The sequence below is a fragment of the Lygodium microphyllum genome, chromosome 9 (assembly GCF_053477565.2).
Source record: "Lygodium microphyllum isolate KBCC chromosome 9, Lygodium_microphyllum_v1.1.10, whole genome shotgun sequence".
In the NCBI taxonomy this organism is placed as follows: Eukaryota; Viridiplantae; Streptophyta; class Polypodiopsida; order Schizaeales; family Lygodiaceae; genus Lygodium; species Lygodium microphyllum.
The window spans coordinates 135,481,100-135,553,188 of record NC_141143.1 but is presented as its reverse complement, the minus strand read 5'-3'; the positions used below and the strand labels follow the sequence as shown (position 1 = coordinate 135,553,188).

At 41.3% G+C, this 72,089-nt stretch overlaps 1 protein-coding gene and 1 pseudogene across 1 annotated transcript; one reads left to right on the top strand and one right to left on the bottom strand.

The window, feature by feature from the left end:
• Window positions 1–37,845: 37,845 nt before the first annotated feature.
• LOC148031615 (uncharacterized) lies at window positions 37,846–41,903 on the top strand. The gene is made up of 2 exons (XM_087685198.1): window positions 37,846–40,783; window positions 41,344–41,903. The coding sequence occupies exons 1-2, from the start codon at window positions 39,101–39,103 to the stop codon at window positions 41,707–41,709; spliced, it is 2,049 nt and encodes a 682-aa protein (XP_087541324.1). The 5' UTR covers window positions 37,846–39,100; the 3' UTR covers window positions 41,710–41,903.
• Window positions 41,904–45,382: 3,479 nt separating this feature from the next.
• On the bottom strand, window positions 45,383–46,496 carry LOC148031614 (uncharacterized; annotated as a pseudogene).
• Between the last annotated feature and the right edge of the window lie 25,593 nt (window positions 46,497–72,089).

The window sequence follows — 72,089 nt, the reverse complement described above, 5'->3', positions numbered from 1 at the left end:
CTTCTGCCAGTTCGGCCAGTTCCTTTAGTCGCTGCTCCTCGGCTTCTTCCTCTGCCCTTCTTTTCCTATCCTCTTCTGCCTTCTTCGACTCCTCTCTTATCCTAGCAAGCTCCTCCTCCTCCTTTCTTCCTCAGCCCTTCGAGACTCTTTTTGAGCCCTTTTGATGTCAGCCCGTTCTTCCTTACTTAATTTCTCCTTCTGTCTCCTATCACTTTTTCTCTATTCTTCGGGTTTGCTCGCTCGTGGAGGCGGCACCTCCTACTCTCCCTTGTCACTTATTGTTCTTTCGCTTGATTCCCCTCCTTCGTGGTGAGGCGGGCTTTGATGCGCGGCTTCCTTATCCATGATGCCCTCATCCTTTAGTGCTTCGTCTTTGATGGCTGTCAGGATACCCCCGTATGTGATAGTAGCTGCCTTTGACACAGGTTTCTTTCTTGCGGAGCGTGCAGTTGAGGCAGGGGATTCTTCTTCTACTGGTGCTTCCATCGGAGTGAGGAGGGCAACTGAACTTTGAATGGTCTTCTGTACGAATCCATTCCAGTCTATTTCTTCAGGGACTCCTGCTGCTATGCTTTCCAACAGTGGGACCCCGATCCTGTTCATCAACGCATTGTACCGTTGGCCCAAGAAGAGGGTATGGATCATCTTTGCTTGTAATTTCACCGCTGGGTCCGGGATGTCAGCCAAGCTAATTCCATCCACGATATGCACCGCTTCTTTCTTGACCCCCAGCATGGTGTAAACATCTCGTCTCGGCCATCTCTCTTTCTTGGGCACAAGCCCCAGGGCCTTTTCTATGATTGTTTCATTGAGGGGCACTTCGATTCTTCTTTCCTACTCCCCTGTCCTTATTGTGACGGTGCCACAGTTCTTGCTTTTGTCGAAGTTCCTCAGGAAATCCACACACATGTTGTAATCCACAGCTTGCCCCACCTTTTCCACGTACTTGTGGAGGTGGCACCTATCCACCAAGTCTTTGATCGCGGGTTCCTCCAGGATGGCCTCGTCCAGATTCAGTGTGTGCTTGAAAGTGAACTGACTGAATCCTCGCGTCTCGATGCTGATGCCGAATTTGGTCATTTCCTCTTCAGAGAATGGGAGTTTGCCCCCTTTGTCCTGTCCTACCATGGTGGTGACATGTCAACACACCATGCCAACATTAATGCCTAACAATCGGCTTATTTCTAATCAGAACTCAGTTTGAGAGAAAAATATATGTGCCCAAAATGGGTACACTTGCTTAGAGGCTTGATCATTGCTATTTTTACTCTGCAGTATTCTTCCATAGAAACAAACTTAATTATAATAATCTGCTAGCTAAATAGCATAACTTTTCATTTTTGCTCTGCTCTTGCTCACATTGCTCCCCCCTCCGTCGGGGATCTTTCAAAGAATCCTTCCTAGGATTAGCACAGGAAGGATGAGATAAGCGCTGTTTCGCGTCTACCTAGCCAATAGCCAATCATAGAAGCTTGGATTGTATTCGAGTTGGGCATGACAATCAAGAGTAGATGGTTGGATGGAGACTTGGGAAATGTAGGTCAACACGTCGTGGAAGAGATCTCCAGTATTGAGGCGACTGGCAACATGTAACTCCTCTACGGTGAGGAATTGGTCAATGTAGGGGTGGGCAAGCACATGGTCGTCCAAATGCTGATTATGGGTGATGGCCAAGACCCTAAACGAGATAGGTGCCCCCACATAAGTGGGGTCATATTCGATAGTTTTAACTGCCCTGCATTGCTCAGCATTGGTCATTATTCGACAACCTTTTTTCTCCCATTGGATCCTTAGCGTAAACCACTGCTGCAAGAATGTGGAAGGTGAGCTGGCCATCTGCGTGAGCTCTTGCAACTCCTGCTCAGGAGCAGAACGAGGAGGCTTACGATACGAAGTGATAAGTCTTCTGAGGTCAGCTTGATCCTTCGAGATTTCATCATTTGCTATCAGTTCGGCAGCAATTTTGGGTACTTTAGTGGTCATAAATTCATATTCCTCCCAAGTGCATGGTAATGCATGAACATCCAAAGCAAGCGTTTCGTCAAGAAGGCCTAGGTCTAGCCTCTCGTAGCTTCTAGCAAATGTAGTGAAAGTTGCATCTAATATTTTAATGCAGGTTATTAAGTCATCCCCAGAAGTTGCAGCAAGGTCCTTAGCCAAGGAGAGGAAAGGTCGTATCGCGTATGAAGGTTTAAGACCCGCTGGCGGGGGTGGTGCAACTGGACTGGATAGTTGTGACTTCCTCATCGGTGTTACAGGTTGGGCCTTGCACTCTGAAGCACTTTGAGATGCTGCAAGAATGTCTGTAGGCATGGGGGTTGTGCTAGGTTCTAAGTGGGCAGTCCTAGTGGTTTTTAAGTTCTCTGGATTAGGTAGGTTTAAGGCCTATGGCATTTGCTTTGGTCGATATATGAGCTGAGGCTTGCTAGCCACAATTGGCCATGGCCTGCTAACTATGTTCTGGGCGCCACTTGTGCAAGCCTCTCTCATTAGGGTGAGATTGCTTGTAGATGAGCTTCTTAGCTGGCCATTTTTAGGCACCCAAATCCAGGGATTGCCCTCGTAGTATCCTTGTGCCTGCAAGAGTTCTTTGGGAATCCAGCGCGTCGTGGTTGTGTGTCTACGACGATAGCGCCTAGACTGCCTTTTAGGTCAGGACGGTTGATAATTTTGATGTTTAGGATCATACTTGGGTGGTCTACCCGGATGTGGTTTTTGCCATTTTGGCACCCATAGATACTTGGACTCTTTGGCCTTGTGAGCGCTCTTGGTGGGTTTGGGCCTGGGGTCGGGAGCCCGACCCGAGGCCGTAGCTTCCATCTATTCAGACTCAGTCTGAAGCATGGTCGTAAGGGTTTCTATCGGTGGCATCGTAAGGGTGGGGGAATTAAGACAGCTCTTGCTGAAGGTCGTCACTATGCGCACATCGCCGATAGCAAGATGTATGCGGTTTAGGTTGTAATCCACATTGCAGTTGGTTTGCTTCTTGAAAATGAGACCCAATAGTGACACATTACCAGCGCCTTTAGTGTCAAGTAACACATGGAAGAAGGTTGGTAAACTTTTAGACTCGATGGAAACGACCACCTTGCACTTCCCTAGGAGTGGGTAAGCGGTACCCCCAAACAGGGTGAGTTTAGCGTTAGTGGGCTGTAGTTTCGGTTGACCAATGCGTGTCCAATGGTCATGCGTCAAGATGTTGTAGTCGACACCTTCATCAATCAAGGCCTCGAAAGAATACGCCGCTCCTGCAGACATTCAGTGGGGGTTCTAGCATGGGTGGCTCATGTAATGGATGTGAAGGAGGATAGTACTTCTTAATGCGGCTGTCGTTAAAAAAGCCTATTCCTTCACCATCAAGTGTCTCCAACTCGACATTCCCGGTCCTACCAATCATGCGTACTCTGAAAGGCCCTAGCCCCCGAAACTTCATCTTTTGTTTATGTCCTTTTACCGAGTACAGCAGAACAAGGTCCCCTTGTTCGAAGTCTTGCTGCTTGACATGCTTGTCAAACCACATTTTTCGTCGAGCCTTTTCACAAATCAGAGAGTGAGTGGCGAGGAGTCGGGTTTCTGTTAAGCGCTCGAGTTCCACCAAGCGGTTGGTCCAAGCCTCTCTTCCCTCCCAACGCTCCTAGACTGCTAGCCTCAAACTAGGGATGAAGAATTCTAAGGGAAAAATGGCTTCAGTTCTGTACGTCAGCCTAAAGGGCGTCTGTCCTACAGCCGTTTTATAAGCTGTGCGATAGGCCCACAAGGCCACCATTAGCTTGTTGTCCCAGTCACTTCTCGAAGTAGACACGACTTTCGTAAGCACATTGACTACGATTTTATTTGTGGATTCGGCTTGGCCATTAGCCTGAGGGTAATAGGGAGAGGAATTCCGATGAATTATTAGGAAGGTAGAGAGCAAGTGGGCAATCACTTCATTAATGAAGTGTGTGCCTTGGTCACTTACAAGTTCGATTGGACAGCCAAACCGTGAAATGACCTGCTCCCACAAGAACTTTGCGGTGGTCCTAGCATCGTTCTTCCTCGTGGCTCGCACCTCTGCCCATTTCGTTAGATAGTCAATCACCACTATAATGTATCGAGCTTGGGAATATTGTGCTGCATGACTAATAGGTCCAATAAAATCGATGCCCCATTTTTCAAAGGGTTGTCGAGCTATGACAGGGGTCAACTCCATCTTGTCCTTTCGCACAGGCACTTTGGTCCTTTGGCACTCATCGCAGTGCTTTACAAATTTAGCTGCATCGCGGAATAGGGTGGGCCACCATAGTTGGGATCGTAGCACCTTCTGGGCTGTTGTGTCCCCACTAAAGTGTCCTCCAGTGATTCCGCCATGTGCTTCGTTTAATGCATTGTGCGTCTCATGCTCACATACGCACCTGCGCAATAAACCGTCTTGTCCCAACCTGTAGAGTTGGCCAGCTACTATCAATTGGTATGGCTAAATTTTCAAGATAAGTCTCTTCAGCCTGGCCTTCTCAATGGGTCGCTCTGGTAGTCCATATTCTAGCACTTGCACTATGTCATCGGCCCAATACGGCGTTAGATCCGCTCTAAATAATTCTCATTCACTAGACAAGTTAAAAAGATGGGCGTCCGGCAAATCGTCAGGCACGCCTTGCCCAACGGCTTCTCTTGTGGGTATGCGAGACATGTGGTCAGCCACGTAGTGCTGCTTTCCTTTGCATACAACCACAAAGAAGTCAAACTCCAATAAAAGGAGTAACCATCTAGCTATGCGCCCCATAGCACAAGGCTTGTTCACCAAATACAGCAAGGCTTGATGGTCAACAAAGAAGACAAAGGGAGTGGCCAACAGGTAATGCCTAAATTTCTTTACCGCAAATACCATGGCCAACCCCTCCCTTTTCATCGTGGAATAGTTCATCTCGGTCTCTGTGAGCTGCCTGCTGGCAAAACTCATCGGATAATCCAAGTTATGCTCACTAGGCTGGCATAGCACGGCTCCAATAGCGAACTTAGAGGCATCTATGTGCACGTGGAACGTTACGTTCTAGTCTGGGGCTCGCAAGATTGGTGCAGTCATAAGAGCCTTTTTCAATTCCTCATATGCGCGCTGGCATTCCTCCGTCCACTCAAACACTATCAATAGCTTGTACAAAGATCTAGCTATTAATGCATAATTTAGCACAAATCGTCGATAATATCCAGTGTGTCCCAAGAAGCACTGAACTCCCTTGTAGTTGTCGGGTGGCGGTAGGTCAACAATGACTCTGACTTTGGAAAAGTCAATAGTAATGCCGTTCCTTGACACCACGTGCCCTAAGATGCATCCGTGTTTTACCCAGAACTAGCACTTTAAGGGGTTTAGCGAGAGGTGGTACAGCCTACACCTTTCAAAGACAGCTCTCAATTTCTCCAAGTGTTCGGCCCAACTAGAGTGTAAACATAGGTCGTTTACAAACACTTCCAGTTTGCACCTAAGCATGTCCTTAAAGATAGTGCACATTAGGCGTTGTAAAGTTGCAAGTGCGTTCATTAGCTCAAAAGGCATGACAATGTAGGCGAACATGCCCCATTCTGTGGCAAAGGCAGTCTTGTGCCTATCGTCGGGGTGCACTTGCACTTGATTGTAACCTAAGAAACCATCCAGAAAACTGTAGGCTTCCTTCCCTGCTACCCTCTCCAACATGTGCTCGGTGTAAGGTAAAGGATAGTTATCCCTTTTCGTAGCGGCATTCACCTTTTTGTAGTTTACGCACACTCGGATTTTTCCATTTTTCTTCATGACAATCACGATAGGTAATACCCAGTCCGTGTGCTCGATCTCATATATGAAACCTGCCCTCATGAGTTTATCAATCTCCTCCTTCACTACATGGGCGTGCTTGGGATTCATAGGGTAAGGTCATTGTTTTGTTGGCACTGCATCTGGAACCATTGGGATGTTATGAGTCACGACCCTAGGGTCGACTCCCTTAAGTCCAATGTCCATGCAAATACGTCAATGTACTCTTGCAGGAGCGCAACGAGTTTGGTCTCTTCCTCCTCCCCCAAGTCCTCTATGACGAACACTGGTCTTGGTTTTTCACCTTTCCCAGCCAAGTTAACCTCCTTGACTTTGGCGGGTCCCTCGATCGGTTCACTAGTCTGACCTTGTCTTTTTGCACCTAACAGGACCACCACTCTGTCACCCTTTTTAAATTTTGTAAACCGTTTGGGTAGATCCTGTGGTTTCCTCTGCCCTTCCACTTCTAAGTCCCTTGCTTGCTTCCTTGCCTCCTCTTTTAGTCTCCTGCACCTCAGGTGGACTGGCAAGTCTCCCTTGGTGCGTTTGACCTTAGAGGGTTGCGGTATCTCGAGATCACTTTCAGTGCTAACTTCCGACCTTGAGTTGAACTCGTATCCCTCACTTGAGGAAGGTGTTTCCCCAAGGGGTCGTAGTTCCGAAGGTGAATCTGTCTTGAGCACTGGGATTACCCATGGTTGTGCTACTCCGGCTTTCTCGTAATCCACGGCTTCTATTTGTTCTAGCCAGGATCTGTCACACTCCATTAGCATGACTCCTTTTTCGTTCCGACTGATCCCTTCTTTCCTAGGCCTCAAGTCTGCCCTGATTTGTTCTATTGCTTTTCCCTCTGTGTCGTACTCTATTGTGTCTACCTCTTCTTCACCCTCTTCTCCCGTAGAGTGATAGTCCTCATACTCCTCATCATCCAAGTCCTGTCCTTCTGACTGCTCATCATCCCCTAAGCTTCCCTCTTCAATCTCCTTGTCGTCAGTAACTAAAGCCCAGTTATATAACAAGTTCAGGTCATGGACCTTGGTCTGTTTCCATTCTGGTTTAGCTAAAAGGTCATGTAGAGGTTTTAAGTTAGCAGCCAAATTACCATTCAATTTATCAGTCAGATACTCTACGATTCCCTGAAGCTCTAATTTGTTGTTGGGGATGCGGGATGAGGCCGATTTGCTTGGGTTGAGTGAGCTTCCTGCCATCATGCAAAGTGGCACAACTGGCTCCCCAGTTGGCATGGTAGCGGTTTTAGCAGCCTGCTGATGTGGTCCTTCCTCATCCGAGAATGGTAGGTCAATGGTTGCCAACACGTGCATCCAATCCCTGTCATCCTCAGGGCAAGGGATATATCTAGTGAGCGATCCATAGGGCTTGGTCGTTTGAGTATCGCCTTTTAGCATGGCTGAGATGGCAGCCAGGTCAACAGGCGTCGTTGTCCAAGTGTCCATTTCTACCCTCACTGCACTAGTTCTGTTCCCTAGGAAAATCAATCCATTTCCCTAGTCCTCTATGACTCATGCATTCCTCATCCAAGGTCAGCCTAATAGTATGTCGTAATCCACTCCCTTCATGACAATGAAGTTTACCGAGAATTGCACACCGGCAATATTTACCAGCCAATTCTTTAAGACCCCAAATGGTCTTACCCTCATTCCGTTTGCTAACGTGACATTGAATCTAGCAATCTCTACAGGAGGGTTTCCCCATGCCTTTAGGACCGCATAGTTTAGCACACTAACACCACGCCTGTGTCCACAATTCCTTTCCGAGTCATGTCTCCTAAGGCTAGGACAGGCAAAACTGCATGCATTTCAGTGCCTTCCCAAAAAGCATTGATGTGCAAGGACTTAGGATCTGAGTGTAGAGTTAGACTTGGGATCCATGTAACTGCATCATGGTCTTGCGGATCAGTACCCGCAAGCCCTGCGTGTCCCTCGATCGAGTCTTTTAACTCCTACCACAAGGAGTGATTTTGCCTAAGTAGATCCTCCAAGCTTAGAGTTACTAGAGTGGACAGAAAAGTTGTGAGGAGGCTATTGGACCCTTGTCTTCCTTTGAGGCTAGCAGTTCTAGGCCATGCATTCTGTCTGCCTTGGTAAGTTTCCCCTCAGCCTTGCTGCTGAGTCACTCCTAGTGGTGCAGGTATGCTCCCAACCTGTGGTTTTGAGGGTGAGACTGGTGTGCTAACACTGGAGAAGTCATCCATAGGGTCTTCCGATATGGGTTCAGCATCTTCGAGGTGCTTTTGGGCGTCCTTGACCCACTCCTTGACCTTGGCTATAGCCTCAAGTTGCCATTTGGGGTGGGGATATTCCCCTACCTTGGCACTCCCTAGCTCTATTGTCTTAGGAGCCAAGGTCTCTGCCTCTGCGTCTGTGACCTTCTTCCCCGTTACCAGTGTAGTCGTTTCCTCGTTTTTAAGGGTTATCATCGCCTCGACTCTCTTTTTTCGTCTCCTCCGGCTTTTCTTTCCTATTGAGGTTGCATCAAGATTACTTGGCCCTGGCAAGGAGATGCCTGCTTGTTTCATCTGAGCTCACGTCATAGCATGTAGCGGGATGGGCGTATCCTCACTACCAAAAGTTTCCACTCCAAAGAGCCCCAAAGGCACCGATGGCATGTTGGCAGTGCTCATTGATGGCTTCTGCCTAGGACAGTCAAGAAACAGATGTGTGATTCCACACTCTGTGCATCGGAGATCCGCTTTGTCTTTGTTAGCTTGTTCTCGCTCTGGGGCAGCACGATGAAATGTGGCCTAGGTGGCCGCAAGTCCAGCATGTGACTTGATCCTAACTAGGCCCTCCAAAGCCTCTGCCTCGTCCTCTTCCTAAAGCCATCACTGGCACTGGCCGATAGTCCATCAGGACTGGGTTGCCCTCCTCATCATAGGATATGCACGGATTAACATATGTCTCTTCCTCATTAGGCTCCTCCACAAAGTGAACAGGAGCATCACTATAGGTGGGTGAGTCCCAAAAGGCCCTAGTGGCCTGGGTATACCAGTTGGGTTCATTTCCAGCCTAGGCACGACAGGTCTTGAATCAGTGGTGCTGGAAGAGCTAACTGGGTTCCCCTGCCAAAGAAATTAGGTGGCCTATTACCTAAGTATGGAGGGTTGTACTACTGCGTATATGGGAATCTCCTCGGCATTCTGCAATGCACTGCATCATGTCCGAATCTACCGCAATTTGAGCACGGCCGAGATCTAGGATCTTGGCACTCCACTAGGAGGTGATTGCCGCCGTAGTACACACATTGTACATGCGATCTCACAGGCTTTCTAACAAGCTCTTGCAACCATGCAATCTCCATTCTCATCTCTGCCATCCCTTGGTCGTGGTCTACACTCTTTCCCTTGTCCTACGCACTAGCGGTTACTTTTTCCCCTAAGGTGGTTGATCTCTCAGGGTCCCTCTGGCTTGCACTATCTCAGTTGGTAGCCCTTATGCTTCGTTCCCTAAGTTGATCATCTACACGTATTGCCTCCTCGAAGACTCGAGCTAGCACGTCTCATTGTAAGGTGGAGTTACTGGCCAAAGCCTTGTAGAGCTCCTCACTCCGAATCTCGTTCATGAATACTGTAGACACTGCCCTCTTGGTAGGTCGCTCATTGGCAGGGATTCTCTTGTCGAGACTGCGCACCTGAGTAACGTAATCCCTAACGTCCTCCTTCTCCCTTTGACTGATATTCATCAACCTAACTATGAGGTTATCCGAATACCCTGCCTCTGAAAACCTCTTGATGAAGAGGCCCTTAAGGCGAGCGAAGTTTGTATGTTCTACGTCATTCAGACTACAGTACCAGGTCCTCCCCTTATCGCCTAAGCACAGGCCAAAGGCTTGAGCTCAGGCTACAGTACCAGGTCCTCCCCTTATCGCCTAAGCACAGGCCAAAGGCTTGAGCTCACTGCACAGGGTCAGTAAGACCGTTTCCCTCACATACTTGCTCGAACTACTCCATGAAGCTGTACGGGTCACTGCTAGGTTCGTATCAAGCTAGTTGTTTTGCTACTACAGGGATTCTAGCATGTCCTTTAGCCCCTTGTGTGACTCCCAATCCTAACAGTAGCACGGTGGCTAGGGCAGTAGCACTCTGTTCCACAGATGTATTGTCCATGAGTCGCTTTGCCACTAGTTCACTCAACGTCATGCCAGCCTCTGCTGCCCGTTCCCTCTCTACGTTTGGTCCGGACTTGGCTGCCCCAACTAGGTCTAGTACTCGTCTAGCCTCGTACATATCCACGTCTTGCTGCAGCCTCCTAGCCCTTTGCTCATGATTGTAGGCAATTATACCTTCCAACGCTCTCTTGATAGCTCTTCTTTCTTTTTCCAGTTTAGCCACCGCTTCCTCTATAGGTCTACCTTGGATCACAGTCATGGTGAGTAGATCGTAGTCGTGGACCAGTTCCTAGACCGAGGTTGGAAATTCTCCTAAGTCTAGTTGGTCTTCCCCTTGGTCACCTCTTGATCCCGACATTGTTTCTGCTTCCAGCTCCACAAGATTGTCAATGAATCCAATCAGCTCCGGCAACTTCCACTCCTCTATCTTGTTGCTTCCCGTGTCTTCGTGTTCTCTTCAGGTACTACTAGTAGGGCGCTCAAGCACCTATCTAAGTCTTAGGGTCTTCTCCTACTAGTGGGTTCCTTAATGTTATTAGATATCCAGATGTGTTCCTTATTATTTGAAAATAGCAACGATCCTTACTCACACGTTGTGCTTGGTGCGTTCGTGGTGCTTGATGCGAAAACAGGCTTTCCTCTTTTCTTGTTGTGCAGGTTTAGTGGAGCACAAGAGTGAAATGTTGATGCAGAAAGCGTTTAATGCAAACTCCACCTTGTTTCTACCCATGTTCCCAACCTAATTTGAGTTTTCAACTCGGTCCCCGGCTATCCTACGGTCTCCACACCCTAAGTTCGATTAGTCTCTGAGGTTCTAATGGTCAAACTGGGTCTTGGGGGTGTTCAGGGTTGCGTCCTGGGGTCAGGTCTCTGGCAAGGTCAGTAAAAGATCCTTATCTTTTTGTTTTGGTAAGATGGTCCGATTCTGGGAATCGGACAGGGCTGGTTTGACTTTAGGAGTCGAACGGTCCGATTTTGGCAATCGGACCGGTCTGGTCCGACTCTAACAGTCGGACGGGGTGGTCTAATTCTGGGACTCATCCGACCCTGGTGGTCCGATTCTGGGAATCGAACCAGGAGGGTGGTCCTACTTTTGAACTGGTCCGACTGGTTCGAGTCCGGCCCCAATGGTTCGACTACGATGGTCCGATTCTAATGGACAGTCCTAGTGCCACGTGGCACGTCCGATCGGGATGGTCCGATTCTTACAATCGGACCGGTCTGGTCCGACTCTCTCAGTTGGACGGGGGTCCGATTCTGGGAATCGAATAGTCCGAGCCCAGGACTCGGGTGGTCTGATTCTACGGATCGAACCACTGCGAGTTGGTCCAACTATGTCGGCGGCGGGCGCGATTCCGGCGTGTTTGAATCCCTCCTAATGCCTGCTACACTCAATCACCACAGACTTACCATAACTGATTAGAGCACTAATGGAACACACCGGACTCACCTAAAGCAGCACGAATCGAATGCGCCTAGAATCGAGGTCACATTTCCTCGTCCTATGAACCAGAAGCTCTCTCTCTGTCTCTCTCTCTCTCTCTCTCTCAAGGCCAACTAAAGAAATGAGGTCTGTCATGGCCTCCCAAGCCTCTTAAGGTCCTTTCCTAGCACTGCAAAACTTTACAGCCAGTTCCCTGTCCCTGTTTCACCCAAAAACTTGAATCTGGTCCCCTGTTTTCCTGTTTCCAGCAGCAGCCAGAACCTTTGTTTCCTCTTTTCTTACCCTAATCTAACCTTAATTTAGTGCAGCCAATATGAAAAACAGAAATGTAGAATAGTAGTCCTAATCTAATGCTTCCAACAAACCCAAATACTTACAAATCTAATGCTCGATCGAGTACCCCCCTCTTTCTTGCATACCGGTAGCTCCACGATCCTTGAGGCAAGCTCAAGCAACCTCAATCCCTCTCCCATGAGCTTCATCCTCCATAGCCACGCGCGAGACAAGAGAAGAGAAGAGAGGAGGAGAAGATGAAGAGAGAAGATGGAGAGCTTCTTCTCCAAGATCCCTCACTCTCACACAATCACTCCCTCACACTCTCTCAATCCCTCTCTCAAGCACAAGCAAGAAGGCAAGAAACAAGAGAAGAAGAAGAAGAAGCTTTTGCCACACACAAGAATGAGCCTCCCATTCACTTTTCAACTTTATATACATGCCCTAATTTCCATGGGTGGTCATCCCCCCGTTCTAATCTCTATCCTATCCCCAACTACTACATACAATTTGCATAGGAGTGAGCCTAGTGCTCTTTTAGAAGGTTTTGGAAGTGTTTTCGCACTTAATGGTGCGCTTTTTATTCTTTTACTCTCCTTGGGCGACTCCAAGACTTCTTGAGGATCGTGCCCGTGCATTTAATCTTTTTCCGGGTTTAGTTGCCATTTAAGGCGCCTTTTCCTTCTTTTCTCTTTTTCCATTTCCCGCTCCTCTGTGCTGCGGTAAACACCTCGACCACATGGGGTACTATCGATGGTTTGTGTTGAATTATGCACTCATTGCATGACCACTTTACAAGCTGTTGATTGTATTTGAGTGGATTGAGGAGCGCCAACACGCTTGCGAAGAATTGAGAAAGGCTCTAATGACCACACCTATTCTATGAGTCCTAAATTGGTCCATTACCTTCCATCTACATATTGATGCATCAAAGTGGGAGTAGTTTTGTGCCAACCTGGAGAGCATAACTTGGATTATCTAGCGAGCTTTGCAAGCAAACAACTCAATGATACAAAAATGGACTACTCCAGAGTAGAGAGGAAAGGGCTAGATATCGTGTTTACGCAAAGAAATTTTGATATTACCTTCTAGCTACACAGAAATGAACTACTCCAGAGTAGAGAGGGAAGGGCTAGATATCGTGTTTACGCAAAGAAATTTTGATATTACCTTCTAGCTACACCCTTTACTTTCTTTGTTGATCATCAAGCATTACCTTATCTTGTGAACAAACTCTGCACAACAGGACACATTGCTTGATGGTTACTTCTGCTATTAGAATTTGATTTCTTCATGGTAGTACTCAAGGGCAAATAACATTACATGGTAGACCATTTTGTCTTGCATAACCACATGAGAAGCAGCTGGGCAAGGCATTGTCGATGACCTATCCAATGCGCATCTGTTTAGAATGTCTAGCAAAAGAGATTTGTTTAGAGTAGACCTTACACCTTATTGGGCAGACGACATAGTCCACATTCTAGAACATGGATTATGTGAACGTGGCTAGGCTAAAATGTTTCATTCTAAAGATTCAACCCTATCAATTGATTGTCGACCAACTCTACTGATCTAATTTGGATGGACTATTAAGGAGACATGTCTATGAAAATGAGATGCATGATGTGCTTATAGAATATCATGGTGGAATTGCTGGAGGACACTTCAATGGGGACACTATGGCAGGTAAGGTGCTCCAATCTCAATTGTGGTGGCCTACACTATTCTACAATGCATCTAAGTTTGTGAAATACTATAATGAGTGCCAACAAGCCAAAGTCCCTATTTGTAAAGATAAGATGGAGTTGACCCCAATGATAACACACTAATCATTTGAAAAATAAGGGATTGATTTCATCAGTCCAATCAGCCCTATAGCACAATACTCACAAGAGATATACATAATTGTAGCCATAGACTATCTCACCAAGTGGGTTGAAGCTTGGGCAACTTGAAAAAATAATGCTAGGACCACTGCCAAATTTCTTTGGGAGCAAGTGATCTCACAGTTCAGATGTCCCATAGAATTAGTCAGTGATCAACAAGGCACACACTTCATCAATGAAGTGATTGCCACTTGTTATCCACATTCTTGATAATCCATCAAAAATCCTCATTGTATTACCCTCAAGCCAATGGTCAAGTTGCTGAAGCCACAAATAAAATCCTAGTGACTGTCCTAACCAAGGTGGTCTCTATCTCCCACAATGATTGGGACAATAAGCTAATGGCAGCATTATGGGCTTACATGATAGCCTATAAAACAACCATAGGATAGACACCATTCAAGCTGACCTATTGAGCAATCTTACAAGTAGAGTTCTTTGTTCTAAGCTTGAGAATAGCAATCCAATTGACATGGGATGGAAAGAAAGCATGGACAAATCACCTACTAGAACTAGAACACCTATCTGAAACCCGGCTCATTGCAACCCATGCCCTAATCTTTGAGAAGGCATGATGCAAGAGTTGGTTTGACAAGCATATCAAACAATTCAATTTTGGACAAGGTGACTTAGTGTTGTTATACTCTGTAAAGGGGCACAAACAAAAGATGAAGTTCAGGGGGTTGGGACCTTTCAAAAATGCATAATATTAGTAGAACATGCAACCTAGAGCTTGAAACCCTAGAAGGAGAGGGTATAAGCTTTTTTAATGGCAATTATATCAAGAAGTACTAACCTCCATCACACCCAGTATACAAGCCTCCAATGATAACGCCACCCATGAAAATAAGAGTGGCAACTATTACAAGAATCGAGGATGAGGATAAGGAAACAATAACACCAGCCTACTTGCGCATAACGGTAGTTGCCCAGGAGGCACACACCTTTGATGCACTAATCGAGGAGGGAGTGGACAATAACATTCTCACATATGATCATTGGGCCCTCATTCGTTAGTTCTAAGTGCAACCGATTAATGGGTTGTGCTTTCAAGAAACTAACTCACCGCAATGTTGACTATGACTCTCAGTGCATCCAACTTGTCATAGGCAATGTTAGGATAGTCACATGTTTCAGCAAGGGTATCATGGCTTCACAAAGCACACATCGCCACTAGTAGTTAAACCTAGTGTCAACCCTACATAGTGAATATGGATCAGTAGATGAAATTATGAGTATATCCTATACTATTTGACCTGCTGATATAGACTCCTTGTGTAGATCACTACACTACACTGAGCTAGAGGGGAGAGAAGGAGGAGTATTTACCATTTGAGATGCTATGATAGTGAGTAGGGGAGTAGAATTGAGGTAGAAAAGGAGTTGAAGATTGCACAAGAGTAGCACGAGTGATTGATGTTGAAAACATGGGTTGTTGATGTGGCTATCATTGTGCCATGGGTGCTGTTTGGCTAAGATTATGTAAGCGCCTTGCAAGCTTCAAATAGTGATGAGGCTGGCCTACTTCAAACTCAGAATGATGAGGAGGATTTCCAAGAGAATGAAGAGGAGAAGAAGGTGCTAAAATTTACCCATGTATTCCACGTTGAGATGCAGGTCATGACTTGTTTGATGACCTAGAGGGAGAATTTCTTTGGATTTGTCATTTAGTAAACCTTTGAATAGGAGGTTTGTCCCATGTGATAAGTGTATTGGGAGTGGTTTGAATATTGAATTTGGAAGAGGATGCAGGAGACATAGTATTTCAAGTGTGGTGGTCAATGAATGAGATAGGAGATGTGGTGGATTCGAGGGGTGCAACTGGATAGAGATTAAGAGACTAAGAATTTGTGGTGGTTAAGGATGTTAAGAAGATATCCAGTTCATGAAATATAGCACTCCTACCATAGATGAAGACTTTGTTGTCTAAATTATAAAATCTATAGGCTTTGTGGCCATAAGGCTTACCATATAGTGAAGACAAGTTGTGTGGCTCTGTGTGAGAATTTTGATTTGTGGTTGATATTGACTAGAAAGCTATGCATTGAAATATCTTGACATGTGATAAGTCAAGAGGGTGGCCAAATCATAATTCATAGGGAGTGTGGTTGTGAAGAGAAGTAGAATACAACCTGTTTTGGAGATAAGTTGTAGTGGTGGCAATGGATTCTTCCCAATCCTCTTTGTCAAGTTGTGCCATTGATAGCATAACTCTTGCTACATTTAACAGAGTGCAGTTCTTCCATTCAACAACTCCATTTTGTTGTGGATGATATGGTATGATAAGCTCATTATGAATTCCTAAGGCTTTGCAGTAATCCTAAAACTCATTAGAGGTGTACTCTCCTCCATTATCCGTCCGTAGAGTCTTCATTCGTAACTCGTGCTTATTCTTGATGCTCTTGGAACTTTGAAAACTCACATGAATTACTTGTGAGAAAATATACAACAATATATCTAGAATAATCATCAATTATTACCATGAAATATTTTTCCCCGATGAGTGATGCCTGATTGATAGGACGACAAATGTCAAGTAGTCAAGTACTCCATAGAAGGATATAGAGATAGTTACAAAGATATGACTAGAGGTCAAAGAGATAGAGGATGCAAAACTATCCCTAGTGATAGAAAAAGTGCAGATATTGCTACTGCTAAAAGAAAAAGAAAATATGAAAGTGGGTGTTGCCTCATTCCCTAGCCAATTGGAGAAGGCTGTGGATCCTATCAAAGAGTATGACTTGGTCAAATACCTAGATACCCTTAAAACAAACCTAACATTCCAATAGTTGCTAATGCTATCTCCCAATTTTTTTCAAAAGAAATTTAAAAGTATATTGACAAGAAGGCATGGCTTATGGATTACTCCTACAACTACCTCTAAGTCCAATAAGATCCATAGCCTGTAAGAGAAGTGGATATGGCTAATGCCTTCCTAGATCTTGGTACCCCAAAGATTGGCATGTGGATTAAAGGTTGCTTTATTGCAAATGCATTGATTGATGGAGGTCCATAAATGAACATAATGAAGGATATGACAATGAAGGATCTTGGTTTGCAAGGTATGCAACCTACACAGTGGCTTATAAGGTTGATAGACTAAAGAAAAATTAGGACTTTGGACATTATTCCATATGTGAAAACAACCATGAAAGGAAGAGACTATTGGCTAACCTATCTAGTCATAAAACTAAATTTCTATGGGACCTCATATCCTTTGCTATTGGGAATACCATGGCTTTTTGAAGTAAGAGCATGAACGGATTGGTTCAAAGGAACCCTAACCCTAGGTAGAGGGCCCAATAAAGTGGTGTTAAAGTTGTATGGCTCCTAAAAAGGTATTGGATCCACCTCCATTGAAGTTTTAACATGATGCTCCAACAAAGTTACGGATGGCACATTGGGAGATGAAGAAGTTGTCAAATAGATCTCTCCCAAGAAAACAGAGGCATGGTCCCTAATAGTGGGCACTATAAGTCAACTTTTGAAAGAAGCAAAGTCCCTATCGATGGGTGAATACCTATTGCCTAAACTAGGGGTGACTTTTGGATTCACCTCTAATAGTGAGATATAGGCATGGATGTACTATTCTCCCTATTACATGGCCATAGCAGCAGAGACAGAGATAGAGAGAGACACAGGAGCAGAGCCAGAGACAAAAGAAAAAGCAAATGAAACAATAGAGACTCTACTTTTTTTGTATAGAGCCCCTACCAAGAGAAGTTGAGAGAGAAAGGATGAGATGTCCAAGACAAGGGTTTTGTGGATAAGTTCTTGGAGGACATGTTGAGATGCATGAGCAATTTGAAAGTGCCATAGAAGAGTCTTGAGGTGAGCTTGAGAGTGAGGTGCATTAGCAAGAGGTTTAAGAATTGAGTAACCAAGAGTGTAAAGCCTGCCTAATTTTGGACAAGTGATTTTGAGAGAAGGTGAAAGCAGCTAGAGGATATAGTGGTCCTTAAATAAGTGAGTAGTGAGAGAGGCTTAAGAAGTGAGTTCACTGATGCTAAGAAGATTCTTCTTGAGATTTGGAATATAATAAATGTGTACCTTAATAATGTGGTTGGATAGAAACTCCACTTTAATTGTATCATAACCTTTAGCTTTTTGGATATTGTTGTCCCCCATGGCTACATTGAGTGGAGTAGACATCTCCTTGAAATTCACCAACCATTCTTTATGGAAGGTCATATGATGAGTCCCCCATGTCTCTTGAGTAGATGAAGTGGAAAGAGTGTCCTCACAAATTGTTCTTACTTGTTTCTATTGATGAGAGGCTGAAGCTTGAGTTTATCAGTGGATGTTTGAGTGATGATAAAGGCTCTTCAAGATAGAGGCAAGGAGAAGAGAATAAACATATCTTGTAGTTCTTTAGAGATGACTAATCCAAATATTATGGTTTCATCCAACAGGGAATACCACTACTCTAAGAACTTAATGGCAACAAATTGATCTTCATGCATAATGGAAATGGCTAACTTTCTAAACATGGTCATTTGATATACAATATCTATGTGTTCATAAGTATTGTCGAAGAAATTCCAAACACCTTTTGTAGTGGGTGTTGTTCTTACTAGTTGCACTTGTCAATCTCCACAATGGATCGGAATCTCCATCCTTGAACCTACATCTCTTTGCATTCAACCTTCTTGCCCAGTCCTTCTTTTTAGGGCATTCTTCTTTGCCATTGATAATGTTCCAAAGGTTAGCTTGAGATAGGTAGAGTTCCATCCTCAACTTCCAAACTTGATAGTTATTGCCATGGAGTTTGTCTATCTTAATGTGGTGGTTGTAAGAGGTGATGGCATTGATGAGAGCCATTAGAATAATGAGAGTAAACGAAGATAAGTGGTTTGTGATTTTGGAAATAGTGGAGAAGATATGATGGGCTAGACAACTAGAACCAGTGCTCTAATACCATGTACTAAAAATGATAGACTAGATGATAAGAAGACACCATGTACAATGTATGAAAGGGAGGTAGAGAAATTATGAAAAGTAGAGTGAACTATAGTTGTTGATTTCACTGCTTATAGCTGTATATATACACGGTGAAATTATGAAAAGTAGAGTGAACTATAGTTGTTGATTTCACTGCTTATAGTGTATATATACACGGTACATTAAATGAGGTAGGTGAGCTCCTATTCTAAATATTTGAGATATTTACAATGAGGATCATTACGGGATCCTTTTCTCCACATGTTGCAAATCCTTATCTCTGAATATCTTATCCCACAATACTTTATTCTAATAGATTCTTTAAAAATACTCAAAAGTTGTCTATTTTCTAACAATCTCTACCTCAAATTTATAGTTATCTTTAAGGTGTGCGGCCCTTCTAGGCTTATGTATGGGGTCTTTTAAAAAATCTCAAAAGTTGTTTATTTTCTAATGGTCTCTGTAAGTTCGCAGGGGGGGGGGGGGGGGGGGGGGGGGGGGGGGGGGGAGGGGTGTTGTGCGGGGTTTTGGGAGAGCCAAAGCAAGAAGGGAAAAAATGGAGGAATGTGTGTGTGTGTGTGTGTGTGTGTGTGTGTGTGTGTGTGTGTGTGTGTGTGTGTGTGTGTGTGTGTGTGTGTGTGTGTGTGTGTGTGTGTGTGTGTGTGTGTGTGTGTGTGTGTGTGTGTGTGTGTGTGTGTGTGTGTGTGTGTGTGTGTGTGTGTGTGTGTGTGTGTGTGTGTGTGTGTGTGTGTGTGTGTGTGTGTGTGTGTGTGTGTGTGTGTGTGTGTGTGTGTGTGTGTGTGTGTGTGTGTGTGTGTGTGTGTGTGTGTGTGTGTGTGCGTGTGCGCGCGCGTGCATGTGCACGCACGTGTGTGTGTGTGCGCGCGCGCGTGCACGCATGTGTGTGTGTGTGTGTGCATGTGTGTGTGCGTGTGTATGCGTGCATGCGTGCGTACGTGTGCGTGCGTGTAGAGAGCGTGAGAGAGAGGGGAGGGACAAATGGAGAGGGTCTATCTTCCTCCACAAACCTCCACCCCCTCTAACCTCGCTCAGCTCCACCTACCCCACCCACTCCCATCTTTACATGCTATTTTTAGCTATCTCCCTTTATCCCCTACTCACCCCCTCTACATGCTCCCTCAACCACCCATCCACTACTACTTACTCCTTTGTCCTTGCCTATCTTATTAATACCCTCACCTACCTTTTGTTATCCTTACCTACCCCCCTTTATCCTCATATCTCTCCTTCTATCATCCACCTATCCCATCTATTCCCTCACTCAACCATCCAATCATTACAACCTACCCCCATTTACCTTCTCCTATTTTATTAATATCCTCACCTTTCTTTTTTTATCCTAGCCTACCCCTACCTTAAAGTGGATCCTTCTATACCCCTATCTACCCTTCTCTACCAACCTTCACCTCCTTGTAACTTCACTTACTCATGACTATACCCACCCTTCTACATCTCATTATTCTTAGCATCAGCCCAAACCCCCCCTCCCCCCCAAAAAAAAACCTATGCCTTGCCCATCTCTACACTCACATGTCTTTCCTTGTATTGTTTCCCACCCCTTGTTACCCTTGCCTATCTTTCCTTATATTGTTGCCCACCTTTCCTCACTTGTGCATGCTATTTATCCCCCACCTTGACCCTCCCACCTACATATGACTACCCTCATCTATCCCACTCTATGCCTCTTTTTATCTCTTGTCTATCCCTTGTTTCATATTCCCCTATATGATTGCCCACATTCACTATCCATACCTACCCTCCTCTACATGACTTCACCCTCATCTCCTCCTCATTATGCTCGTTTATCCCCTTATACGTCCCAACATTCTACTACCCCACACCTACCCTCCTCCATCCATCTCTACTCTCATCTACCACCATCTACTCTCTTGTACCTTTCTTTGCCTCTCTCTAACCCTATTACCTAACATATCCCCCTCCACCTATCCATCCTCACTATCTTATCTACATCCCACTATGTCCATTTATCCTTGTCTACCCCCTATCCCTCACCTACTCTAATTATGCTCACCTATCCCCACTATAGAATTTCCCACCTTTCACTACCTATGCTTACCCTCCTCTATCCAACTCTACCCTTGCTCATCCCCATATATGCTCTTGTATTGTTCTCTACCCCCTCTAATCCCATTACCCAAACCACCCTAGCCACCACCCTGCAACACTGCCTTCCATCCACCACCCTCCATCCTCTTGCCATTGTCCAACAACCATTCCCCCCCCCCCCCAATACCATTAGCACCACATGCTACCCTCCATCTCTCTTTGGGTGGTTGATCCGCTTGCAATTTCCCAAATTTTCTTGTTGAAATTTCTTGCCAAAATGGTATATCCCTATTAAGAGTTGGTCTAATCTCCTAATTGAGGCAATGATGAATGAATTTGGGGTGGAGATGGATGTTAAAGCATTTTTGGCATTGAATTGATCTAACGCTTGAGATTATGGGGGAGGGTTACTATTGTTGTGTTTGTAGTGCATAGCAATTTTTTTAAAAATAGGCATAACATATTAGTAATATACAAAAAATTATGTGAAAACGGGTTGGGGGAACACGATAGTAAACCAAACATAAATTTGGATCTAATTCTGCCAATAAATGTTCAATTAGCCCTTTATCGGACTTGAACTAATGTCTTATGCCTTACCATGGCATTACTCTACCCCACTAAGTTAAAAGGGCTTGTCGATATGCATTATTGAAATTGTAGAGTGGAAAACACTTGTAGCAAGACTATCTACTTCAATTAATTGAAGTAGATATGCATTCTTGAAATTGTAGAGTGGAAAACTCTTGTAGCAAGACTATCTACTTCAATTAATTGATTTTAATCTTTCATTGAAAAGCTCCCCCTAGTTCTTTTTTCTCCACTCTAAAACACAATTCAATTAAAATTCTTTGATTGAATATCGATAAGAATGTTTCACCAATTCTTCCAAGAGATATAACATTGTCTCCAATGCTATGAAGAAGATATGATAGAGGAAGCAACTAAGGGTCATTAAAAATATTGAAGAATTTTTGTGTTTTTCTTTTAATTTACAAGATGGAAACCTAAAAGAAGTACATAGATGTAACATGCCCGCCCCTCACATTGCAGGACACGTCTTAATAGCCCATCGAGAGATCAATCTAGAAGCCGCCGCCCGGCACTCCCAAGGAATGACATGGGGTTTTCCAACTATGGTCTCTCAAGTCTGCCTCACAACAGAACTTATCCTAGTAGTCGAGTCTTTCTAGCAGCCTTCTAGCATCGGTCAACAGCTGCTCCACTTTGCGTAGATACAACTGGACCCAAGCAGACTCATACCGCACTTGGTTCAAAGAGAATGGGAAACAAGAGGGAGGCATCGCTCGCCCTCTCTACCCGTAGGGCATAGTCCCATTTCAGTCCCCTAAAATGGTATGAATCAGGGTTTCAACTTACAAGTTCTAAGGTCCTTGTCTAACTAACATTCGCATCAAATAAATTCCATTGAGGAAAGCTCCCGACTAATCGAGACCACCCTGCCGTAGGATGGACCTGACGGTCACATCCACCACGCTTCCGTCAGGGGTTGTTTTAGTTATCTAATAACCTACCACATTATGTTTGACACATAAAAGTAGCTTCCTTAATTAACCCATTAATCACAGGTTCCTTTACGTAATTTAGGGCATAGACACGAAGACAAGATAACAAGATCAAACACATCCTTAACTTATCTTTAGATTAATGTTTGTCTCCCGCCCATATAAGAGAATTAAGTGTCCCTTTCTGCCTCCACAGAAAAATCCTTCCGTCTCCCACCAATAAAAACATGAAGGTTTATCCTACCAAGATTCTGCCTTGTAACTAGTATCAAGGCCTCGAGATCCCATCTCAAGTCATGTAGAACACTTGTGTAGGGTCCGGAGGCATTGAGATTTACGGCCAGAGCCCCCCTGGCACCCAAGCGTCCTCCTACGCCAAGTAATTTCCACAGAGAGACCTCTCGCGACGGGTTTGGTCCACATTCCTGGTACGGATTCATAACCCCCTTGGTCAGGGTTTGGCAGTTCGCGGGGGTAGCTAGCACCATCCTTCCTTAATTATCCCTTTAGGAAATCATCCACAACTGAAGCAACCAACCTAATAACATTTACTAGGGAAAACATCCCTTTTGTTCCCATGGCAATTTATCCTTACAGTTCCCGCCATGAAAATATAATCACTTGGATATTCATCCAAAACCACAGTCAATCCTTAAGTACCCTTTCGGGAACAATCAAGCTGAAACAACCAGCCTAACATCCTTTAACTAGGAAAACATCCTTTTTGTTCCCATGGCAATCAGTCATCACAGACCCGGCCATGAAATCATCAATCACAAAAACTTGGATTAGCATCCAAAACCACAACCATTCCTTATCCTTTAGGGAATCAATCAAAGCTAAAACAACTAGCCTAACATCCTTTAACTAGGAAAACATCCTTTTTGTTCCCATGGCAATCAATCATCACAAACCCGGCCATAAAATCATCAATCACAACAACTTGTATTAGCATCCAAAACCACAACCATTCCTTATCCTTTAGGGAATCAACCAAAGCTGAAACAACCAATCTAACATCATTTACTTAGAAAAAATGTCATTTTCCATATCAGCAATAACTTGCTCAATCCATCCTTTTTCCACAACTTACTCCCTCACATAAACTTATAACATGGCTTCCAAAATAAACCAGGCATCCCAAAGGCAGAAACCAAGCAATTGAGATAACAACCACTGTACTCTTCCCAAGATACGGTTTATTCTCTTTACTTACATCTAGAACATTACTTCAAGCATCCAAAGGCTATCATCCAAGTATTGGAACCAGCAGTCATTGTATTCCTTTTGAGAATACACCTTACTCCTCCTTGAGACGCACCATAAGAGTCTATGATGAGTGAACACTCTTGTTTACTCTCCCCCTTGGGAACTTTCCTCCCTTGGTAGGTATTCGGGTTAGATTTCTCTAGGACTTAGAGGCTTTGTCTTCGCTCAACTTGTCAATGCAAGACAAGTTTGTATTTTTCCCAGAATACATTGTAGCTACCCATAGGATAATTCAATTGTCCTTGTTTTGGATTGGAAGTAGTGCCTCCTCTCATGGTCTAGGGTCTTGACAAGTTTATTTACCCATGCACCTCACAAGGTGAAGCCTAGTTAGATCGAGTACCTTGGTATTCCATACTTAGCAACCTTTAACATACGCTAGCTAGGAGGTAGATTTATTTCATGACTTGGCTCCCTAGGTACAGTTTTCAATTATTCATGGCAGTTTCTCTAAGCTTCTTGTTACGAATTGCAACAGTTCCCATCAATGTTCATTCCTTTGTTGGAAGAAGAGACATCACTCTACTTTTGAGAATCAACGAGGACATTAGGTCCCAATACCTTTCTCTACAAGATCATTGGTGTTTAACTTAACACAATTTAAGATTAAACTATATGCAATGTGAGGTAATGAAACCTTCCCTTCATTTTAGTTTTATCTAAATGTTATGATTCCAGCATATCTCCTTTGAATGCAAGACATCCACAATACTTCCATGATTACCTCGTGAGTAAAACCTATTATCTCATGTGTGCGAAAAACCATGCAAAATCCATCATAATTTTATAAAAGAACTTAGTTTAGTGCCATGGGACTGGGGTGTTAATTCCCACTTGAGCTTCTGTTGGCTCTCGTAGCTCCCGCATCTCTCATGACTCTCAAGCTTTCTCTCTTCGTCTCCTTCTCTCTCTCTCTCTCTCTCTCCTTCTTCTTCTTCTCTTCTTCTCTTCTTCTCCTTCTCTCTCTTCTCTCCCTCTTCTCTCTCTCTTCTCTCTCTTCTCTCTCTCTTCTCTCTCTTCTCTCTTCTTCTCCTTCTTCTTCTTCTCTTCTTCTCCTTCTCTCTCCTCTCCCTCTCCCTCTCTTCTCTCTTCTTTCTCTCCCTTCCTCTTCTTCTTCTTCTTCTTCTTCTTCTTCTTCTTCTTCTTCTTCTTCTTCTTCTTCTCTTCCTCTTCTTCCCCTCCTTTCTCCTTCTCTCTCTCCCTCTTCTTCTCCTTCTCTCTCTTCTCTCCCTCTCCCTCTCTTCTCTCTTCTTTCTCTCCCTTCCTCTTCTTCTTCTTCTTCTTCTTCTTCTCTTCTCTCTTCCTCTTCTTCCCCTCCTTTCTCCTTCTCTCTCTCCCTCTTCTTCTCCTTCTTTCTCTCCCTTCCTCTTCTTCTTTTTCTTCTTCTCTTTTTCTTCTTGTCCTTCTCTCTCTCCCTCTTCTTCTTCTTCTTCTTTCCTTCTCCTTCTCTGTCTCTCCTCTTCTTCTTCTTCTCCTTCTCTCTCTCTCCCTCTTCTTCTTCTTCTCCTTCTCCTTCTCTCTCTCTCTCTCTCTCTCTCTCTCTCCCTCTTCTTCTTCTTTTCTTCTCTTCTCCTCTTCTCCTTTCTCTCTCTCCCTCTTCTTCTTCTTCTCCTCTCTCTCTCTCCCTCTTCTTCTTCTTTTCTTCTCTTCTCCTCTTCTCCTTTCTCTCTCTCCCTCTTCTTCTTCTTCTCCTCTCTCTCTCTCCCTTCTGTGTGTGTGTGTGTGTGTGTGTGTGTGTGTGTGTGTGTGTCACAGCCAGGGGGGCGCTGTACTCCAGCCCACGGTACTATTGCTGCCGCAAACGCAGAGGGGGGGGTGCTACAAGCTAGGTGAAGAAGAGGGAGGGGCTACCTTTTAAGGTGGGGGGAGAGGTGGCTTAGGGGGGGGAGATGGAGCCTCTTGCCATCTGGGGGGGCTACATGCCCCCCTTTCTCTCAGTTCACTCCCTCTCTCTCTCTCTCCCCAACGTGCTATCGACGGGGAGAGAGAGGGATAAAAAAATTCAAAAAAAATTAAAATTTAAAAAGGGGGGGTGGTTTGCATGGGGAAGGCATGGGGGCACATGGGGGATGTTACATCCTCTCCCCCTTAGAGGAATCGAGATGTCCTCATCTCAAGAGAAATTGGGAAAGACAAGCACTAATGGGGCTTATGACCTGTGGGTTAAGACCCACCATGCATCCGCTATGCTACTCTTAATATTTCAAGTAGTGCACTCATATTATTTGAATCGACCATAGGTACAAGAGTAGGATTTATTCTCAACCGTGTTACATGTCGATTAAGCTTCTAGGAATTTTAGTCCTCCTAATAAGGTTTAGTGGGTTCTAGATCTTCGTCTTCATCTGATCCGCCTATATATCCATAGACTACTATTGTGTAGCTTCGTTTTCTTAGAGGCTCAATGTCTTATGGACTTAGATCAGGGCAGTTTGCTTGGATATGTCCTAGCTCATTACAATGGAAGCATTGACGGTAGGGACATCTCCTACGTATGTGTCCTATCTCTCCGCACGTATGGCATCTCTTATTGTGATCTCCATAATCATCTTTGCTGCAATTGCCCAATTTAAGTTCTTGGATGATTGGAGTCGCTCGGAGTAATGCGTCTTGCAAGTCTATTGGGCGCATTGATTCCAATCGAGTGTTTATGGGTGGATTCAACCCAACACAGAATTTTGACACATGTTGTGTCATATCCATTGGGGGTGCATACTTTAGGAGTGAAAGAAACTTTGAATAATATGCTTCAAGGGATAATCCTAGCTGCTTCAAGTCATAGAATCCATTCATCTTTTGTGTGTGGTAGGCAGGTGGTAGATACCTCCCTCGCACAGCTTCCTTAAGCTTATCCCAAGTGATTGTCCCCTTTGAGATCGCTTGGTCTCTGCATCACTGTTTCCACCAAAGTCTCGCTTTGCTTGTAAGCTGAAGTTTGGCGAGCATGGCTTGGTTAGCAAGTGCAGTTCCTGTTGCCTCAAAATAGTCCTGCATGGACTCAATCCACATCTCGGCGTCGACTTGAATAGTCCTTCCCTTGCCATCAAATCAATCATGTATCATTATGAAGTTTCGCTCTGATACCAACTGTAACGTGCCTGCCCCTCCAATTGCGGGACGCGTCTTAGTAGCCCATCGAGAGATCAATCTAGAAGACGCCACCCAACACTCCCAAGGAATGACATGAGGTTTGCCAACTAGGGTCTCTCGAGTCTGCCTCGCAACGGAACTTATCCGGCCGTTTCCACTAGGATCAACCTAAAGTTTGAGTTCCTAGCAGTCGAGTCTTTCTAACAGCCTTCTAGCATCGGTCGATAGTCGCTCCACTTTGCGTAGATACAACTAGACCCAAGCAGACTCATATCGTACTTGGTTCAAAGAGAATGGAAAACGAGAGGGAGGCATCACTCGACCTCTCTGCCCATAGGGCATAGTCCCATTCCGATCCCCTAAAACGGTATGAATCAGGGTTTCAACTTACAAGTTCTAAGGTCCTTGTCTAACTAACATTTGCATCAAATAAATTCCATTGAGGAAAGCTCCCGGCTAATCGAGACCACCCTACTGTAGGATGGACCCGACAGCCACATCCACCACGCTTCCCTCGGGGGTTGTTTTAGTTATCTAATTACCTACCACATTATGTTTGACACATAAAAGCAGCTTCCTTAATTAACCCGTTAATCATAGGTTCCTTTATGTAATTTAGGGCACAGACACGAAGACAAGATAACAAGATCAAATACTTCCTTAACTTATCTTCAGATTAATGTTTGTCTCCCGCCTATACAGGAGAATTAAGTGTCCCTTTCTGCCTCCGTAGAAAAATCCTTCCGTCTCCCGGCAATAAAAACCCGAAGGTTTATCCTTCCAAGATTCTGCCTTGTAACTAGTATCAAGGCCTTGAGATCCCATCTCGAGTCACGTAGAACACTTGTGTAGGGTTCGGAGGCATTGAGATTTATGGCCAGAGCCCCCCTAGCACCCAAGCATGCTCCTACACCAAGTAATTTCCATGGAGAGACCTCTCACGGCGGGTTCGGTCCACATTCTCGGCACAGATTCATAACCCCCTTGGTAAGGGTTTGGCGGTTCGCAGGGGTAGCTAGCCCCATCCTTCCTTAATTATCCCTTTAGGAAATCATCCACAACTGAAGCAATCAACCTAATAATATTTATTGGGGAAAACATCCATTTGTTCCCATGGCAATTTATCCTTACAGTTCCCGCCATGAAAATATAATCACTTGGATATTCATCCAAAACCACAGCCAATCCTTAAGTATCCTTTTGGGAACAATCAAGCTGAAACAACCAGCCTAACATCCTTTAACTAGGAAAACATCCTTTTTGTTCCCATGGCAATCAATCATCATAGACCCGGCCATGAAATCATCAATCACAACAACTTGGATTAGCATCCAAAACCACAACCATTCCTTATCCTTTAGGGAATTAACCAAAGCTGAAACAACCAGTCTAACATCATTTACTTAGAAAAAATGTCCTTTTCCATATCAGCAATAACTTGCTCAATCCATCCTTTTTCCACAACTTACTCCCTCACATAAACTTATAACATGGCTTCCACAATAAATCAGGCATCCCAAAGGCAGAAACCAAGCAATTGAGGTAACAACCATTGTACTCTTCCCAAGATACACTTTATTCTCTTTACTTACATCTAGAACATTACTTCGAGCATCCAAAGGCTATCATCCAAGCATTGGAACCAATAGTCATTGTATTCCTTTTGAGAATACAGTTTACTCCTCCTTGAGATGCACCATAAGAGTCTATGATGAGTGAACACTCTTGTTTACTCTCCCCCTTGGGAACTTTCCTCCCTTGGTAGGTATTCGGGTTAGATTTCTCTAGGACTTAGAGGCTTTGTCTCCACTCAACTTGTCAATGCAAGACAAGTTTGTATTTTTCCCAGAATACATTGTAGCTACCCATAGGATAATTCAATTGTCCTTGTTTTGGATTGGAAGTAGTGCCTCCTCTCATGGTCTAGGGTCTTGACAAGTTTATTTACCTATGCACCTCACAAGGTGAAGCCTAGTTAGATCGAGTACCTTGGTATTCCATACTTAGCAACCTTTAACATACGCTAGCTAGGAGGTAGATTTATTTCATGACTTGGCTCCCTAGGTACGGTTTTCAATGATGCATGGCAGTTTCTCTAAGCTTCTTGTTACAAATTGCAATAGTTCCCATCAACGTTTATTCCTTTGTTGCAAGAAGAGACATCAATCTACTTTTGAGAATCAACGAGGACATTAGGTCCCAATACCTTTCTCTACAAGATTATTGGTGTTTAACTTAACACAATTTAAGATTAAACTATATGCAATGTGAGGTAATGAAACCTTCCCTTCATTTTAGTTTTATCTAAATGTTATGATTCCAGCATATCTCCTTTGAATGCAAGACATCCACAATACTTCCGTGATTACCTCGTGAGTAAAACCTATTATTTCATGTGTGCGGAAAACCATGCAAAATCCATCATAATTTTATAAAAGAACCTGGTTTAGTGCCATGGGACTAGGGTGTTAATTCCCACTTGAGCTTCTGTCGGCTCTCGCAGCTCCCGCATCTCTCATGACTCTCAAGCTCTCTCTTCATCTCCTTCTCTCTCTCTCTCTCTTCGTCTTCTTCTTCTTCTCTTCTTCTCGTCTTCTCCTTCTCTCTCTTCTCTCCCTCTTCTCTCTTCTTCTTCTTCTTCTTCTTCTTCTTCTTCTTCTCCTTCTCTCTCTTCTCTCCCTCTCCCTCTCTTCTCTCTTCTTTCTCTCCCTTCCTCTTCTTCTTCTTCTTCTTTTTATTCTCTTCTCTCTTCCTCTTCTTCCCCTCCTTTCTCCTTCTCTCTCTCCCTCTTCTTCTCCTTCTCTCTCTTCTCTCCCTCTCCCTCTCTTCTCTCTTCTCTCTCCCTTCCTCTTCTTCTTCTTCTTCTTCTTTCCTTCTCCTTCTCTCTCTCTCCTCCTCCTCTTCTCCTTCTCCTTCTCTCTCTCCCTCTTCTTCTTCTTCTTCTCCTTCTCCTTCTCTCTCTCTCCCTCTTCTTCTTCTTTTCTTCTCTTCTCCTCTTCTCCTTTCTCTCTCCCCCTCTTCTTCTTCTTCTTCTTCTTCTCTTCTTTCCTTTCTCTCTCTCCCTCTTCTTCTCCTTCTCCTTCTCTCTCTCTCTCCCTCTTCTTCTTCTTTTCTTCTATTCTCCTCTTCTCCTTTCTCTCTCTCCCTCTTCTTCTTCTTCTTCTTCTCTTCTTTCCTTTCTCTCTCTCCCTCTTCTTCTTCTTCTTCTTCTCTTCTTTCCTTTCTCTCTCTCCCCCTCTTCTTCTTCTTCTTCTTCTTCTCTTCTTTCCTTTCTCTCTCTCCCTCTTCTTCTTCTTCTTCTTCTTCTTCTATTCTCCTCTCTCTCTCTCTCTCTCTCTCTCTCTCTCTCTCTCTCTCTCTCTCTCTCTCTCTCTCTCTCTCTCTCTCTCTCTCTCTCTCTCTCTCTCTCTCTCTCTCTCTCTCTCTCTCAGCCAGGGGCGCTGAAATTACGAGGGGGGCGCGATGTACTCCAGCCCAGGAGGGGGCGCTGTTGCTGCCACAGACGTAGGGGGGGTGCAACAAGCCAGGTGAAGAAGAGGGAGGGGCTACCTTTTAAGGTGGGGGGAGAGGTGGCTTATGGGGGAGGGGAGATGGCACCTCTCGCCATCTGGGGGGGCTGCATGCCCCCCTTCTCTCACTTCATTCCCTCTCTATCTCTCACCGACATGTTGTCGGCGGAGAGAGAGAGGGATAAAAAAATTCAAAAATTTTTAAAATTTTTAAAAGGGGGGGTGGTTTGCATGGGGAAGGCACGCGGGCACATGGGGGATGTTACAATAGAAGGGTTTTGATTTAAAAGGATTTTTTGATTGTTTCTTGAAATTCTTAAGAAATAGGGCTTTAGCTCAGTAAATCGATAGAGAAAAAGATTTGGATTGAAGGGATTAGGGTCATATTGGACTATTTCAAAGATGAATGAACATATTACTTTGCAAATATAGAATTTGAACTTGTAACCTCAAGATTATGAGATTGAGTCTAAGGTGAGAGAGGTTCCCCTTGGGAAAGAAGAAATTATAGTTTCATGAAATCTAGATAAAGTAGCAACATGACTTGATTATTGTGATGGAAACAAAGAGACAATGTGTTAGCCACTTACATCCACATTGGGTAAGAAATGGATGTCTATTAGGGATCTAGGTTATATGGTACAATGTGCAAAAGGAGATGAGGAATGGTAATCTTTTGTTTCATCTCTTTGATGCCATATTCATATGGATGTTTATTAGGGATCTAGGTTATATGGTACAAAGTGCAAAAGGACATGAGTGCTAAGCTTTTGTTTTGTCTTTTTGATGTCATGTCAACAACCTTGGAACAAAGGTAATTTGCCAAGTTATGTGGTTAATGAGAAGGCAAGCCTAATGAATGCAGCTTTTGGGGGTCCAAATTCTTACATGTGTGATCATTACTAAGGCATAAGCTAGGAGCCAAGTGCATGATTTTACATCCTCAAAGGAAAGATCGTTGAGTTTTCTTTGAAGCTTGAGATTGTTCAAAAATTTTAAGTGCTCATTACTATTGAAGGATTGAATGGCATACATGATTAAAAGGGCATCCATTATAGACAAGGATACAATTTCAAACCTTTAAAATGCCCTTGTGTTAAAGGTGTCAATCATGCTTGAAGTACTAAAGAGTTAATCTTTTATAGAACCACACCTTGATACTTGAACTTATGGGAGTTAAAGCTACTAATTCACCTATTGAACTACACAATGATTATCCTTCCATGTCATTTTGCCTCTTTCCATGCTTTGAGAGAAGTTCTACATAAAATAATGTTTGGACCTTGGCATGAAGTAAAAACTAGCCACAACTTAGACATCTCAACTATTTGTTTGTTTTGGAGTTAACTATCCTCCCATTTTGGCTATTCTAGCAATATCATGGATTTTAAAATCTAAATATCTGCAAATAGGATAAGTTACCAAAATCTCAATTTAATAATGAGCATGTAACTTCACCCACATAACTCTTCATATGGTGATTTGTGAGCTCATATGGCAACATTTCTCATCTCCTTAAAGAAATCTAGAACTTTTTCAAGAGAAAGTCTAAGGAGTTTCATCTTAGCTTTACTTGAAATGCACGAAATACTATATTCATCTCAACTTAGTTTCAAGAAGCACTCTAGAAAAGTCCAACTTATTAGGTTTTGACTAGGATAAAGAACCTTGGACTAGCAAATTTGGTAACAATGAGGAATAATCAAAAGAGAACATTTCAAGACATAAAGAGCTTCAAAGTCAACAAATCTAAAAACATGTCGACCCTAACATTATAAATACTTGAGCTTTCTAGGTACATTGTTACTTTTTGGACGATCAAGCATATGATGAAGGAATAGAGGCAGAAAAGTATTTTATAATGCTCTTTGGGGAAACTGAACTTTTGGATCTACAATGTCAAATAGAGAAATGGGCAAGCATATGATGAAGGAATAGAGGTGGAAAAGTATATCTCACATAAAACTATGGCATCTAAAATTGTACAATGAAATATGCTTTCACAATAAAATCTTATGAAGTTAAGTGTTCAACTAATGAAGGTGATCAATTTGTTGTGGGCCGCATCAATATTGAAGGAATATAGATTGAGAATGCATGGATTTTTTTGTCCTTAAAGGGTCGAGGACTAGTATAGTTTAAAGAGTCTGTTTTTCTTTTACTTGGAAGGAATAGATTAGACCCATTATTTCTTTGATTACTCATAAACATTCTTGCAAGTCATTGAGAATTTGCATATCCTTTCGGGTATGAAACTTGCTAAGAAACTGCATAATTCTTTACAATTAAGAACGTAGTTGTCTTTCCAAGAGAAGTAAGGATCCTATGGATATAGATGCCATTATTTTGTGATTGGAGATTAAGTGGAATTAAGGAAAAAACATGATATCTCTCAATAATATTGATAATGAATAATAGCTAGAATTTTGGTGCTCATTTATTTATATAAACATTACATCATAGCACTATTATTTGTCCTAATCAAGGATTAGTACAATACTTGTTTGATGTCCATTGTTTTAACTTTAAAGTGAAGGACAAACTTTCAAGTATTAAATTGATTGGAAAATATGTTCCTATTACTAAACTAATTAGCAAAGTATGTTCATATAGCTAGAATGATAAACATCTCTTGAAAAGACTAACATTGTAATGAGTCTGGTGTCCACTATACTAGTAACCAATAACCCTATAGCATAATGCACTAACTTCTATACAATGACACAAATGCATGGAAAAGAGTAACATTTTCATATCTTGAACATTCCAAGAAATTGTATCAGTATGAACAAGCAACCCTTGAAAATTGTATATATGCTTCTAGATATTATAACTATTTCAATGAATCATATCAAATCAAATAGGTTGTCTAACCACAATATAATATATATTTCAAATATACATTTTGTCATCATAGAATGAAAATAGCCCATTAAGCTATTGTAAAATCTTAGGTTATAATAACATGCCTCTATAGAGTGGCAAGTACAAGTAGTGTCATTGAAAGGATGGGATGATTTGAAAAAAAAGGCTTGTTTTTACATAGCTAACTATCAAGTACAAGCCAATTTGATGGATTTGTATTGTACATGTGACCAATTCACATGAGTTGAAGGATTTCTCAATTATGTCATTGTGTTTTTAAACTCTAACAAAAAGTTTTTGACATGGGATACATACATATCAATCACACTCATTCATGAGTTTTTAAGTTAATTCTCTTTACAACTTATGACAACAAATTTTCAAAGTTTTGTTTCAATATATTGGAATTATTTCCTATTAGCTATGAATTAAAGAGAAAGAGGAAGCTTCTCATGGTGGTAACTAATGTCCAAGCAGAAGTATAGGCAAAGTATGCGTTTATTATAATTTCTTTCCTCCTAGAAGGCAAAAAGACAGGAAACTCTGGATGTGGGAGCTTTAGATTGAAAAAAATATTAACTTCTAAGAACGCATCTTGATTGGGGATGCTAGAGGCATTGCTTGAGAAAAAGGGCTAATGGTCTTGATAACACATTTTCCAAATTAATAGAAAAATGAGTTGATAGTGACTTGTGGAGATAGTGATAGATGAACTTGGAAATAAAAAGACAAATGAAGATACTAAGGGCATGTGAGGTAAGATAAAAAGGTTGTGATAAAGCTAAAAGGCTTTCATCTAAGAACACAAAAGAGGTGATCGACATGTCACACACACACACACAAAGAGAGAGAGAGAGAGAGAGAGAGAGAGAGAGAGAGAGAGAGAGAGAGAGAGAGAGAGAGAGAGAGAGAGAGAGAGAGAGAGAGAGAGAGAGAGAGAGAGAGAGAGAGAGAGAGAGAGAGAGAGAGAGTAACAACATAGCAGTACCAACAACAACAACAATAGTACTAGAGTCTTTACATCATAGACATAATCCATAATGCCTAAAGGCAAGGCATATCCCACATTCAAATTTGAAATAAAGGAACACTTGCAGTAACTATTCCATCAGCATAAAGGTGCTAAGATGGTTAGTGCAACTGTTTTTTGTTGAGTTTGTTAGTGTGGTTAGATAAATCCCAACATTAAAAATGACAAAAAATGCAAAATTTTGTGTACATGAAATCAAAGCACTTTGGTGGAAAAACTAAGGGCATATGTGCACATTAAAATTTCTTGGTACTTTCAAGTGACTAAGAGATTTGGATCTATACTAAGTTGGATAATGCAAAGAAGTGCATTCAATTTTGAAAATGAAAACTACTTTGACAATTTTGTGGGATTCAGTGTGAATAGCATGCCATTCATAAGTTTAAAATGAAAATTAGGGTTGTCAAAAGATGTAATTGAAACCCCTTGACATAAGTGATGCTTCTTAGATTAGATCAACATTGCTAGTAAAAGCTAGGTTGATGAAACCGCAATGGATTTCAAATTTTAAGGTAAGAAACTTGTAGTTTATACAATGTTTCTTAGGTAGGTGAAGCTTCAAATGATTTCTGTTAGAAAGGTTATAAACCTCCAATATATTCATCTTAGTTATGAATAGGGCAATTGTACATTGTGCTTGCTTGTGAGAGGCTTACAAAGTCGGCATCCTTCCAAAGAACAGAATATAACAATCTAATACCTTTAGGATACACTTGTTGAGGTGAATAGATGATTATGTCGGAAGGAGTGACACAAGTTGTTAAAGATGAAAATGACTACTATCTAATAGTTGTGTGTGTATTTCTCTCATAGAAATCATTTGGAAAGATAGTGTACAAAATAGAGTTCCAGTACACATTTGAAAGTGCCTCTTTCAATGTAACTGTAGCCACATCAAGTCAAGGGTTAGGGTTCAACAATGTTAGTTGTCTTTATTTGAGACAAGATATGTCAATTGTGTAGTAAGATGCACATTGAGTAATGCATTTTTTGTAAGGAACATTATGGCCAAACAAACCCTTGGTTTTTAATTAATGCAACTACAAAAGTCACGTGGTTCAAAGTAGAAACAATCAAAAGTTTTGGCAATCGATCTCATTCATCCTCTATATTAATTGACATTTGGGTCCATTTCAGGCATTGCTTCATATAATCACATAGTTACTTCTTTATCATGTAATGAACACATGCCTAAAGCTTTACTATCACACATTCTTTTTAATTGAACATAAGGTTGAAAGATATGTCCACATTTAAGATTTTTAGTTACATAATACACTTGGTTTGGGGTTTGGTATTATGTTGCGAGGATATAGGACTTTTGAAGAACACGAATGCTCCAACATTCACCATTTCCCCATCTACTTGGGTTAATGATACACATTCTAATAGAGATAATCTCATTTACATATTAGAACTCTATCTATGCTTTACCCGCAACATAAGTGTGAAGTTGTTATAGTGGATTGTGGTAAAATGATTTTAATACACAAGCTCTAGAAAAGTACTTTTTTTCATCATGATTAAGCTATTTAAATTGATTGAAACTATGTGAACATTGCAATTTTCTAGCTAGTGAAACATTATTATAGCAAATATATGAGGTGACCTTAGAGAAGCTTCAACACTTGAAGATGAACTATGTTCCATGTGCTTGGAACACATGAAGTGGACACTAGGCTAATGCAAATCAAGTGATGTGCATTGGTTAAGTATGCAACCACCTTTGATTACATAAAGTGAAAGATAGCTAGTAAGGGGACCAAATACATAAGAATCCCATTTGGTGTGTGTTTTAAATTGTGGTGCCAACTAATAGCATGTAGATATTATCTTGAGTCAAGCTCAGTCACTTGAAGGTCAAATCAATCGAAAGTCAAGCCATCTCATGGAATCCAAGCATTGCGGAGCTACTTGTTGAGGCATTTTGACTACAGAGATCTACAAATGCACATCTCTAAGTAAATTTATGCTCCCTTTATTCTTAAGAGTCCCTTTGAATTGTTTATGTCGAGGAGAATTCATGATACCATGCATGCCATGTTTCAATAGGGATGAAATTCGCAATCAAAGAGATCCAATGAAAAGCAAGCCCCTTGATACCAACTGGTTTGCTGAGTGGCTAATTAGGGGCAAATTTAGTGTAAGAGTTCCTAGCCTTGCCTTATTGAAAGAACAAGGGGTGAAGTAGCTCCAACTAGCCACTCTTATTACCCTATTAAGATTGAAGCTGCAAGCATGAGTAAGGGGCAAGGAAATTGCAATTGTAGAGCCACACAGAAATACCATGCAACATGAGAAACATATGAGCAATTATATAATCCATAATAGTAAAAGTTCGCTATATGATATGTTTCAACATACATTTTATGGAGTAACCCCCTAGTTTTATCATTGAAACACAAGATGTTTTTGCCTCTTTTAATAGTAACCACTTTCTTCCACAAGCTTAACACAATAAAATCCATAGTTCATGCATGCTAGTAAGCAATCACTCCCCAAAATGAGATTGTGCATAACCCCAAATCAAGAGCTCTTCAACATCTTGCTAGTTTGTAGATGTTGAACCAATGGGAGTGCAATGAGGGGATATTTTACTAGTGAAAGAGGTTAATATTTTTGTCCTCTGTTCTCCTTGACTATTATATCTCCTTGTGGCACATAGTGTAAAACCTTGGTTGTGTTCCAATAAAAATGAAAAACAATAGAGTGAAGTAAAGAATTGTATCCAATCACATGTTAAAAATTTAATAATGAAGCTCATCTTAGTAAAAGGCAAAAATGCAAATTTCTTACTTGGTCTAAGGTTAGCACAATGACAGATTGGTAAGTGATTGTCATTGCCTATTAGAGAAATCAACCTAGTTTGAAGTAAAACTTCACCCCACTTACATGGGTTATGAAGATATGCACAAATGTGGCACCATGGTAGATGACAAAGTTTTACTCCTCCATGATTGTGATAGTGAACTATCTACCTCAAACCAACGCACATGAAGCACAACCAAATGTGGAAAGGTTAATTGGCTTTATGTTTATGCAAACCAATGGTTGACTCAGGCAGAATGAATTTGTAGTTAAACCCACAAACACTCAATCTCCCCACACATAAGGCTTGGTCGAATGGCAAATTATGAATATTCTCCTATAAGTTCAACCATTGTAGAGTTGTGGAGCTAGTAGGTTGCCATGAAATATTGTGCTCATATAAAACACATGTTTCTTCATTTCAATTTCTGCCATTGTGAAGATTCTTACATGGATACCATAACCTTAGGGAAATTTTCTTGGTGCCATTGATGAACTGTACAAGGGACATGCTTTGTTAGAAAAATCAATGACGATTGAGGACCAAAAGAAAGACAAAACAAACATGATGAGGGATCAAAAGAATGACAAAACAAACACTCTTCTTTGACCAATTAGAAGCTTTTATTGCCTTTCTCACATAGCAAGGCAAATCAACACTCTATTGAAGGATGAGGTATGTCTTTGTGGGGGTGGGGGAGGACATGTTTGTTAGAAAAATCAATGATGCTCAAGGACCAAAAGAATGAAAAAACGAACATGCTTCTTTGATCGACTAGCTTTTCTAATAGTCTCTTGCCAATGCCTCTCTCGAAAAGCCATGTAAGTTGAGACTCTATTGGGAGGTGAGATGTGTCTTCATTGGGGTTGCTTGCCACTTTATTGGTCCCTCTTAACCCTAATGGACTCCTGTGATGTGCTTGGTGAAGCACGAAGCACAGATGCATGTGAGGAAATGCGAGATCACCCATTTAAGATATTGATTTGTGAAGATTGAAAGGTCGAGGTTGGATATGAAGGAGGGGGGCAGTTAATAATGAAAGCCCCTTATGGTGGGGGGGTGGGAGAGTAAAGGAGGGGAGGTTAGGTTAGACAACGGGATTAAAAACCTTGTAAGACCCCCAAAAAAAGGGTTTATGTGTATTAGGGCGTTCTAAGGGCTATAATCAAAGGATGACGGGATTAATATAATCCCCTTTTCTACCCCTTTTAAACATTTCCTTATCACCATCATCATCTGCCCCCCCTTTCTCTGTCTATGTCTCTCTCTCGCGTCCTCACCTCTGACAGATCTCGTGCGGGAGACCCTGACTGCCTGTCGCTCTCGCCATCGCCATTGATGCTTCTTGGAAGCTCTCGACATTCACATCACTCTCTCTTCTGTTCTCAGCCCTGAGCCACGCGTTCGGGGGCCTGTCCCTGCTGCTGGACCTCTCTCTCTCTCTCTCTCTCTCTCTCTCTCGCTGTGTCTCTTGTTCCGCCTTTCTTTCTCTTTTTCGACAGGAAGAAGTAGAAGCGGAAGTGGAAAAGTGCGAAAGTAGAAGAAGACGAAGAAGAGGAAGAAGAAGAACACGAGAGAGGATAGACATGGTGGCCCGCATCTCGCCTGCTCCCATGGACGGGCCCCCCCGTGCCGTGTTCCCCGCTTGCTACCGCGTCCTAGCCACAGCATCACGCCTCCTGTCCCCCATTGACCTGTCCACTGTGCCTTGCTTCCCTTGAACTCAAGGCCTCGGTCTTACTTCTTCGGGTTTTCTCTGCACTTTTGCAGTGCTGCTTTTTTGGAAGAGGATCCAGCAGGCTGTAGAAGAATGAGCGTGCTTCAAGGCTTCCAGTAATTGGCATCTTTTCGCGAAAAGGTAAGGATATACGTAAGGCACGCCAGCAGGTTTCCAAATCCGTTTTAGGCGGAAGAAGAAAACCTAGCAGAGTGAAATCAACTTCGAGGAGATTTCAGCACAGGCAACAGTTACATCGGTTACATTGTCAGGATACGCCGGTAAAGGATGTCTCATGAATTAGGCCAAGGTGTGCACGTTCAACTCTCGAAGTGCAGGCCAGATAGGAGGCCATGGCAAAGAAGCTCGTAGGCTGAGGCTTGAAGGGAAATTTAGGGGGTTAGAAAACTTGGTCCGAGTTTTTTCACTTAACGCGCAAGTACATTTGCTCTGCCTGCGGCACCTTTCCTTTGGAAGCTGTAGATCCTTCTGCATCAAGTGATATTGGTCTTGCTGGTAGACATTTGATGGCAAATCTGGACAGCATTTTTCATTTAGGGTTTGCAGTTTAGATACATATATTGTGCACCTTAAACACATCTGGGAGTATCCAGGCTTCCTCATCTTGGTCTTTTGCAGTTTATACACCCAGTGTTGTGCAACTCAAACACATCGCGAGTATATCTATGCTTTAAGCAAGGTGGTGCCTCATTCAGCAGGGCTTAGATTTGGTCTTTAGAAGGTAAATTCAGTCAAGTGGGAGACAAATGGCTCAGTTGTCGAGTGAGGACATAGCCAAATATGCACACAGTCCTGTTCATTATGCTGTTGCTCGTAAGGATTATGCAGCGTTGCGCAGGATTATCTCTGCTTTGCCTCGACTAGCAAAAGCAGGGGAGATCCGCACAGAAACTGATGCAATTGCTGAAGAGCACAGGGCTGAGGCTTTATCTGCTGTGATTGATAGGAGGGATGTACCAAGTCGTGAGACTCCTTTACATTTAGCAGTGAGGATGGGGGATGCCACAGCTGCAGAGATTTTGATGGCATCTGGAGCTGACTGGAGTTTGCAGAACGAACAGGGATGGAGTGCTCTTCAGGAGGCCATATGTGCACGGCAGGAGGCCATTGCCATGGTTATAATGAGGTACTATCAACCAATGGCTTGGGCTAAGTGGTGCAGACGACTGCCTAGGGTTATAGGGACAATGCAGAGGATGAGAGATTTTTACATGGAAGTGACATTTCACTTTGAGAGTTCAGTCATTCCTTTCATTGGCAGGATTGCCCCGTCTGATACATACCGAATCTGGAAACGAGGCTCTAATTTTAGGGCTGACATGACTTTAGCTGGATTTGATGGGTTTAGAATACAACGTTCTGATCAAAGCTTCTTGTTCTTAGGTGAAGGTAGTGATGATGGTAAGCTCTCTCCAGGGTCTCTTTGCATGCTTAATCACAAGGACAAGGAAATTATGAATGCTTTGGAAGGAGCTGGTACTCAACCTTCAGAAGCAGAGATTGCCCAAGAAGTTGCTGCAATGTCACAAACTAACATGTATAGGCCTGGTATTGATGTAACACAGGCAGTCCTTGTATCTCAATTGTCTTGGAGACGGCAAGAGAAAACCGAAGTGGTTGGTTTGTGGAAAGCAAAAGTGTATGACATGCATCATGTAATGGTTAGCGTGAAATCAAGAAGGGTTCCTGGAGCAATGACTGATGAAGAGCTTTTTGGCACAGCAGAATTGGATGGGGATGATGGGGAATATGATGAAGACTATGCAGAACTGCTAACAGAAGAAGAAAAGCAACAGTTAGAAACAGCTCTAAAAATGGAGAGTGCTGAAATGGATGATGAGAATTTTGATGATGGAAGGCCACGTTTTAGTACTACCAACAGAGTCAGTTGGAGCTCTCGGGAAAAGGATGATGCTCCACGCATGAGTTCCGCATCTGGTCTGGACCTTGAATTTAAAGATGACAAGAAAGGGTGGTTTGGTTGGGGCAGGCGCAGCATGAAGGAGGGCCCTAAAAAGATAGCTCCTCCAAGAAGCTCTTTGTGTGTTGATGAAAAGGTTAGTGATCTTCTAGGGGATGGTGAAGATCACAAGAAAAATCGGGTTCAAAGAGGTCGCAGGTCCGTTGATGGCCGCCTATCCAATTCCAGGGCAGAAGAAGGGTACATGTTTCGGAAGGACAAGGATGGTAAGAAGCTTGCAAATAAGGAGCCAGTGCGGAAGAAAAAAGTCATCCCAAGTATTGATGGCAGTGCAGAGAATGAGTACAAGAAGGGCCTACGGCCTGTGCTTTGGCTAACACCTAATTTTCCTCTCAAAACTGAGGAGCTGCTTCCACTATTAGATATTCTGGCCAATAAAGTCAAAGCCATTCGTCGCCTCAGGGAGCTTCTGACAACAAAGTTGCCTACTGGAACCTTCCCTGTTAAGGTTAGTCCTTCAACAGAGATTTGTTTGATCTTCAGTTCTTGTCAAGTCTCTGTACAAAATCTTGTAGTCTCTAGTGATTTGGAAGCAAGGGCTACATGCTACTCATATTTATTCAGATGTTGCAAGGCCTTTTGCTGGCAGTAATACCTTTTTTATGCTTGCATGTTATTCACATTTGACTGAACAAAATAATTGTGGATAGCATCAACAGCACTATATTTATTACTACACTTTGATTTCTTTGCGTGTTGCCACTTTTGCATCTCACAGCAAGCTTGCTGACTTATCTAAGAGGGAGACAGGAACCTATGTTAGTTAGCATGTATCAAAGGGTTGACAGTTAATTGGCACAGATTTGCTGTTAGCAACTTTTGCAAAGCCCTCACATTTATTAATAATGAGTTTGAGAAGTGGTTGCTTTCTCCCATCGCATTGATTGGTGTGAAAACCCAGTTTTGTTACTTGTTAATTGTTTCAGGATGTTTCCAGATAGTATACTTGTGTACTTTACATAGGCAATTTGTGGAACAGCATGCTAATGGTGCCCCTAATGGATTCAGGTTGCCATTCCTGTTGTTCCCACTATTCGAGTCATTGTCACTTTTACCAAGTTTGAAGAGCTGCGAGTAAATGAGGAGTTTACTACACCCCCAAGTAGCCCAGATGTGAAAAGTAAAGATGGAGATTCCTCACAACCAGGTTCTAATTCATGGTTTTCTTGGATCAAAGGATCAGCTAGCAAGGTTTCAGGAATGTCTGGAGTCAGTGAGGAACGGGCAGAGGACACAATTGATCCGTTCAGTATTCCAAATGACTATGCGTGGACAAGCATGGATGCAAAGAAACGAAAAAGCAAAGATAAGAAATCAAAACGGAAAGGAAAGAAGTCTCTTCAGGATGGCACTGAGCTTGTAGGAGCTGGGTAGTACATCTGCTGGCTATCCTCCAATGGTGTCCCTATGATTGAAGCTTACACCCTTTCAATGCTTGAAGGGTTGGGCATTGTACTTCTTGGTACTCCTCATGTCAGGAGGGGTGCCTCCTTTGATTTGACATCTCAGGCTGAAAGCCGGTCTGGGTCAACTCCATCTAATGATCTTTTTTGGCCTTTGTTTATTAATCAGTCCTACTATTTTACCATTTTAATTGCTTTTAACTTCCATCCTTGTATACGGAGGGCACTTCTCTGTGTGTGTGTGTGTGTGCACATGTACATGTGGTGTTTGTATGTGCATGCATGCTAAGTCAAAGAGCACAATGAGCCTTTTTTCCTCTTAGGCTGTCAGATCGGTTATTCCTTTACCCTTTTCCCCCTTTTTTCAGGGTTTGTATGATGTGAATTACACATAAGTCTTTTAATACTGAAAGTAGATTAAAAATGTAAGGTAGCGGAGCTAGCTTGCTTGGATATCGGGCACATCAGAAGGAATCCATAATGGCAAGGCCCAGCTGCAGGCAAATTACTATGATCACTTCTAGGTCATGTTATCTGAATTGGAGTATGAGGATTGGGTCTTTAAAAGGAGTTTATTGGAGTATGAGGATTCGGCCTTTGGGTCTTGTACACTGTCACTTGGCTTGACAGGGCATTTTTGGCGAGCAGTTTTGGTGGGGCAAAGCTAGCGAGCCACCAATGTAGAGGGGTGGAGGGTGATTGAGGGGTTTGGGGCTTGTGAAGGTATGCTAGGGTTGGCAAAGAGAACACCCAACTGTGTACACAAGTCTAGCACATGATGATCTCCTACAAGAACTTAATAAAGAGAAGAATAAACTAATGCAGTAATGAAGTGAAAGATGAAAAGGAAAAGGCATTGATGGGGCAGAGGCTGTTGTGCAATGCTTCTCATGGGAGTGGGCTGAGGGAATGTTAGGAGTGTCATCCTTTGATGGATCTTGAGTGCAGTAACCCACCAATGTGGAAAATTGATGCAGAGGGCTGAAGATGGCAGGGCAACAGCTGGATATACAAATGCAGCAGTGTTGAGGCTGAGGATGACAAATGCAGCAGTGTACTGCTTGGCTATAGTTTCTTTTGAAGGGTGCGTCAGCTGGCAGCCAAAGTGCAGCCACTAGAAAAGTATCTAAGTGCAGGTGACTGCTCTAGGATGAGTGGAAAGTAATTGCAGCAATCTGGAAAACAGTCTGGAAGGGGAGCAGGCGGCAAGCAGCAGTCAGTACAGATAGCTGAGCACAGCAAGCAGAGGTCCTCCAAGGGCAAGTGTTTCCACCAGAGGGCTGGTGGAGCCATCAGCAGCAGCAGCGCACCAGCAGGAGGGGACACAGCAAAAGAGGGCAAGGCCTTGTCTCCAAGGCAGGGCGGCAGCTTGTTGGATGAGGGGCAACAGCTTGTGGAGTGGAAGAATGATGATCATGGAGTGCACACTGAAGTGGAACGAAGGATGGAGAGGGATACCTGCAATGTCTGTACACAGGGGAGTTCCCTTGCAGTGCTAATCCTAACTGTAACCATCATATGAGTACTAGAGAGACCGGAACTTGCATAATACTGCTACTATTGAGATGCTTTGGTGCCAAGCCAAGAAAGGAAATGGAGCTAAGCTAAAGTAAGAGTAGAGTGCAGTGGAGGGTCTCAGAAAATGAGTGAATGAGAGTCCTGAATGTGCTTAATCTAAGGCTAGCCTATGATCTTGACTAGGTACCCTAAGTACTAGAAGAGACTGGAATTTGCATAATATTGAGGTGCTTTGGTTGTAAGAAGCTAAGTTAAAGTAAACATAGAATGGAGTGGAAGGTCTCAGAAAATGGGTGAGTGGAAAATGTTTGACTAGCTTAAGGATGTATACCACTAGTCTAACATGTCTTAAAGGACCTGTAGAGTTCTAGCCTAAGGATAGGGCCACCATTGTGCACATCCTTTGGTAGGTGTCTTCCCAAGGGCAATCATAATGACGATGGGAGAATTTGGCAGGATATAGGTAGATGTATCATGAGTCCTTGTGGGGTTTACTAGATAACACCGCAGAGTGGAGTCCAATGTGGGTGGTCTCTAGAAGGCTAGTCAGCCATACCTTCCATTGTTTGGAAAGGTGCTGATTGAGGGGATGACTGCATGGGCCGCATTACTAATGGGTTTGCTACTATGTTGTGGCCATTGGTAGGAATTTTCGGAGTAGGGAACTTTGTAGTAGGGCCCCTTCTCGACTACCCATGGAGAGTATTATTTGTTGAGTGGCTTTGGGGTCAGATGGGCATGGGGGGAAGTTCTAAGAGGATTACTGGTCTACCCATGGAGAGTATTATTTGTTGGGTGCCTTGGAGGTTGGATGAGCATGGGGGGAAGATCTCAGAGCGTTACTGTGGGCCTCAATGACACTCCACATGATATAGGCCTTGGCATTGAATGTATGTCTATTGTTTTTCGGAATATTTTGTCAAGGTGGTCTTGTATTTATACTTGAAGAAGAGGTCACTCTTTTTAGGACTTGCATCTTGTTTGTCAGAGTTATTTGCACTTGTCGCCACCTTTGTAATTTTTCTTTGTAGGGGGAAAAACTAGAGCCGCTTTGAGACAGGTAACAAAAAGAGGTTTTTGTGGATTTGGTCATGTAGTCACACAACACAATAGTTGGGAGTCAAACTTAAACAAGTTCAACAATTAGAGCAGTAGTATAATTGCAACATAAAATGAAAGTATTTAGGTGGAACTTGTTAAAAATAAAGTGGCCTAATTGTCATATGACTTTGGTGAGCTCGCGGTGGGGAACTTTCAAAAGCGAGCACCTATATTAGACCATCTTAACTTTTAGATCACCCCCTTTCTAAATGGAAAACTATTGGAGTCACGATTGAGATTAATGTGTTGGGCTTCGTCTCTCACTATATAGTAGTTAATAAGATGCCTACAATGATCAAATGCTAGAGAACAGTGTTGCATTTGGGAAGCGAAATGGGGATAGTAACCCTTGCATTAACTTAGACATTTGTTGTGGGATTATGAGCCTTCAATTGATGACATCATTAGGGAGGGTAGGTAGAGGGTTAGAAATAGCCTCTATAGATCCCAATGACCTTAGGACTCAAAACACTTATAACATGAGTTTCAACCAAGTTGTGAAGTTTGACATGTTAAGATGAGTCTTATCACTTAAAGCATGCTTGATCGTAAAAATTGGAGTATTAGTTTTGAGTGAAAATTAGGAAGGGTAGGTATGGGGTATGTGGTACACTTAGGTATTTGATCCAAATTGCTTGCCATGCATGGATAAGGTATGCATAATGGATCCAACTATGTAACTTGGTTGACTACGCATGCACATGGTCATTGTATGAGTAGCCTAGGAGGGGGAATATGCGCATTATAAGCACAAGATAGATATCCTTCTATCGTTTCCTGGCAGTAGTTCTAGCAACACCCTTAGTGAGTACCCGTAGTAGCCCCCCCATGTTGCCCATTTGCTGCTCCAATCCTCCTCTCTCTCTCTCTCTCTCTCTCTCTCTCTCTCTCTCTATGACACTATGGTCACCCTAGCTTTGATTGATGTGGTAGTAGTATGGGTCCCATGCTTGTCAACTGCCTCATGGATGTAGATTGAGAGACCACAGATATGTATGATCTCATGCTTGTTCCGCAACAAACCGTCAATGTCGCTGTTCTACCTAACATTGGTATTATAGCTCTTTTGTCATAACTTTTTGGTCTCATAGGCCATCTTGGCCTTTTGAAGACGTAAATATAGCATTTCATTTTGTTTCATTTCTCTCTCTCTCTCTACCTCTACTTACTGTGCATTGTCGCATCGATGACTCATGAGTTTGCACATTTGCTTGAGCAAACACTTTCAACTCCATTCTGTCCCAAATTCTCTCTCCAGTGTGTTGATGACATATTTCTTGTCATCCTCAAGCTGATCCTTGCATTGCAAAATAAAGTCAATTAGTAATTCGAATAAAAAATTGCAATTTATATTCTTTATGCTAAATAATACTTACTCCCATGGTACATGAACTCGCTGTAGATAAGACATGCAAAGGTCCCTCATTCGACGTCTAAAGGTGATGCTACCTCCAACTTGAAGGATACCCTCGTCAAGCATGATGTTGCATGCGACACCCAAAAAGTGCTAGTACACGTGCACATCAATATTGGTGGGGTCACTGCTCGTGTCTCGCCACCCATTGATTGGGTTGGTAGTATGCTACTCTACCGCTGACGCCTACATGCAATACAAACATATGATACATTGAGATGTGAGTTCTTAAAAACTACTTGATATTTAATTCGTAATTGCCATAAAAGATATACCTACGGGACTGACGGCCACTAGCCTGTGAATTAGGTGTCACCTGAGTAGGAGGAGATACATCAGGAGCAAGCCGTTGACTCTCATGATGTGATGTACTTAGGAGTGGAGTCCTAAGCAAACAAAGACATCAAAAGGATATATATATTATGAATTATATATGTGAAAAAAGGACGACATTACTATTTTATCGATCGAGAAGCTTACTGATGTGCTGTAGTGTGTGCATGAGAAAAAGTCTCCACTCCTGCATGTGGCTGGGAGGATGTACCCTCTCCAAGATGTATGGGCATACTGAATCTCCCAAGAATCTCAATGGTGCTGTCTAAACGATCATCATCCATCTCCACATAATCTACCATGGCCTCTGACAATGTATCTCTAGAAAGTATAGTGCCTCGTAGCAAAGTCTTGATGATTGCCAACTTCACTTTATGGGTGTGGTCACTCATCGTATCTATATATTTAAAACAACTATATGTCAGACTAGAGATACATTGTTAGAGGAGAGCTCAGTCTATCTAATCAAAAACATTGACCAAATAACTCCAAGCAAGATGCATCCACATCTCTAAGCTACTTTCAACAATCGTAAAGCTTTGTGCTTCGACCGAGTTTTCCATAAAAATTCCATTGCTTGCGACATGAAGGTAGATATGGCCACTAATTTAGTCCAGGATATCAATGGAAAATAAAAATGTATGCAGGCCATAGCATTGGATTGGACAATGGTAAATGCAATCAATCAGTTGGGAGTGGAAAACAAACTGCAAAGAATAAATATTTTGTTCACATCATAGTAACAATCTACGGGTTACCCACTACATTTTTTGGCAAAAAGGAAGTCTTCTTAGTGGTGGAGTAGTGTCTCTTGGACATTCTATTGATGCTACATGAGTTCATATCATTATCAGTCACATCACATGTCTTGCCTTGAAGGACAAAAGGATTGGCATTGTTGCGATATGTAATGATGGGAAAGAATATTCATGCTAGAAAATACGATTTTTGGAATGAATATCAAAATCATGGAACAAGTGTATTTGATTATTTCCTTGCAAGAGAATGGCAAAAGGGTCTAGATTGCAAAATGGAGCCAACACATGGTCCTTGAAGGGCAAATATCACCACCAGAGGGCAAACAAGGCCATTGGCAACATGAGTGGTACACTAACAAAAGGGGTGGTAGAAGAGGAGGGTGAGGACGCCAACTCTAGAAGATGGGTGGTAGCTTGTTTGATGAGGGGCATCAAATTGTGCAAAGAAAGAACGATAAGGATGAGTGCATACTGAAGTGGGAATAGGGAAGATGGATGCCCTTTTTGGGCTTATTTTGTGGAGCTAAATTAGGTGGAAATGTGTGATAACTTAGCATTAAGTAATACCTTTAATTGGGATTGCTCAATAGGGCTAAGAGGGGGGTTAGGTGGGATAGGTGAGGGGAGAGTGAGGTGGAAGGAAGGGAGGTAGGCACGGGTAGAGGGATGTGGATGAGAGGAAGAGGGAGGTGTAGGGTGTAGAGAGGTGGGAGTAAAGAGACATGGATAAGGTGGAGGTGGGGCTAGAGGGGCGCTAGAGGCAATAGAGGAAGGTAAAGGATTGGAGAGGGTGGAGAGACTAGAGATAGGAGGTGGGGTAGATAGAGGGGTGGAGAGGTAGAGGAGTAGACATAGAGGCCAAGGGGGTAGATGAAAGAGGGAGAGACCTCTCTCTCTCTCTCTCTCTCATATAAATTTCATGATAGGAGTTTTGATATTTGCTTAATTTTCTTGAAACTTGAAAGTATTGGTTATATTATTATGTGACATATTGTCAAAAATAGTTAAAGTGTGATGTAGTGCATTTCATAGGAAATTTCCTACATATAAGCTTTATATAGACAATTTTTGGATGAGAATTTTGCTTGTACACTTTTCGACAAATAACAATATCATTCCTTGTTTAGTCTTGATGTGCTTTGCATACAACAAAGCTTATCCACTCTTGACATGAGAAGGATACGCCTAAGTTGGATTGTTTACCATATACTAATGTTCAGAATGTTAGGTAACCATGGAAACGAAAAGAGTTGGAGCAAATAATTGAATAGTTGACTTTTGTAAGTAAAAGTTATTCACTAATGGGTTCATCTTGCCTATGGATATGAGGTGATGGAATAGTAGCTTTGTACCCAATGGTTGAAAATGATAAACTTATGCTACCTATGATTGACCTTATGGAATTGCAACTTTGTTTCTAATAGTCAACAATAAATGTGTAAAATTTGTAGCTCAATTAAAATAAAGTTTTACTTTAACTATATATGAGTTAAGAGTCACTAATTAAATATCTAAGATAAATGTTAAGCAAGTTTGGTATTTGATAATTAATCCAAAGTGACCAATTTATTTATAATAATATTTAAAGTTTTAATGTTTGATTATTTACTCTAGCTATTTATATGGGATAAACACAAGGAATTGAATGCTTGACATAAATTCAAGTGGTCCTTTTGTTTCATTTCTTATTGTGATTATGAATATGAGCAAAGTGTAAATAGTTCAAAAATTAGGACGAGTTTCATTTGTTGCATTTTAATTTAAAGAATTATTTAAATTACACACATGAGTCAAGAGTAAATAATGGGATATTTACAATAAGTTATCATTGACCTTTATTATTATGTTAGTGTACTTCTTAGAGTCTTATGATAATCATTGTTGAGTTTCAAATCACCTCCTAAGACTAAATAGTACATTCTTATAGTTTAAATAAATGTGGGATATAACTTTGAGATTCTCAAGAAAATAATTGTTATATTATTTCTTTATAGGCCCTTATTACTAAATATTTTAATATTGGGTACATAAATCGAATGACATGCATTTCTCTCTTTCTTTGGGGTTTTACCAAACAAAAATGTCTAGCTTCATTATTCACTTTGATGTGTGTTTTGAAGCCAAGAATATGTATTGGTTTTGCATTTCTCTTTCTTTAACACCTACTAAATGAAAGATCTAGCTTGATTATCTATTTCAAGAATAATTTTACCTATCACATAATACATGAGATTCAAAAAGATGTGGATAGAAATATTTGGTGTGCTTGTTTTGGGAAAGAAAATGCATACACATAAAATGATGTTTTATATTTTTAAAATCAAGCTACATACATTTTTCTCTTTAAACAAACATGTGATTGAAGATGTTGTTCATACAAATGTTTGAAAAGATATCCATACAAAAATCGTTTTACATTTCATTATCAAGCATCATACCTCTCTATCATTCTTTAACTAGGTGCTCTTGGTAAGAGATATCATAGGTGGTTGAGACACAAAGAAATAGATTGTGATAAACCCGAACGCTTTTGTGTAGCTGAAAATTTCTTTATATTTAAGTTAAACTTCTTCCAATCAACACATTTTTTATTCTTTTTTTATTTGAAAAATAAAAATGAGTACATATATACATGATATCCAAAAATATAATATATATAATTAGATAAGTAAATACACTATTAAAAATTATCTAAATTAAAGCTCACAACTAATTAAAAGTTTAGGAAGAGAGTAAGAGAGTACAAACAAAACATTACAATGTATATAAATATTTCATACATTTAAATAGATTAAAATATAATAAATTATAAATAAATAAATTATTAATAGCTGTATTTATTAAGTAACTAGTAAATTGTAATTAAAAGGCTAGGTTCAAAATAGAGAGCAATGTTGAGGACCAAAAACTATTTCATTTTTCATCTTGTGAAAACCTCCAACCATTTTAACATAATGAACAACACAATGTTTGGCCATGTCTACCAATTAGGAGCTTACTTGATGTTAAGAGTAGGAGGCCACTATCCCATGACCTTTCCAACCAAATACTATTTGCTTGATGTGTGCAACTATGCAAGGCCGTGCATATCGAGGAGTTGATAGCCATGCTAAGCGGGTTAATGATTGATAGCCAATAGCTTCCCATGTGCATTCAAGGGGCCATGTTCCAATATGTGCCTATTGAAGTGGAGTTGAAAAGGGATTTGGTATCATAAGGTGACTTCTAGGTGTAAATGAGCCATTTTGTGAAGTTTACCCTACGTTGAAATAATGCATGCCATATTTATCAATGAGCATATGTATGCTTTTGTTTCTTTTAAAATCATTTTGAATATTAGCACAAAATATTTTACGTATAGCCATCAAAGGTTTCATATGTTCAAAAGTTGCTTAATTTTGCTACATTTTTACATATTTAGAAGCAATATCTATTAATTATTTAGCCTCACTTCTTTATACGTTATACATATGACAAAATGAGTCGCCATCCTCTTCTTAATCATAACCATAAAGTATTATGGGGACTTACATTTTTAGACACCCTAAAACATACCTTGATATATAAGCATTTAAATAATCCCTTTTGGTGGATAACAATAAATGTGATATCCCATACCTAAAATATTCCTAAATTGTTACTTTTCATCAAAATGTGTACCTCACATAATAAGTGAATGCTTATGCTTAGACATTTTGGATGCTCTCTTATGTGATGCTTCCAACCTTGTCCTCATGCACTCATTGAGGATTTATTAGTGTAGGTGGCAAGGCTAGTAGTTTAGAAGAGGTTGGTGAAGGTGAAGGTAGTGGGGGCGATGCCTATGGAGCGAAAGTTAAAGGGGTCATGATGATGTAAATGTAGTTCATTAACTACCATGCTCACTTGTGGCTCTATTAATATTGCTAACAATTATCATCCTTGACAACTTTTTAATCCTTGACAAGCTCTAAGGTGCTAATCCAGCTAATAATAATAATTTGTTATTACTAGTAGATTATAATGATAGATTAATAAAGTATAACTATAATAGCTATAATTAAATATGTTATTATAATTATAATTATAATTATTTATTGATAATCCAACCATTGGGGGAGGGGTGCATGCTCTCTCTCTCTCTCCTCTCTCTCTCTCTTGTTTGTCTTTACCCTCCTCCCCACTAGCATTGATAGAGTAGGAAAAATGGGGGTGGGTGTTCTCTCTCTCTCTCTCTCTCTCTCTCTCTCTCTCTCATGTATCTATCCACCCTTTCACTACAGGTGCTATGAGAAAACCCTAGAATGAAGGAGCAATTCCAACACAATATGTAGAAATCGTTAGTTCTCTCCCTATCGCTACTCTTGGCCATTACCATAGCGAGGGTAGTGATACATCCTATTGTAGCATTTGCTCTTGCAGGATGGTGACCACTTGCATCTTGCCTTTTCTTGCACCATCACCAACACCCTGCCTACTCCCCATGTTCATGCCACTCATCCATGTCTAGCTTTCTGCTGCTTGCTACATTTGGCTTGCACAAACTTGCAGAGAGAGAGAGAGAGAGAGAGAGAGAGAGAGAGAGAGAGAGAGAGAGAGAGAGAGAGAGAGAGAGAGAGAGAGAGAGAGAGAGAGAGAGAAGAGCACTTGTGCAAATGGGGGAGAGAGAGATAGAGCGAGTGAGCTTGGAAGTTGGATGTCACCCTCACCTAATCCCTATTCATCTCCACTTATGACTTCTTAGCCTCTACCCTCTTCTTCTTTGACCTTGCCCACATCGACTCTCGCTCACCCCAAGTTCCTTCAGTACTCATTTATTGCTCTTGCTCCCACACACACTCTCTCTCCATCATCCACCTCACCATTTAGTAGTCTGTCTCTCTTGGCACTTTCCCTCACATCTCTATCCTCACCATGGGACATGTGGCAGTTGAAAATGTGGACACGTGTCCCCCTTCCCCAAGCTTTCATTTAATAATAGTAAATGATGCTTTTTACTAAACAAGAATTCTAGTTTGAGTATCTAGTTTGAGAATAATGTTGCTAATTACTTTTACAAACATGACACTCAGGAAGTTGTTAACAAGCTTGATCTATGTATCATTTTCATTCGAATGGATTCATAAAAATCAATCAAAGTCAAAAGTACAAATATTCTTAACTTTTAGCATGTATTGAAAATGTTCAAAAATTTCAAGAAAATTGACGTAACCTTATGTATGATCAATATAACATCGCATGTGTGAAATTTCAAACCATTTTATATTTTATATGTTTTTTGGTGTATAATACTCTATATACATAACAACATGTAACATACCATGATCTTACTAGTTAATAATAACACACACAAACACATAATTTAAATATATGGCATAAGATAAGATATATTTGTAAACATGTCCTCATATGTATTGTGAATGTATGTATGTACATATGTCTATTTGTATATCTATGTATGTAACCCATCTCCCTCTGTGTCTCACTCTCTTCCTCTACCTCCCCATTTACCCCTCGCCATCCCTCCACCTCTCTACACAACATCAAACCTGTCTCTACTTCCTCTATCCTTCTTTGTAATATTTTTCCCTCCTCCTTGTGAACTTGGGCTAGGAGGGGATGCATTGAAATTTTTAAAAGAACCTTGGTAATAGTAAAGTGTGCAAGAAGGAAACAAACTAATCATTCCATTGGAAACACTACCGCCACCTTTGCAGTTCATTTTGAGATACTACCTCATTCAATGACAAATCCACACACTTGTGCGGTTAAGGATGACCTCATAATCACCACCTAATCATCTCCACTCTATGATACCATCAAAGCACCATCACCATTCGATTGCCTCAAGAACACTATCCATTGTGACAAGGTGGGAATAATAAAACCTTGGCTAAGGCTTGCTAATGCTAGTTTTCCTTTTGCCACAAGTTGCACACACACACACACACACACACACACACACACACACACACACACACACACACACACACACACACACACACACACACACACACACACACACACACACACACACACACACACACACACACACACACACACACACACACACACACACACACACACACACACACACACACACACACACACACACACACACACACACACACACACACACACACACACACACACACACACACACACACACACACACACACACACACACACACACACACACACACACACACACACACACACACACACACACACACACACACACACACACACACACACACACACACACACACACACACACACACACACACACACACACACACACACACACACACACACACACACACACACACACACACACACACACACAAGGAGAGAGTAGGAGGAGGTGGTGATAGGAGAATGTGAAGAAGAGAAATAGGAGAAGAGGAGGAGAAAAGAATAGAGGAGAGAAGAGTAAGAAGGGGAAGGAGAGAAGGAGGATAGAAGAAGGAAAAGAAGAGTAGAAGGAGGAGGTGAGAGGAAGGATAGAAGAAGGGAAGAGAAGGGTAAAGGGAAAGAGAGGGAGGAGTCAAAGAAAAGAAGGTAGGAAGAAGAGAGAGGGGAGTATAAGAGGGGAGAGAAAATAGGAAAGGAGAAGGGCCCCACACAAAGAGAAGAGCAAGAAGTGACCATCATGATTGACTACCACCATGTGCAAGAGAACCACTTCCAACTTGCGAAAACTTTGTTTGCCCTCTTGCCTCTAGCATTTGTGGACAGATCCTTTTCTCTCTACAAGGTCTCCATCTTGAAAGTACTTACATAGCGGTTCCAGGTTCCCAATCATATCCTTCAAGACCGACGACTTTGTGCACTTCAATCAAAAATTCATGCATCTCATGGTCGTAGATACAATGACTTAGCATCCTTGCTTGGCTTAACCACTACAACTGTGAGAAAATCAATCGGTTGGGTTGTGCTTTGATTATGAGTTGATAAAGTCAAGACTTTTCTATTGGGCAATTAAATATTCTATTTTTCAATATTTCAACAACATCATCATCCCAATATGAAGTGAGGTCAGCTTTAAAGAGATCCTTTGCTTTAGAGAATTTGAATAAGTGTGCATCAAAAAATTTATCCAGGATGCCCTTTCTTGTTGGCTCTTTGTTGTGTATTCAGGACAAATGATAGGGCATGTAATGCTACTTCCCTTTTTGTACTACTCTTGAGAATTCAAAGTCAAGAAAAAGTAGCAACCATCGAGCTATGAGGCTAGTAGCACATGGTATCTTGATGCCTTCTAGTCCACAAAGAAAGTGAATGGCATTGCTAGTAAATAATATTTATATTTCTTAACCACAAAAACATTGCCAATCCCTTTCTCTCAGTGTAGAGTAGTTCAGTTTGGTATTCGTGAGATAGCAACTAGTAAAGCTCATTGGATAGTTCAATTCGTGCACTCTAGGTTGGCACAACACTACCCCCATAGCAAACTTTGAGGTTTCAATATGCACATGGAAGGCTATGTTTTGATTTGGGGCTCATAGATTGGTGCTGTGGTTATATCCTTTGTTAACACCTTGTAGATGCGTTGGCATTCTTAAGTCCATTAAAAAATAATCAATAGCTTGTATAGAGGTTGAGAGATTAGCATGTAGTTTAGTACAAACCATAAACAATATCTAGTTTGATTGAGAAAGAATTGAAATACCTTGTAGTTCATTGGAAATCTTAATTTAACAATGGCTTAGAATTTTGAAAAGTTAGTCACAATGCTGTTCTTCGACACTATATGCCCTAGAGTGCATCTATGGTGGTTTACCCAGAATTGGCACTTTAAGGGTTCAAAGAGAGACCATACGCAAGGGTAGGGTTATCCCCTAGGTGGTTATCCAGGCGGGCTAGGATGGCACTTGGGTCACCTTGTAAGTGTGATAGCAAGGATGATTATTGAGTGTCATTGCCTTGAGAGGGCCCTCATTTCATGGTCATAGTCTTGGCCATTAGATCCATGGTATGTGGGGCTGAATGTTTTATCTTTTCTCTATTCTTCTCTTGTTAATCATTTAGTGACTTCAGAGCATCATCTTAATAATACTTAAGTGGAGATTATATAGCTTGGAGCACAATAGTGATTAGTGCATTTTTTGGTACATTTTTCTTAATTACAATTGTAGGAATCTTTATCTTCACCAGCAGGTAATCAATACTTTTTCAATGATCAAGGGCAACATTGATTTTCTCTAAAAGGGCAGGTGTCAGGACCAAAAATGGGCCTGACACTGGCTATAGGGCTCTAGCCAAGGCCCCTAAGCTTACCAAACCACCCTCACGACCTCGTGGGTCAGAGTAGTGTCTAGAGTCTATACATTGATCTAGGTAAATCATGTGTTTTGTCCAAAAAAAATTTCCCTTCCCAAATCCAATAGAGGGAGGGAGTATACCACACATACAGGTGCTCAACACCTTGTTGCACACGTACACAAAGCATCCCTAGCCAATCGTTGTAGTTCATATGGATCTCCTATACCCGGGGATTGGCCTCGGGATGTGCCATCTCAAACACAAAACACAATCGTAACATTGTCCCCTCTTTTTCATAAAGTGTTCTAGGAGATATTTTTGTTTCCTCACTTAATTAATCCCCAAAGAAAATCGTAGTATCCTACAACTCAAGGATCCTTACATTCTCATCGTTGGTCAATAGCTTTAGCAACCAATTACAATGCATCCAAGAGACTTCCTTTTTCTTGATACCATGTATAAGAATGCAAATGCAAGGTATAATGCTATATAGTGCTCAAACAAATTATCCACAAATCAACCAATGTGTCTAGTGAAAAAATATTCTTTCAATGATTTCCTTTCTAATGTATTGCTGTGTTGCTTCTTAATAAACAACACCAGACTAATCCGTGCTATTGTCCCTTTAAACTTAAATGAAGCAAGTCCTATATATTATGATATACATGGAAATCAAACTTTAATTGATACTTAACTTTCCACAATCCCTTTCCCTACTGTTTAGGTTTTGCAATCATGCAGACCGCTTTAAGAGGATGTTTTATATCAGTTTTTCCATGTAGAAAAGTGGTAAACACACACTTTCACATAAACATGGAGGTAGGCTGAGGAAAATTCCCATGCCTTACCTTCACCATACATCCACATACATATACCTCATTTATTGCAAATTTTTACACATAAAAACTAAAAATTTTCATGAAAAAAATCTATTTTTATGAAATCTTATAATTTATTTTAATATTAATTACTAAATTTTCAAATTTTCAAATTTATGAAGCTTATGTGGATTGTGATTCAATTTTACATTCAATATAACACCATAGGAACACTATTTGAACCATAAAAATCCATGAAATTATCAATTTTCTATTAAATCCTGCATTGTGGGTTCTATGGTTTTGATTTTAATTACACAAATTGCTAGAAATTACTTATTATTTTATGATTTCAAAGATATTCAACCATATTTGACAATTTATCATGATTCATCATAAGAATAAAAGATTCATCATAAAATTTAATAAAAGAGCACTTATACTATAATTTGCATATGCAACCCATCGTATTTTGAAAATGAGAAGCCGCTAATGCTCTTTTATAGCCACTGATGCCTCTTTGTGCTTTCTTGTTCCATTCCTCATATCTCATCATGAACCAACACCCATTTTCCCTCATTCTCTTAGCCCATATGAACAACATTTATGACGAAAGAGAAAGAGGATAGAGAAAGATTGATTTTCTATCTTTTCATTCAATGCATCAAATCTCGTGTGGTCTAGAGCGATGCGGAGTGAAGAATTGTCATCTCAGTCCCAAGAGGAGAAAACCTAATGCGGAGGGTTGTGAAATCCAATATTTTAATCAAATTGAGAGGTGCTAAAAATATGGTGCCCCCCATTCGTGATGTTTCATGCTTCTAAGCTTCTTTTAATCATGCTTAACTCATGACTTACAAAAAAACCAATTCACTCACGTGTGTTCACACTATCCTGTAAGTGGTTCGGGTTGTCCAAATAGAGGGGAAAATGACCTTGGATTCACAATCAGACCAGAGGACTGGCTTTTTGATATCGAAATCTATTATCCTAACTTCCATCCTTGCTCTTTGGCTTTTGGATCAAGTAGCTGCTTCATAATGCCAAACCTTGCGACCATTAAATGGGGGATCAAATGGACTCCGATCAACAAATGGACAGTTATGTTAGATTCTCGACATAAAAAAGCATCCAGGATAACTCTAGCTCCTTGATCTGTGATTGACACATTTTTTTGCCAAAAATGCCTCTTTTATGGATCTTGGGCCACTTTTGCACTTTAAATTTTACCTTAAAATTAGCTCTCATTTGTAACCACAACATAGGGTGACTCAACCGATTGAACCCACAAACTGATCTACATAATCATAAATCATAAATGGCATCAAGTTGCTTCAAATAAAATGCACAATAGAGCACAACACAACTCTCACCCTATCCCTGACAAAATTAAAGCATGGAGTCCATGAGGGATAGGCCCATCATAGTTTTATAGAGATCTAGAGCTAGTTGTGCTAATCAACTGCCCAAACATAGACATGCTAAAAAGAACTATCAAAGGAATAATCCAAAGTGGTGGTTTTGACCTAGGACAACTGGACCAGGAACTCTTACTAGGCGAGGACTCCTATAGCCTGGTCTATTGACAATCATCTATTTTTCATTTTACCACATTTTCTCCTTCAATATTTTATACTTGGGCTTGTAAAAAGGAGGGAGTTGAGCTAATTGTGACCTAAAGAGAATAGAGTATCGACCGCCTTAGGTCTAGTTTGGCATCCAAGATCCTCCCAAGATCTCGCGAGGCGACACTAAATCCTTTTTTCTTCCATTCACTTTTTTTTTCTCTCCAACCATCGTTATCTATTTTTCGGCTTAATGCCACCCCTAAGAAGACAAGGCATTGGCCCTGGGTCAGACTTGCCCATAGGAACCTACTAGGCCTTCGCAAGGCAATGAACATCAGCTCTTTGAAAAGTTTCTTTCTTTGGATAATCCTATTTTAGGGTTTAGAATCCCTTTTTACACACCTTCGTATGATACATATTGCATAATATATTCACTTTTTTTTTTCTTTTTTCCTCCCAAAAATAGCTCTTAGAGTGCTTGACAATATCTTTATAGGTGAGGCAAACAACTACTCAAACCTCCCTAAACACACCTAATCTGACCATGGGACTTCATGCCTTGAACGCTAGTCCCCAACAAAAGAAAAATACCCCATATATATACACACATATACCATAAACGGAAATAACTTGTAAAGGAAGGATATCACCTAGACTTGACCACAAGAAGCTTTTGTGCAGCAAGAGGCTCCCTCTAGGTGCTCCATCAAATCTATTTAGAGCATCACTAAAACAAAATCCATTAATCACACCCACACTAAAAAAACAAATGGCCATCTTGGCCTAATGAAACGTAACCTTAAAAGCACACCATTAAGCACAAAATTAGATGGGCTGTGTCAGTCCCAGTATGGTTGATCACAAGGGGATAACCATTCAACCCTACACTAAATGTATCAAATTATTAACTAGTCCCCTTGCCATTGTCCAATGAATATGCCATTGAATGATTCGATGTGTCCATGGTAGAATAGGAAGGTGGTCAATTGCTGTACTTGGCTCATAACCCATACTAATGATATAGAGCATGACAATGTAAGAGATTCTTCTTCCCATTGGAGGTCCATTCTATGATTTGAAATGCATAGACCATGAATAAAAGTTACATTAATTGTTAATTTAAAACAATAGCAACAAAAAACTTGCTCTTCCTCCCTCTCTCTAGGCATGCTTGGGCTTACATCAAGTTTGTATGAAACTTGAGCCCTCAACCACTATTTCACGCTCTCTCAATATTAAAATCTTGCCATTTTGGGCTTAAATCTTGCTCTTTCTCCCTCTCACATACTCTTCCTCAACATTTTTAAATATGTTTCCTTGATACATAGACCATGAATAGAAGTAACATTAATTGTTATTCTAAAACAATAATAAGAAAAATCATTTTCACATTACTCTTTCTCCCTCTTGCACACTCTCTCAATATGTTTAAATATGTTTAGGGCTTATCCAAATTGTTCATTCTAAACGAAAAAAGCATGCTTTCCATAATTAGAAATTTGGCATCACTAGTTGATATATTGGAGAAAGTAATCATTTGACACATATAGCCCATGCAAGGAAGTTACACTAACTCTTATTCCCAAACATGCCATCTCTCATCATGTTCCAACATGTCAACATGTGTCCAAATGGTTGACTCTCAAATTATTCATGTGGCATCATTAGGTAAAGCATTTGACATATGTAGACCATGAAAGGAAGTTAAGGTAATGGTTAATCCAAATCAATAACATAAAAAAATACTTTCTTGCAAATGTCATTTGTGATTTGAACACCACATGAACATTAAGGAACCTGTTCTTTCTCACTATTCTTCATTATCTATGAAAAAGAGTAAGCAACAACTTCAATGCCTATGTCAAGCTCACATGGATTCACACTCATCATCCACAAAAAGGGAACACCTTCATTATGGCTCCAAGGAGTCAACGTCAAAGCATGGATCTTTGTTCATTCTTTTCACTAGCACCTCTACATATATGGGCAACACAATTCTAGCAACATAGCAAGAAAGCACATATTCAGTACTTTTTATGGCTGTCAAAATTTGTCACATGTATTCAAATGCTATAGAAAACTAGGCTTAAGTAGAATCCTAATATCCTAAATACCAAGATATTCTCACACAACTCCATGCATAAAATGAACAATTATTAGAACTATGATAAGTAGTATCAGAATGCTCTCTTCCAAGCAAAACCACAATGGTTATTTACCAAGAAAAACATGCAACATCATTATGTGTATCGTGGACAATTATGATCTAAGATAGGTATCAATCACAAGAGACATCTTAGAACTGACTTTTGCATGAAAAAAGAGACTAGATGCTCACTAGCCATAGGATATTGTTCCCGCTCTCTCATCCATCTCATCAGTGCCTCTACATACATGGGTAGCATACTTCTAGCGACATATCAAGAAAGCACAAAATGAACACTTTTTATGGCTCTCAAAATCTGTCATATGCATTGAATTTATATAGAAAACTAGGTTAAAGCAAAAATCCAATATCCTAAACACCAAATTAAGCTTATACAAATCCATACATACAAGGAACAATTATTGGGATTATAATAACTAGTATTAGCGTGCTCTGTTTCAAGAAAATCCACAAGGATTATTTCCCAAAAAGCAAAACATGCAATATCATTATATGTATCATGCACAATTATGATCTAAGTTTTGCATCAATCACAATATACTTTTGAGAACTCACTTTTACATGAAAGAGACTAGATGCTCACTAGTCATAGGGGTTTTCACCCACTCTCTTAGCCACCTCATCATTGAGTGCAAAAGAACTAGCATCCATGCTTACCTTTTACATAGCTTGTTTGTCATGGGATTTTTGACATAGATTGTGAAAGTAGGATATGCTTTGTATTATGGAAGACCTTATAATTTGTCTAAAAAATGGTAAGTGATAGACTTCTTAGTCAATGGACTTGTGTAACTGGCTCATTAATGTGATAATAGGAGTTAGTCAAGTGGAGTCTTGGGAGTTAATGACCATGTGGCTTTGAGTAGTGATGAGTAGTCAGTTAAGTGACTTTTTTGTAGGCTATCTGGTGGAGAATGAAGTGTGAGATTAAGAAGATCATTTAGCATAGATTTAGGGACACCAACATGACTAATTGGGTGCCTACTGTCCAACATGGCCACAAAGGTGAAGGCGATGGCATGCTTTACTAGGAGAGGACACAAGGGAAAGGTAAAAGGGAAGAGCTAAATAAAGTGAGTGGGCTGGAGGCTCATGCATTTGGATAAGAGAGAGAAGAGGATTGGGATTTTTGGGAACAAGGGAAAAATAGGGTAAGAGAAGGTAGCAAGTTGTCCTTGAAGATCTTAAACTCTTACAAGGTCCTTGAGTCAATCTCTCACTTGATTCTTGGTCTCAATCATCAAGGGAGCCTTTCTTGATCTCATCAAAGAGGAGTTTTGATGGATTTATTCTCTTCATGTAGACTGTTTTGGGTCGTGAATAACATCCAAAAATAGGGTAGCAAGCTAGAAATGAAGATTTAATACTTGAATAGGGCTTCTCTTGAGTCCTGCTGCTTGATTCTTGATCTCTACTTTTGGTAGACAGAGTATAGATAACAAAAATAGAGTTTTTCTTGGATTTGGGGTTGCATGTATACCATGTTTTGCTACTATAATAAAACTTTAATTACAAGGTTGAAGTGCTTCTGAAGACATGTAGAGGGTATTTATAGGAATTTATACATTCCTATTCATATATTTTGTCTATAGTGGTGCTAGATACCATCTTCCATCAATATACAAGAGATTTTGAGGTGTTACCTACAATTTTTGGATTATGTTTAGTAGAGATTATTCATATATTATTGTGTATATTGAGCCATAGTCTTAGTTTGTGATAGGCTATCATCCCAAGTGTGTGCAGGTGCCTTTATCTTATAGATATTTATAAGATTATCAGATGTATTGTAGATTGATTGCTCTATTGAGCTATATGAAATGAAGTCACTCGGTTTTACCTCTATCTGTATCCCTTAAATCTTCCAAAATCTAAATTCTATTTCTTTATCTTGTTCCATCTCTCAATCTCTGTACACCCTTCTATCTCTTACCCCTGTGGTAGACCTTTAGCCCTACACACTCCATTGTGCTTGCCAACAATGGCTGCATTCAAGAGCTAATGATGTCATTGTTCACATGTAAGGACCCACATATATGATTTGTCCTAATGCATGCCTTGAGAATGGGCATAGTGCCACAACCCATCGGCATGCACTCTCCTTGGGGCATAGGAGCTCCAAGAAGCATGCCATAAAAGTATGGCTACTCTCCTCACTTGCTCACCAATCTCCACCATCAAGCCTCTTGGCGCTCAATATGATCAGTATGTAGTGATGTATGACATTGTCCATCGAATGCATGTGAAGGGCTTGAAATAGAGACATGCTCTCTACCACACACATACAAGGGTCCATTCCACATTATCATATTATGAAAAACATTGATATTATAACCTTTTAAAACACACAGTGTTTGAGAATATTAATGTGTTGCAAACATTGAGGAAAACATAAACACACAAGGCAAACTCTAAGCAATAGACCTCAACCTGTTGGGAACTACTAACGTCCTAACACCTAAGAGGGGCACATGCTCCACCACCACTCGGCAACATATCTCTAAATAAAAAATATAGGTGTATCTCTTTGCTGCCCACCCAATACAATCCCTTGCACAAAATATAACACAAGGTGTTATGTAGTTGATGACCTCTCAATATTACAAATACAATATATACGTTTAGATTGGAAGTACATGCAAATGATGCCATGATCAAAATCCAACCACACTTTGCCAATGTGGAGGTAGCAATGGCAATCTCAAACCATGCATGCTCCTCCATTAGAGCCTATCCCATGCTAAATATAGCTCACCATTACAAAGAATTAAACCATGTGAAAGATCCAAAAAGATAAATTCTAAAGCCATGAAACAACCTTGCTCTTCTGTAATATTTCCACTACGAAATATTGAAGACCCAAAATCCCACGTAAGAGCAACTCAAAATAATCTCCCGCAATGATAAATGTTGGTGGCTAAGTGCTCCCTCCGCGTGCATTAATAAACTCCAGCTCCGTGTCGTGTATGGAAGACGGTGGCTAAAAACCCATAGTTCCACATGGGAACACCCTTCACGGGAAAAGACAAAAGGATAATGGATAATTTAGTGCAAAATTTTTAATTAATAACCCCCTTCCCTTCAGCCGTTGCATGGTGGGGGAGAGGGAGCGGAGAAGAGTGGGTGTGGAGTAGGAGAGCACGGGGGGAGGAAGAGGCATGCAAACTAGCCACATGTGTGTCTATTCCCCCCCTTAAAGCCATATTGCCGCCACGGGCCGCTGCCGCCAGGCCGCTACTGCCACGCCACCTCCACCACCATCATCGTCATCATCATAATCATTATCCTCATCATCATTTCTTTCTCTCTCCATGTCATTCTGTGGAACAGAAGCTTGGAAGCTTCCTTAGAAGCTTCTAAACAAGGCTTCCATAAGACTTATTCACCCACATCTCTCGGGTTTTTCAAAAACCACAACTGTAAGGCCCATTCTTGCACAGAAGAAGGGAACCCCGGGTAGAAAGAGACTTCGGAACGCGTGCGAAGCCGGGGGAAAGTTCACTAAGCCAAAAATCTACTATGTCAATGGCTCCGAAGCTAAAGGCAAGAGGAGCACACGCGGGAGCTTCCACCCCGAGTACACGCGTGGACAACGCTGTGATCCTTAATGCCCAGGTTCTTAGAAAATTAATTTCGCATGAAAGGGATGCATTAGGCATGTTTAATTTTCATGGGGAAGTTATGAATGCATTTATTCATTCGTCTTACAAGATTTAGTTGCACGTCGTGCATTTGAAATTGTTTGCACTTCCATGGTCAGGTTGCAATCTTCTTGAACATATAATGCATAACTTAGAAGATGATATCGTGCTAAGAGGGATAGAGCTTATGTCGCATGATGCACTTATGAAGTAAATTCATGGTCGTGGTTCATATAGAGGATAATTTTAAACGCCCATTGAATGATGTCCAAATCGTCGCAATGCATGGAAAGGAATTATGAACTTGCAAATTGCATGCGAGGATGGTTACATTTTAGGTCGGTTAAGTGCTAAAGGATGAGTTAAATCATTAATGGTCTCATGGCATTCACTCATGCATGGAGTCCTTTTATCGAAGTTTGTATTTATGAAAGGATGCATTTTCATATTAAAGCTTGAATTCAATGTATTAAACGAAGGGTTTATAAGCATAGTTCTTGATGTAAATCAATGTAGGGTTTATACGAGTTAGCTCTAAATTGTCAATCATTATAGTTTAAGCAAGGAAAAGTAACGATCAGTGTAGAACTTATAGCTGCATAGAAGGAAAAAGTCTATGAATCGCATATTTGCATAGAATGTTATATCTTGCAATTATTTTCATCTTTTAGGAAAAGTATTGTCGCAAGACAATTAGATCAATTAGGTAAATCGCTTGTAATGGTGTAACTCAAATGATGATCACCTCAATGCGCTAAGTAGAGCTAAGCCGCGATAAAATTCTGCCTAGTATCGCACTCGGGAAACCAACTTAATATTTACAACCTCAAAGGTCCTACCCACATTCACGGAATGTTAGGGTTAGTTAAACGCCCATGCAAGAATGATCTAGGGTTCTTACCCTAAGGATCAATTGGACAAATACTAGACTTCCGTATGAATTTAGAAATGCTAAGGCCAAAACAACTATCGACCTAGTAGGGTTAAGGTTTGGATTGGGTCAAGAGGACTCCCAAACCCTACATCTTGACCAAGGGTATTCTTGACCAAGGAATATCGTGTGATGGGAGTAATAATCCCATAAGTTAGGTGTGACACTTGTCTCGTGCAACAAGTTGCAACGTTGCATGGTTTTGTGTCTAGATCACAAAATGGTATTGCTACTCCTTAGAACGAGGTTGGCAAGTCCTAAGTACAAGTCAAATTATCTTGAGGATGAGTAGTCTTCCTGCTACATCACCTTCCCTTGGGGCTAATTTGCCAAGTTAGGGAAATTATGAACTACCTAGCAAGCAATTGACCAATCAAGTTAGGGCAATGAGGTTGTCCAGGATTTATTGACCTTAATGTAAGGAAACCTAAGGTATTTGTTAATTTGGGTTAACAGGGTATAAACCCTAACCCAAGGAAAGAGGGTAAACAAGCAACTTAGCTTACGAAACCCTTGGGATATCACCAAGTTGCAATTGATCCCAGATCGAATGTTGGATGCATTCGGAGAGAAGGAATTATACCTTAGCAGTTGGCCGTATAAACGACCACTAGAATGCTTGTGTTTGTACAGTTAGGAGCAATGTTTGTTCTTCTTTATTCAAGGAACTAATGCTGGAAAATAACTAATGCTTCAGGTTGAAAGCCTGGAGGGAGAGGCAGCATCAGTTACCCCCGACTGTCTCCCTGACCCTATCCAAGGGGGTTGTTAGCCGCGCCGGGTACGTGGACCGAACCCGCCGTGAGAGGTCTCTCCATGGGTGCTACTTGGAGCAGGAGGATGCTTGGGTGCCAGGGGGGCTCTGCCCCTAAATCCCTTGCCTCCAGGTCCTGTACAAGAGGTTGACATGACTCGAGATTGGATCTCGAGGCCCGCATACTAGTCTACGGGCATAAACTTGGAATAGCGATCCCTGAGGATTACTGGAATTGCCTTCGGGCGGATTATGGAATAGCCTTCAGGCTGGATTATATCATGCATTCCAAAGATTGATAAATAAAGATCAAATATTGAAAAGGAACTTGTTTGACATTGTTTTTCTATGTCAGTGCCTAAGTTACGTGAAGAAACCAGTGATTAATTGGCTAATTAAGGAAGATGCTTTTGCATGTCAAACTAAATGTGGTAGGTAATTAGATAACTAAAGCACCCTGAGGAAAGTGCGGTGGATGTGACCATGGGTCCATCCTATGGAAGGTTGGTCCCGGTTGGCCGGGAACTTTTCTCAACGGAATTGAAAGCAAGGTAACGATGACCTAGAATCTATAGAGCTAGACTCCCGATTTGTACTGTTTTAGGGGAACGGAATGGGACTAAGCCTTACGGGCAGAGAGGTCGAGCTTTGCATCCCTCTCATTTTCCATTCTCCTTGAACCAAGTTCAGTATAAATCTGCTTCGACCCTGATGTTTCTGCGTAAAGTAGTTCGTTTGAGACTCGACGCTAGGTACCTCCGAGGAACTTGACCATTAGGGAAACCCTGATTCAGGTCGATCCTAAGTGGGAACGTCCGGAATGCTTCCGCTTCATGGCAAACTCGGGAAGACCTAGATTGCAAACCCCGTGACATTCCACGGGAGTGTCGGGCGGCACTTTTTGGACTCTCTTTTCGATGGGCTGCTAAGACGTGTCCCACAAGTGGCCAGGGGAACACGTTATAGTTGGTATAATGCCAGGGAAATTGCAACCACTTGACATTCCCCAAATGAAATGGGAATTCATTAGTATGTATTTTGTTGTTGGCTTGCCCCAAGTTCAGGGAGGATACAACTCCATTATGGTCGTGGTAGATATGATTACCAAGGTTGCACATCTTATCCCTGTTAAGACAAACTATAAAGCCTCAGACATCGCAAGGTTATTCATCAAGGAGATATTCAAACTGCATGGGTTACCCAGAAGAATCATTAGTGATCGTGACTCAGTGTTCACATCACACTTCTGGAGGGCTATCTTCGAGGCCATTGGGACTCAACTCTTTTTAGTACAGCTTACCATCCCCAAACCGATGGTCAAACAGAGCGAGTCAAGCAAGTCATTGAGGATATGCTAAGGGCACACTGCTGTCGTGAATCCAAAAAGTGGATTCAATATTTGCCACTGGTTAAGTTTGCCTACAATGCTTCTTATCAACAAAGCATTCAGATGACCCCTTTTCAAGCATTGTATGGGCATGACTGTCATAGTCCTTTAAACTTTTCGGATCCAACCTTGAGGGTTGAAGCCTCAAAGCAGATACTGGAAGACATGGATGATCAAATCAAGTCAATAAGACAGGACATCCAAGCCGCCAAGCATAGACAAAAGGCTTACGTGGACTTGAAATGTCAAGATAGATCCTTCGTTGAAGGAGATATGGTCTTCATTCGCGTACGTCCAAAGAAGAGTTCCCTATCCTTGGGTGAATGCAAAAAGCTAAGTACAAGGTATTGCGGACCCTACAAGATCCTCAAGTCCCTAGGGCATAATGCTTACAGACTGCAACTCCCAGAAAACCTAAAAGTCCATAATGTATTCCATATCAGTCTATTGAAAAAATATATACCTAACCCTAGTCACGTGCTTGATGATCAACAAGTTGTAATGCCTAGCCAAGGAGTCCTTGAGCTACGGCCTAACAAGATCTTAGATATTAGGGAGAGGCATTTGAGATCCAGAACCTTGAGAGAATACCTCGTCCAGTGGAAAGATTATCCCGAAGAGGATGCCACTTGGATGGATGAAAGTACTCCCAACCAACAATACCCCCAGATCTTCTCGAGATGAGGACACCTCGATTCCTGGGGAGAGAATGTAATATTTTCACTACGAAATATTGAAGATCCAGAATCCCGCATAAGAGCAACTCAAAATAATCTCCCGCAATGATAAATGTTGGTGGTTAAGTGCTCCCTCTGTGCACATTAATAAACTCCAGCTCCGTGTCGTGTATGGAAGACCGTGACTAAAAACCCGTAGTTCCACGCGGGAACACCCTTAACAGGAAAAGACCAAAGGATAATGGATAATTTAGGGCAATTTTTTTTATTAATAACCCCCTCCCCTTCAGCCGTTGCATGGCGGGGGAGAGAGAGTGGAGAAGAGTGGGCGTGGAGTAGGAGAGCACGGAGGAGGAGGCCTGCAAACTAGCCACATGTGTGGCTATTCCCCCCCTTAAAGCCTATAAGAAACAACCCCCCCTCCCCCCCCTTTAAGCTTGAGGGGAGGGGAGGGATCGTGGGGACTGTGCTGTGCTGCCCGCCAGAGAAGCTGCCGCTGCCATATTGCCGCCACGGGCTGCTGCCACCAGGCCGCTGCTGCCACGCCACCTCCACCACCATCATCATCATAATCATTATCCTCATCATCATCTCCTCCATCATTTCTTTCTCTCTCCACATCATTCTGTGGAACAAAAGCTTGGAAGCTTCTTTAGAAGCTTCTAAACAAGGCTTCCATAAGCCTTATCCACCCACATCTCTCGGGTTTTTCAAAAACCACGACTGTAAGGCCCATTCCTGCGTAGAAGAAGGGAACCCCGGGCAGAAAGAGACTTTGGAACGCGTATGAAGCCGGGGGAAAGTTTGCTGAGCCAAAAAGCTACTAGATCAATGGCTCCGAAGCTAAAGGCAAGAGGAGCACACGTGGGAGCTTCCACCCCGAGTACGCGCGTGGACAACGCTCCGATCCTTAATGCCCAGGTTCTTAGAAAATTAATTCCGCATGAAAGGGATGCATTAGGCATGTTTAATTTTCATGGGGAAGTTATGAATGCATTTATTCATTCTTCTTACAAGATTTAGTTGCACGTCGTGCATTTGAAATTGTTTGCACTTCCATGGTCAGGTTGCAATCTTCTTGAACGTGTAATGCATAACTTAGAAGATGATATCGTGCTAAGAGGGATAGAGCTTATGTCGCATGATGCACTTATGAAGTAAATTCATGGTCGTGGTTCATACAGAGGATAAACTTAAATGCCCATTGAATGATGTCCAAATCGTTGCAATGTATGGAAAGGAATTATGAACTTGCAAATTGCATGCGAGGATGGTTACATTTTAGGTCGGTTAAGTGCTAAAGGATGGGTTAAATCATTAATGGTCTCATGGCATTCGCTCATGCATGGAGTCCTTTTATCGAAGTTTGTATTTATGAAAGGATGCATTTTTATATTAAAGCTTGAATTCAATGCATTAAACAAAGGATTTATAAGCATAGTTCTTGATGTAAATCAACATAGGGTTTATAGAGTTAGCTCTAAATTGTCAATCATTATAGTTTAAGCAAGGAAAAGTAACGATCAGTGTAGAACTTATAGCTGCATAGAAGGAAAAAGCCTATGAATCACATATTTGCATGGAATGTTATATATTGCAATTATTTACATCTTTTAGGAAAAGTATTGTCACAAGACAATTAGATCAATTAGGTAAATCGCTTGTAATGGTATAACTCAAATGATGATCACCTCAATGTGCTAAGTAGAGCTAATCTGCGATAAAATTCTACCTAGTATCGCACTTGGGAAACCGACTTAATATTTCCGACCTCAAAGGTCCTACCTAAATGTTAGGGTTAGTTAAACACCCATGCAAGAACAATCTAGGGTTCTTACCCTAAGGATCAATTGGCCAAATACTAGACTTCCGTATGAATTTAGAAACGCTAAGGCCAAAACGACTATTGGCCTAGCAGGGTTAAGGTTTGGATTGGGTCAAGAGGACTCCCAAACCCTACATATTGACCAAGGGTATTCTTGACCAAGGAATACTGTGTGATGGGAGTAATAATCTCATAAGTTAGGTGCGACACTTGTCTCGTGCAACAAGTTGTAACGTCGCATGGTTTTGTGTCTAGATCACAAAATGGTATTGCCACTCCTTAGAACGACGTTGGCAAGTCCTAAGTACAAGTCAAATTATCTTGAGGATGAGTAGTCTTCCTGCTTCATCACCTTCCCTTGGTGTTGATTTGCCAAGTTAGGGAAATTATGAATTACCTAGCAAGCAATTGACCAATCAAGTTAGGGCAACGAGGTTGTCCAAGTTTTATTGACCTTAATGTAAGGAAACTTAAGGTAATTGTTAATTTGGGTTAGTAGGGTATAAACCCTAACCCAAGGAAAGAGGGTAAACAAGCAACTTAGCTTACAAAACCCTTGGGATCTCGCCAAGTAGGAATTGATCCGGGATCGAATGCTGGATGCATTCGGAGAGAAGGAATTATATCTTAGCAGTTGGCCATATAAACGACCACTGGAATGCTTGTGTTTGTACAATTAGGAGCACTGTTTGTTCTTCTTTGCAAATTCCTTTTACACCTATGCGTGAAAGTAAAGCCTAATCATTATGAAAAAAAGAACTAAAAAGAGATAAATATTTGAATAAGTTTTAATTTAATTGCATATTATGGCATATAGGCTTTGGTTATTTAAGTTTGAAGAGGAATAGTACCATGGGTTAGACAGATATTGTTCCTTTGCAACACATCATAATGTTAGAGGAAAGAAAATTTTCCATAACACTTGGCTGATTTATAGTTAAAATTATTTGAGCACAATGAGTCATACATGTTGCATTTGCATTTAAGCATGGTATCAAAAGGAAAACTCCTAGATGCATAACACCTATATGCCTAGTTGTAAACAATGTTGAGGGTGTGAGGTTCCTTTGCTAAAGGATAGCATGATGATATTTGGGGAGTTGCTATGTGAAGTTGAAATATTCATGGATCGTTATATACATTATGATAGGATTTTGTCATGTTTGTTCTTTATGTTTGAGATGGCGCATCCTGGGGCCAATCCTTGGGATATGAGAGAGATGTAGGGTCCACAATAAGTTGGGGGGATGCTCCATTTATGTATAACAAGGTGTTAGCTATATATATGTATGGGATATTCCATCTACTTGGAGTTGGAATGGGTAGTACATTGGACTACGATTTGAAACTCATGTCTACAAATTTGTTAGATAAATCATTTCGTAGCATTCAAACGCTCCCTGGTTGCAAGGCCATGGGGTTGGTTGGTGTATGTAGGAGCCTGTCGGCTAGAGCCTTAGAGTTAGTGTTAGGCCCAGTTTTGGCCTTGAAAAGTGGTGCATTTGCCAGGAGTTTCTAATAGGTGGTAATTTTCAAACCTTGGCTAATAGGGACCAAGTTAGTTAGGGTATGCCAAAAAGCGTCGAGATAGATCCAATATATCCTAATAGAAACTGTCAAACTGAGATTCAACATAAAGAAAGAGCTGAAAGGCTAGACGAAGAGTAGAGATCCTTAGGAGGTATTCTCCTAAGTGTAGCATTTTGATATCACTGAGAGTGAGAGGTCTTATTGATCCAATTAATATCCTAGTTAGTCCGTTAGGCAAAGGAGGAAGCTCTAGCATTTCCCTTTTCCTAAAAGGCTAGTCTACTCCAAGTGGGAGTGTAACTCTCTCGATACAAATCCCTAGAGTGAACTTGATCATTATGATGACACAATCAATTGCAATACCTATAGGGACGGTGGATTTGCTAGTACTTGGTTTTTCCCTATCCATTTTTAATGGGTTAACAAAAGAGGATGATGCACTCCATATTAGTGAGTTCCAAAAGTTAATGTTTAATTGCTGAATCTAGAATGAAGGACATCTTATGATGTTGTTTAAAATGGCTTTGAAAGAAAGAGCTACAGTGTGGTATCATGGCTTGGAAGCCAGAACTAGGACTATGCTAGATATTTTTTAACGTGATCTTCGAAAGAGAGTTTGTTCTTGAGAGAGGTGGTTAATATTGGTTGCATATTTTGAATGTAACATATCAAGATACTCATGAGAATACTTGACCTTATGCTACCAAGAAGTTGAAGGAGATGTTCTGCAAATTGTAGGCCTCTATTCCCATTCCACTACGCCCAACTACAGTACTTTTTACATGGATTGGATCTCAATATCCAAAGTGCAGTTGAGTACTATTCCTCTAGCTAATATAGATACTACCATTACATGAGCAGAGGAGATAGAGTCAAGATTGCAAGCAGCCTAAGCATCCAGGGAAAATCTCTATTCAAGCCTAAGTCCTAACAATAATTTGGCATTACCTATAGCCAATGGAGGTCAAAGTATGATAAGTCTATCCATAACAAATCCTAATATGCAAGAGGAGGCCCTATGCAAAATATACATATGCTACTAGATCCTCCTAATGCTTCTATGCTAGTGGCTAGCCAAATGGGCCCATTAAATAGTAGAAGAAGCCAAATGATGGATGCCAAACTCTTTTGGGAATACATAATTTGATTTCTCAACAAAATCTAAAAGTGTTTTAGAGAAGCCCATGGTTTAAGAGCAAGCATAAGTCAAAAGTAAAGGAGGTTGTTAAGGCTGTTAGAAAGTGGAAAGAGAGGATGATGTAGCAAGAAAAAGAGGCTGTTATAAACTTCCATGAGTTTGACCTACCAAATGCTCTATGTGAAATCAAGCTAGATGTGAACTTGCCACAATTAATACAGTTGTCACCTAACATTTGTAAGGAGTTCAAGAAAATCCTACAAACCGGTTATGTTGTAGAACTTGTTGGTATCAATCAAATGGACAGTGAATGGTGGGAACATGTGGAGAAACATTTCCTTAGGATTTAGACATATGTTTATGGCATCTTGATAGAAAGTGTTATCCATAAAGATCATGAGTATGGACTTATTGGAGAGGCTTGGTTTGTCCATTCAGAAGGATATTACAACTATTCTAGAAATGGCCAATGACAGTCTAAGGCATCCATAATGAATAATATCTCCACTGCATGTAATACTAGTACATATTGAGTGTGCTCTTGATT

Excerpts from the sequence above, each read along its gene's own strand:
- LOC148031615 (XM_087685198.1), top strand. The coding sequence starts at position 39,101 with ATGGCTCAGTTGTCGAGTGAGGACATAGCCAAATATGCACACAGTCCT. Across the intron at positions 40,784-41,343 it reads CTGGAACCTTCCCTGTTAAG|GTTGCCATTCCTGTTGTTCC; the intron begins GTTAGTCCTTCA and ends TAATGGATTCAG.